This window comes from Ceratotherium simum, chromosome 34 (assembly GCF_057802395.1).
Source record: "Ceratotherium simum simum isolate JZ-2026a chromosome 34, ASM5780239v1, whole genome shotgun sequence".
Taxonomy (NCBI): domain Eukaryota; kingdom Metazoa; phylum Chordata; class Mammalia; order Perissodactyla; family Rhinocerotidae; genus Ceratotherium; species Ceratotherium simum.
The window spans coordinates 910,834-979,682 of NC_141933.1; the positions used below are offsets into that span (position 1 = coordinate 910,834).

General features: G+C 59.0%; 2 protein-coding genes across 2 annotated transcripts; both read right to left on the reverse strand.

Moving 5' to 3' along the window:
* Positions 1-5,142: 5,142 nt before the first annotated feature.
* On the reverse strand, positions 5,143-41,313 carry LOC101407825 (mucin-2). The gene is given in 63 exon segments (XM_087422398.1): positions 5,143-5,550; positions 5,647-5,773; positions 6,084-6,123; positions 6,308-6,436; positions 7,129-7,224; positions 7,327-7,449; positions 7,684-7,724; positions 7,948-8,052; positions 8,347-8,524; positions 9,437-9,468; positions 9,572-9,672; positions 9,814-9,883; positions 10,298-10,476; positions 11,171-11,396; positions 11,662-11,845; positions 12,403-12,650; positions 13,172-13,346; positions 13,700-13,989; positions 14,281-14,610; positions 15,400-15,775; positions 15,872-16,116; positions 16,461-16,529; positions 16,863-17,796; positions 19,126-19,478; positions 19,594-19,735; positions 19,804-19,976; positions 19,979-20,069; positions 20,657-20,743; positions 21,219-21,458; positions 21,496-21,728; positions 22,447-22,659; positions 24,134-24,235; positions 24,535-25,217; positions 25,262-25,416; positions 25,483-26,246; positions 27,321-27,530; positions 27,929-27,972; positions 28,565-28,712; positions 29,584-29,715; positions 29,983-30,139; positions 30,666-30,905; positions 31,003-31,182; positions 31,268-31,378; positions 31,684-31,822; positions 32,119-32,270; positions 32,673-32,773; positions 32,896-32,948; positions 33,093-33,348; positions 33,714-33,840; positions 34,237-34,331; positions 34,804-34,968; positions 35,060-35,197; positions 35,354-35,423; positions 35,508-35,618; positions 35,771-35,909; positions 36,019-36,136; positions 36,744-36,869; positions 37,181-37,391; positions 37,586-37,695; positions 37,779-37,869; positions 38,306-38,420; positions 39,426-39,696; positions 41,238-41,313. Coding segments are annotated over 63 exon segments (11,649 nt in total). The 3' UTR covers positions 5,143-5,321.
* Positions 22,675-23,782, reverse strand: LOC147912506 (uncharacterized; the record flags this gene model as incomplete). Its single annotated transcript, XM_087422928.1, has 2 exons — positions 22,675-22,973; positions 23,383-23,782. Coding segments are annotated over 2 exons (699 nt in total), but the record flags the coding sequence as incomplete, so codon positions are not given.
* Positions 41,314-68,849: the final 27,536 nt, after the last annotated feature.

Consider the following 68,849-nt stretch of genomic DNA (forward strand, 5'->3'; position numbering starts at 1 on the left):
CCAGGTCCTCCTTCCTGCCCTGGAAGTTTACCTCCACATAGATTAGAACCCCCATGACACATTGTTACCATTTTTCTTTACATGGTTAATTTCTAGAATGGCTAAGAAACCAGTGTCTTACAGTTGCCTTCATTTTTACCATTTTCAGAGGCCTTTATTTCTTTGTTTAGATCCAAATTTTTGTCTGGGATCATACTCCTTCTGCCTGAAAAACTTCTTCTCCTCTTGCTGTTGTCCACACTCGGCCTTCAGCAGTTCATTAAACTTTGCAGCAGCTCATTTCTTTGCTCGCCCCCAGGGTTCTGTGCAGCTGAGACGGCCCCACCTCTCCTTGGTGGGGGGTCCTCGTATTTCAGGCAACCTGGTAGCCCTGCAGCCTCAGCCTTGGATGGGTTCAGGGAAAGCTGTGGGTTTTAGCTCATCTGGGTTTTTCTCATTGTTAGGGTGGGAGCGGCTCTCTTTCCAGCTTTTTAAGTCTTCTGTTAAATATGTTGTGTCTAGGACACAGCAAGCGCTTTAGATCTGTGGATATTTCTCCTCAGTTCGGGAAAATTCCTTCATCCTGCTCATGTGTAAGGGGGTCATGATTCTCAGTGGGGTTCCTGGTCCTGGTGGACCTGGCAAGAGTGAAGCATGGCTTCTGACAGGGTCTGTGGAAATGTCTGGGATGGAGAGGGGAGGAGCCCAATGGTGTGTGTTAGCCCATTTCACAGATGGCAAATTTGAGGCTCCCAGAGTTACTCTGCAGGGTCACAAGCCTGGGGGAGGTGAGATGGGCCTCGCTCTGTCCTGGGGGGTGTTTAGAGAGCCGATCGAGAGCACATTCTAGCAGAAATGACATTGGACTCATTTCCAATTTAAGACACTGGCAAATGCTCCCCCAGGAAAGGGAGGTGTGGAGGCAGCATGAGTGGAAGTGGGGTACCCTGAGAGCGGAACAGCCCTCCCCAGTCCCCTACCCACCTACATAAGACCACTGCTCAGGGAAGGCTCTTTCCTGGGTATCCGTAGAGCCCCTGTGATTGAGGGCCAGACAGTGCGGACCGGGGTTCCCCTAATCTGCAGTGTCTGGCAGAGCCCAGAAGGAGTCTCACCAGGGTCTGGACAGGACCTGCCATCACAGAGGGGTGACCAGAAGGCCCCTTCCTTCTCTGGGCTCAGGTGGGAGTCCTGGCTCTTCGGCCTTCCCCTATGGTGAGGGGCAAGCACCTGGGGGGTGAATGCAACCACCAGCAGGCCTCGGTAGGCAGCAGGCCAGTCACTCTCCATTGGTTGTTATCGTCACAATCCCACTGCCAAGTAAGAGGCTGGGAGGGCGTCCCCAGGACCCCAGCAAGACCAAGCCTGCTGGCATAGCGGGAGCCTGAGCTGGGGCTACTGGGGCCATGGGGACCTCTGGAGGCCACGCCAGGTCCACAAGGACCAGCTCCTGAGAGTGTCCACCCTTGCTGAGCCCGTGCAGGGAGGGTGAATGCAGGACCCACTGCCCTGGACACATGTGGGCCGGCCGGCATCCCCAGGGGCCAGGCATAACTGAGCTACAGAACCGTGAGGCATGCTCCTAACCTGGGGGGTGCTTCAGGGAAGGGGGGCCAGTCTGAGTGCAGCCAAGCACAGGCCATGGCCTTGGACACCCCCTCGGTGTCCTGGGTGGCCAGCACTTTATTCCAGGCCTGTCCTCCAGGGCACCCTCGGGCAGCAGTGGGGACCATGTGGCCCAGCATCTGAGCCCATGGGAGCAGCTGCCCACCTAGCTGGCTCACTCCTTGCCTCCTCTGCCCTGAGGGCACCCATGGCCAGGGGACAACCCACAGTAGGGGGCCAGGAGAAGCAGTCAGCCCCTGCCCCAGGTCCTGCGTCTCCAGGGAGCCCCAGGAGGACACAGCTCAGGGCTGAGCCAGGTGAGGGAGAGGAGGGAGTTGGAGACAGAATGGGGCCACATCGTGAAGGGACCTCCTCCCTCCCTGCCCCCTCACCCCTCCTCCACCCACACTGCCCCCTGCCCCTCTGGTTCTGGGCAGAGAGAACCCAAGAGGACGATCCTGGTGGGCCGCGGGGCGGGGACTGTTTCAGGGAAGGGATGGACAGCGCCTGCTCTGCTGAGAAGCCCCTGCCATGCCGGGTCCCCTAGACTCGCAATGGGGAACATCTGAGTCCTGTTCCCTGTCGTTAGCTGTGCCAGAGACGCTGGGGGGGTTTGGGGACAGTGATGTAGACAAGGTAGAGGCCGCTCTGCCTTGGGTCAGAGGGGAGATCAGCACCTTCAGCCGGCCCCAGGGGTGTCAGTGGGAAGGTGGGACTTGGCCCAGGGAATGAGAGACAAAGGCGGGGGTGCCCAGGACTAGGGAGCAGGAAACTACCTTGTCACCCCAGGTTTGCATCCCCTGGCAGTATGGCCTCGACCCTGGAGTCTCCAGGGGGACCCCTCCCCAGCTGGAAACCAGGCCTGGGGCAGATGAGGAACACGTGTGGAGCAGACAGGGCCTGGTGGAGTGTTCTCAGGACCAGATGCCTTGGTGGTCCTGAGGGACTGGGCCAGGAGGTGTGTGGGAGAGAGGAAGAGTGTGGAGGGGCGTGGAGGGGAAAGGCGTGGAGGACAGGGGGTGGGGCCAAGGGGGTCACTCCCTGAGCAGAGGGCAGGGTCACTGCCCACTGCACAGGTGTCCTGGGCAGACCCCTCGGAGCCCTCATCTAAAACATTGGGGCTGGAATGGGTGGTCCATGAGAAGCAAAGAAGGAAACCTCCGGGACAGTCCTCCGGGTCGGATCATTCATTCATTCGCTCCATCATTTGTTCACGAGCACTGTGGTGGCCTGCTCTGTGCCGGGCACCCGGGGCTAGTGCCCACAGTGTCCTCGGGGAAGAGGGGGGCAGCAGCCTCAGTGACCGTCTGCCTGTGCTCATCAAACTATTTTTAAGCCAAAAGCCTCCTTCCAAAGAGAACATCATGGAAACATGTGCAACATGTCAGAGAGAAACCCAGGGCCGCTCTGTCTGCATCAGGGGCTCTGGGGGCGCAGCACGGAGGAGTAAGCAGGCCGCCCCTCGCTGCCCCGGTCACCCCGAGCCCCCGCCTCACAGCTGCAGAGCCGGGAGGAGAGGAGGACGCTGGCCAGAGCCTGACTCTTCTGCCTGAGCGGGCACAGGGCACCCCCGCGCCCCCGCCCTGCAGGTCACCCTGCCTGTGCTTGGGCTGCTGGACGCCAAAGGGCACAGGCAGGTGGAGCAGAAGTGACACGTCACCGGGATGGGCCAGGACGCAGCTCCAGGCCAACGCAATATGCCACACGCTACGGGAAAGGAGCTTACTGCCCTCATGGGGAGGGGACATAGAAACAGCTAAGAGCCGTGGGGTGGGCACGCTGACGACTTTACTGAGGGGCTGGTTCTGAGCACCCAGGACCCCCACCTGGCCGCACAGCAGAGGCGGGCAGCCCCCTGTCCCCTCAGCAAACCTGGTGCTCTAGGAGGAGGCTCTGGCTCCAAGGCCAGCCCAGGCCAACTGACCGCCTAGGAAGTCCACAGGTCTGGGCCAGGGATAGTAGGGCTCCTGAGATCACCAGAGGGGGCTGGGTGGGAGCTTCTGAGGCCCTCTCAGGCCAGTGGGGACATTGGACAGACCCCCTAGCAGGTCCCAGGAGCCAGGGTGGTGCTGATGTGCTGGCACGTCCTAACCGGCCATCAGAACCTTCCTCAGTGTCAGGTGGGGCTCGGGGGGGGAGGGGGTTAGGTGAGGAGGGGTCAGCTGAGGGGACAGCAGTGGTCTCAGCCCAGCCCCTCAGGAGGCGCTGAATGGAGAGGAGGAAGAGGGTTCTGAGTCTGACCTGGAGAAAGCCCTGGGTGCCCCCCAGCAGCTGTGAGGCTGGGGCAAGTGCCCACCCTCCGCTTCTAAATGGACATCTCCATTTAGTCAGGCGTAAGATGCAGCAGAGCGTCGTGAGAGAGGACCAGACGTGGGCTGCGGGGGGACATGGGCACCCTCCCCTTAGGCCGCCAAGGATGCTCACAGGTTGGATTACTGCACACGGGGGTCCTTGCCCCAGGGACCCAGGGCTCCCGCCCCCTCACCACTGGTCAGGCTGGAGGTCTGCCACCTCGAGAGAGGAGACACCTGGCTGCTCTCCCAACCCTGTAAGTTCCTGCTCTGGGCCCAGAGGCCGCCAGCCTCGCTCTCTGTGGTCAATGGACTAGAAGAGTCCTTCCCCCTGGATTCCTGTTCTGGCAGCTCAGCCGGTTCACAAAGCCCCAGACGGGCAGCTCTCCAAACACATGTGGGCAGGGGTGTTCATGGACACACACCCACGTGCACACACGCACACACACGGGACTGGCTTCCCACCTGGGTCCACAGAGCGACCAGAACTTCTGCAAGCTGGTCTGGAGGTTCTGACGGCTCTGCCAGCAGCTTCACAGCAGCCCGGAAGGACCCGGGAGGTCACTTTTTGCAGCAGGAGCTGACATGCTGCCCCCTGATTTGTGGACTGAGACCTTCCCTATTTTTCCCAGTGTAGAGACCCAGGGTGAGGTGCATATCACACACTCACACGCACACATACACACAAACACAGGTGCACATGTGTGCTCATGCTCGCTCACACACGTGCACACACACACAGGTGCACATGCATGCTCATGCTCGCTCACACACGTGTACACACAAACACAGGTGCACATACATGCTCATGCTTCCTCACACACGTGCACACACACAGTCTTGCCCAGAGCTATCAGGCCCCTCAGGGTGAGACAAAGGCCTCACCAGGGGAAGCCCTGGAAACCGATGTGAAAGGAACCTCAGTCCTTTTTCACAATTTCAGGGTCGGGAGGCTTCCTGGAAAGGGGCCACCTACATCCTGATGGCCCCATGAGGGCTTTGCACATGCGGAGAGAAGGACAGCGGGGACAGGGCATTCTGGGGGGAGCCCTAGAGAGGGTGGTCTCATGGTTGCATTTTGTACAAGTTTGCCAATGTTCACGGTGTCCCCCGTGTGCTGTGTGCAGAGCCTGGTGACCAGACCCAAAGAGGGCTGAGAGGTCCCCTCTGGACAGTGTTGAACCACTCGCCCGGCAAGAAGCAGCCGGACCTCGGCCCATGCACGGCGGCCCACCCAGATCCCTCGGCACCATCTGAAGCACACCAGCACGGCATCTCTGCCCAAATTTATTTGGGAAAGCAAACAAGTGAACAAAGGCTCGGAAAATAAATATCCGCAGAGAGGAAGCCAGCGCAGGAGGCGAGGAAGCGCAGAGGCTCAGCGGGACGCTGCGGAGGACGGTGGGGGACGGGGCCTGGGCGGCACGCCCACCCTGCTCGCCCGCTTCACGGACCCAGGGCCCTGGGGGCGGAGCGCCTGTGGCGGCCGGCGGCGCTGTTCTCGGTGGGCAGGAGCTCGCATGTGGTGTCCTGGCAGCGGCAGCTCTCGATGTGGGTGTAGGTGTAGTTCAGCGAGCTGCCGTGGGCGCAGTCCAGCATCACCTTCCGCTGGCTGGTGCGCTCTTCCTTGCAGCAGCTGCACCTGTGGTCCAGCGCCTGGGCCTCCGCGGAGTACCTGGGGGAGGGCCGCCGTGAGGGGCCACTCCCTCCCGGGGTGGGGCAGCCTCCCCCCGCTGCCCCCCACCGGGGCCCCTCAGGGCCTGGGACTCACATGGCGAAGGTCCCGCAGGAGCCGGAGCAGTAATTCATGGTGACCAACTTGGTGCAGCCGCCGTGTGAAATCCTCTTGGTGATGGGGATGGTGGAACAGTGGGCCCTGGTCTCATTGCGGGGGATGCCTGGAGGGGAGGGAGGTGGAGGCTCTGGGGTGGGGTCTCCACACCTCAGGGGGGCCCCTCAGGTCTCCCTCATTGCTTCCTTTCCCTCCCCAAGGGCACTTCGCCTGGCCCTCTGCCGCCATCTAGCGAGCTGGGCGCCCCCCGCTGATGCCCTCAAACTCATCGCCCGGCTGAGGGGCCACAGACGGGACAGGGCTCCCGGGGCATGGTCCCCTTACACCCTCCTCCCCTCAAGGGGACCTGGGTGGAGCCCACCCACCAGGCCGCACCTCAGGCCCCGGGAACCGCCCACTCGCTGTCCTGTACTCACATGTCTTGCAGCAGCCGTTGGGCGTGAGTGTGACAGAGCCCTGGAGGAAAAGAGAATGAGTCTGTGCCCCTAGACATTCCCCCAACGGTGAGTGCCCCCCAGCCACAGGGGCCCAGGGCCAGAGACCCCTGTCCTGGCACTGGGGCTTTAGCCCTCTGGGAACATCGGGGACCCCCACTCCTGGGAGAGCACACACAGCCAGCACCCCCGATGGGCTCGCTCACCGGGAGGCAGATACTGGGGTCAAAGTCAGGGCAGGTGATGTCGGAGAGGGAAGAGATGAGATGGTTGTTGATTTTAACACAGCTGAAGAAGGTGCAGTTGTTGGTGGGGTCCTGCTTTATGTCCCCGGGCTGTGGGGCAGAGGACACTCTGGTGAGGGCTACCCTCGGAGCCCACCCAGAAAGACACACTGGAAACACCCAGCAGCTCACAACTACCCAGCCAAGTGCAGCTTCTCGGGCAAGAGGCCCAGCCTGCAGGCCCAGAGCCACGGGGCAGGTGACACCCAGGAGGGGCCTAGGGGCAGCCCCAGCCTGTAGTCCACAGACGTATCCCTGTGCTGACCTCTGGAACTCTTGGATGTGACCTTATTTGGAAAAAGGGTCTTTGCAGCTGTAATTAAGTTAAGATCTCGAGATGAGATCATCCTAGATTACTGGAGGGGGCCCTAAATCCAATGACAAGTGTCCTTATAAGACAGAGAGGAGAGGGTCATGTGATAACAGACAGCGCCTGGAGTGATGTGGCCACAAGCCCAGGAAGGCCTGGAGCCCAGAAGCTGGAAGAGGCAGAAAGGATCCTCCCCGGGTCTGGGAGGAGCGTGGCCGGGCCCACACCTGGACGTCAGACTCTGGCCTCCAGGACAGGCGGGAGAATCACACCTGCTGTTTCAGCCCCCAGTCTGTGGTCACTTGTCACAGCCGCCCCAGGACACTGGCACGGAGGACTCAGCCAGGGGCTGTTGCGGTTGCCCTAGCCTTGCCCTCGGCCCTAGGCCGGCCCTGCCGCGGGGCAGGCGGGCCGTGAGCAGGGGCTCCCGCACCTTCAGAATGTACTGGATGTTGTGCCGGTTGATGATGCAGTGGGTCTGCTCACACTTCATGCAGCACTCCCCAGGGGCCTCCACGAGCTCGTAGCCCTAGGAGAGAGACACGGGGCTCGGGTCAGTGACGGAAGGAGGACAGGAGAGCCGTTAGGGCCAGACTCCGCTCCCAGGAGGGAAGGGGCGGGGGCGGCTTACGGGGATGCAGGACGTGCTGCAGGGCACGTGGGTGCAGGAGATGACGTTGAGCTGTGTGGTGCTGTTGCTGCTGGTAGTGCAGACGCAGCTCTGGCACTTGGAGGAATAAACTGGAGAACCGGGCTTAGGGCACAGGGAGGGGCCCGTGAGGCCGGGCCACCTCCGCACCTCCCTCCCTCCCGCCCTGGAAGGCGCCCGGTGGTGCGAGAGAGGAGCCGGGTGCCCCGAGCCTGACTCACACAAGGGAGCCCCCAGTGTGGGCCCTCACCGGCACCCCGGCCAGCCAAGAGCCTGCCTAGGACCCCACCCCGTCCTTCCCCCGGCCTCCGCCTCCCCGCAGCCCAGCCCAGGGCTCACCTGGTACTCAGCATTCCCGATAACACACACGCCTTTGGGCACTTGGGAGAAAGAACAAGGGCAGGAGTCAGACTGCCCAGCCCGCCCCCATGGCCGCCACGCAGCCGGTGGAGGGGGCAGGTGCTCAGGGCCAGGGTGGGTGCATCGGCCGTGCAGAATCTGAGGCCCCCAGGAGGGAGCCACCTCACCCCACCGCCCCGCTCAAGACACGGCCAGCCCCAGCCTGGGGGCCTCCCCTGCCCCTCGCCCCCCGGCCCCACTTACCGCACGAGTACGAGGGGCAGCACCTTCCGGCTACCATCTCGCTCTTCAACTCAAATCCCAGAGAGCATGTGGGGGGGTTCTCCTTGCACAGGCTGGCATTGCACTCTGAAGAGAAGAAGGAGACGCGGTAACAGGACTGCTCCTCGAAGGCAGAGCCCCGCCACCTCCTGCGGCGCAGGGTGGGGCCTGGGGCCTCTGTGGGTCCTGCAGCAGGCACGCCAGGCCCCAGCGCAGCAGCCTCCTCAACGCCCACAGGTGGACACACCCTGCGGCCTCAGCTCCAGCAGGCCCCGAGGTCGCTGCTGCCTAGCTCCCCAAGGAGTAAAAATGCGCGAGGACTTGCTCAGGGATTCCAGGGGCCCCAGCCCGCAACCCCCCACCCCCCTGGCATGGCCTTACTGCAGGAGGTAACGTGGCAGCAGGTGTCGGCGGGGTCAACCTCCGTCACCAGGTAGGTGCCATCCTCCTCGCACTGAGAGAGGGGCTTCTGGTGACATGTCTTGGGCTGGCAGATGATGCCTCTTCCGCCCTCCAGGCAGACGCAGTCCTTGCAGTCGAACTTGAAGCGCTCCCCAAACTGCAGGAGGAAGGGGGTGAGCAGGGAGGAGAGCGGGCGGCCGCCTCGCTCCACGCTGGGAGAAGGCCGTGCTGACGCCAGGGAGAAGGCTGCGCGGGGCAGCCCGCTGAGGGCCCTGTGGGAAAACCTGTGCCCCCCCACCTCCGAGCACACCGGGCAGGTTCTTGTCGAGGACAGAGGCCCTCATTCAGGGCCAGGCCACTAACATCGCGACCGTGACCTGCTCACCAGCATTTGCCTACACCACGTGTGCCTGGCTCGGGGCAGACACACCATGCGTGTCTACAGGGTTTGTGTAGAATAGAACTAAGAAATCAACCAAGGGTGGGCGACACGACACTGCAGTGGCTAGGACATCATCTCAGGTCCAGACAGAGCATCGCATGACCAATGGGTGGGTGGTGTAGACGAGTGGAGGATGTGTGGGTGGATGGATGTGTGGATAGAAGGATGGAGGGAGAGACAGAGGGATGGAGGAATGGAGGGACAGACAGAGGGATGGAGGGATAGAAGGATGGAGGGAGGGAGGAATGGAGGAACAGATGGATGGATAGAGGAACAGACAGAGGGACAGGGATGGATGAAGGGACAGATGGATGGAGGGATAGAGGGAAAGACCGAGGGATGGACGGATGGAGGGACAGAGAGACAGAAGGATGGAGGGACGGAAGGACAGAGGGACAGACGGATGGAGGGACAGACAGAGCGACAGAGGGATGGAGAGATGGATGGAGCGAGGGGCAGAGGAACAGATCGATGAGTAGGTGGATATCCCTGCTAGCTCGGCCTTCTCAATTTAAATGACTCATTACTAAATATTGACTTCCAGGTTCTCATGTCCAACCCACCCCACCCCACAAAATTCAGGATTTGTGGGAGAATCCCACCCCAGCACCGAGGGGGAGGGCCTACCTTTCTTGGCACATTGTCAGGTCCCACACAGCCTAGGAAGAAACAAATCCTGTTAGGAGAGTCCTGGTGCCGCAGAAGCCAGGGTCAGCCTCGTGGAGGCAGAAGGGGACAACAGGAGTGGGCGGTGCAGCCTACCGCAGAACTCCACACAGACATCAAAGCCAGGGGCGTAGTTGACGGTACCCTCGGGACAGAAACAGCCCTCCACCAGGCTGGTGCTGTTCTGCTGCGAGGAGCTGGAGGGGTGGGAGGGCTTCATGAGATGGGTGTGGATGGGCTGGGGAGCAGGCACGCAGGACCCACACCCAGACGGTGCCGCCCAGGCGCACGGCCAGAGGGGCGAGCCCGCCGTCCCCGCACATCTTCCAGCAACTGACCTGGACTCGCAGGTGGGCTCCTCCGCAGGACCACAGGCCCGGTACTCCCTGTGAGACGGGCATGTCACCGCTGTGGGAGGGGACGGCAGTCAGAGGGGCCGGAGCCAGGAGGGAGGAGCCTGTGACTACCCCCCGCCCCCTGGCAAGTGACAGTCCTGCCCAGCCCCTCCCACAAAGGACCCACCCTCTCACACCGGCTGAGGGCAGCCAGCTGCCCAGTGCTGCCCACCTTGGCTCCCCGCGCTGTCCCAAGCCGGGAGATGGGTGCCCAGTGCTGCTTAGCAAGGCTAAGTGCCTCCAGCGCCCCCGGCCCCTCCAGCCAGCCCTCCTTCCCCACCCCAAGGCCCAGCCTGCCTCTGTGTGCCTGGCCGCCCCACCCCCGTCTGGCTTCAGCCTGGGCCCAGCACCCAGCAGAGCCTGGACACCCCCACTGGTCAGCGGGACCCCCGCCCAGAGGCAGGGGCCGGGGCAGGCGGGCACTTACAACAGGCCCCGTGGGTGTGGTTCCGCCAGTCGATGCAGACGCCCTCCCGGGCACAGAGGGCCGCATAGGTCTGCAGGCTGATGCACTCCAGGCCCGAGTCGGGCACCAAGCAGCTGTCGAACACGCAGGCATCGTAGTAGTGCTGGGGGGGCAGCAGGGCGTGGCACTCGGCGAACAAGCTGTTGGGGAGGGGGTGTGGGTCACACTCTGGCCCGTGCCACCTGGCTCTCTCACTCCCCACCACCCAGCATCCGCGCCTGGGCTGCCCTGCTGGAGTCTGGCTTGGCCTGCATCCCACCAAGGGGGCCGACACTGTGGCCCGAGGATGAGGCCTGGGGCTGGGCTCCCAGAGACGGAGGCTTCACATCTAAATGGCCGCTGGGTACCAGGATTCCCGCTCCAGCAACCCTGGCAGAGGGCCACCCAGCCTCGACTCACATACCTCTGGGGACGAGGTGCTCACTCCCATGGATGTCAGCTTTGGGAGCGCCCCCTCTCTGTCTATGCCCGAATCTGCCTCCCTGGAATCAGCCCTGAATGCTAGCTCCGTCCTGGGTCAACTGGTCTACCCCAGGCTTCAAGCTTGGCCTACCCTGCACCATCCCAGGAGGCAGGAGAGACTTGGGGGTTCAAAAATGGCACGGGGGTGTCTGACAAGGCAGCTCTGCCCCACAGAAATCAGGAGCCCGAGCCCTGGGAACCTGCCCGTGGGGCTGTGGTCCTTCTGCCTGCCCAGCCCCACACCAGGCCCCCGCCTCGTCTCTTCTTTGCAGGTGGTGGGGGCCGGGGGGCACACAGAGAGGCGAGGCCACTCCCTGAGCCCCTGCAGCTCATGAGTGACGAGGCCACAGACAGGCCCGGGCACAGAGTCACCTGTCCTTGATGAGCTCGCAGAGAGGAGACGCACAACCCTTGCGTAGGGTGGTGCCGCTGGCCCCCGCTGTCGTGATAGCCGGGCGCTGGGTGGTGAAGCTGGAGTGGGGACAGTGCGGCTTGGAGGGGTCATTCACCACCCACTGGTCAGCTGCGACCTCACAGGTGGAGATGATCTCCCCGCTGGGCAGCACGCAGTCGTCCGAGGTGTTGTTGGTGCACGTGCCTGCGTTGGCGAGAAGGGCCACGTTGTCCAGCAGACCGGGCGAGCCCCTGGGCCCCCTGCCCTTCTCCTGCACAGGTTCCCTGGGGACCAGCCGGCCAGGGCCAAGGGCACAGACTAGACTAGACCCCTACTGGCGTCCCACAGGGGCCAAACCCCGGGTCACAGCCACAGGGCCCTGAGCAGAGGAGCAGGACCTCAACTGCGCTGGCGGGTGCCCACTCCCCGCCGGCCTCCCGGGGCAGGGCCGCAGGGGGCAGGGGCTCACCACACTGGCCCTTGGTGTTATTGCCGAACAGGCGGTAGGGCAGCCTGATGGAGAAGGAGAGGCCGTCGTAGGAGATGAGGGCGCCCAGCTCGGGGATGTCCACCACATACTTGAAGCCCGATTCGTACACCTGCAGCCCGTACTTCTTGTAGGGCAGCGCCACGGCCTGCTTGTTGACCCGCACCTGCGGCGACACGCCTGGGGTCAGGGAGGGCCAGCGGGGCAGAAGCTGCCACTCAGCGGGAGGGCTGCCCTGCCCTGGCCGCCTGGAGAAGGGAGCCTGTGTGTCTGGGGCGGGGGGGCAGGTGGGCTGGGCCTTCACAGAGGGCCTGGGGCCGCAGCCCTCTACCCCACACCGCGTGGTGGGGGTCCTGCCCTTCCTCGATTCCTTTCCATTGCGCTGGGCAGACTTGTCCAGGCTGGTCCCAGGGGTGAGGCAGCGAGGGCGCTGCCCTCGGAGCCCCCCAGACTCTGGGGCCCTGTGCAGAGGGCAGGGCTCCCCCAGCCACGGGAGCCAACAACTCTGTGCGGTGTGTGCCTCCATCCTTCCGTCACAGAGACCTGCGCCCAGGGTGGCCGGCGGGGGCAGGAGTGGGGAGGTCAAGGGGGCCCTGACGCCCGGGTGGGCCTGCGAGAAGAGCCGCATGTGTCCCCTGAGCGCTGCCCCCCTCCCAGCCCCCGTCCGCCACCGGGGGGCGGCGCCTGCATGGGTGCGCCCGCGTGGACGTGGCCGCTGCCCACCTGCACGGTCAGCGGCATCATCTGCACGGTCTTGAGCAGCACCTCCTGGGTCTCGTGGCGCACGATGAGCGTGCGGGGGCAGGACACGTGGTCGTTGACGTCACAGTGGTAATTGTCGATGTAGACCCCGAAGTTGTCCACTGTGGGGTTGACCTCCTCCACCAGCACGTACGTGCAGTTGCCCTGGTAGCTGTAGTAGAGCCCGTCGAAGGTGGTGTAGTGCGGGTCCCCCCAGCCCGTGCAGTAGCCTGCGGAGGGAGCCCAGGTGAGCTGGGCTGGGCGGGGGGCGGGGCGCGGGGGCAGGACGGGGTCAGGAGCTCAGGGCTGGGCCAGAAGAGCAGGCAGGAACCGAGGGGCTGGGAAAGTCTGCTCTGGGGCACGCGGGGCATCCAGGTTGGGGCAGATGGGGGTCAGCTTCTTCCGGCCCCAAAAAGGCCCTCCCCCACTCAGTCTTCAGCGGCCATTCCTTCCGCAGGACGGGGCCTGGCTTTGGAGCCGGAAGGTCCGGGTTCAAACTCCAGCTCTGCCCCTCTCACCACGGAGGTGCCCGTGCTCCACCGGCACGCCCCTCCCCTGCCCAGACCCCCTCGAGGTGGGGAATCAGCTGGGGCATGAGAAGCCCCTCTGGACATGTGCCTGGCCCTCGGTGAGCTCAGCTGTCAAGGCCGTCACGTCCAACCTGGGGTCTGCACCTGAGGACCTCAGGCCCCGCAGCCCCTGCCCACAGAAGGGAGGAGGGGGGAGGGTCCGAGCCATGGCGCGGGCTTACAGTCGCACTCCCAGTGCCAGCAGCAGCCGTCGGGGTCCAGGACACGCACGGGCTTGAGATTGTTGGAGCAGGTGGGCATGGGCGGGGGCTTGCACTCCACCTGCACGATCTCCACCGTGTTGTCGTGCTTGCACGTGGCCATGGTGCAGTTACAGATCCACCACGTCTCGTTCACCTGCGGGCAGGGAGGGCGCAAGGTCAGCAGGACCAGCCCGTCCCCCCCAGTCCGCCTTGGACACTGCTTGTGAGGTCCCAGGGTGAGCACCAAAGAGCCCTCCCCGGGAGGCGGAGGCCAAGTGGTCCCGTCAGGGAGGCAGTTTCACGGCCACCGCACTGCAGCAAGAGGGGTGTGGGTGAGAAGGTGGGGGGTGCTGGCAGATCCTGCGTCGGAAAGGCAGCTTGACGCTGTGGCCCCACTGGGGTGGTGCGGGTGTGGGGACAGGGGCGTCTTGGATGACCAGCAGGAAGGCGCACCTGGGGCATTTGATGCCTGGACAGTGGGGACACAGACACCCACAGCCCACTGACCTTTCTGGGAGGGTCAAAGTCCAGGCACCCAGGGGGCTTGGTGGTGGCTGGCGTGCTGGGCGTCGTGGACAGCTGGGGCGTGGGTGCGGATGGGCTGGGCGTCGTGGACAGCTGGGGCGTGGGCGTGGATGGGCTGGGCGTCGTGGACAGCTGGGGCGTGGGCGCGGATGGGCTGGGTGTTGGGGAGGGTGTGGACGGGCAGGACCAGTTGAAGAACTGCAGGGAGCAGTCCAGAGAGCAGTTCACGTAATAGCAGGTGTCTCCATGCGTGCCGTTGTACACCAGCTCACCTGCCAGGGGAGAGAGACCAGTCCCTACACCATCCAGGCAGGACTGGCCACCAGAGTGCATGGGCAGGGCCCCACCCAGGCCACCAGAGGGAAGCCCACCACCCCCTCTCCCCCGACTCGTGGCTGCAACGAGGTGGGGCTGGCCATGGAATCGGCCCCCCGCATGTGGCATCCAGCTTCCCGAGCAAGCTCCCGGGTTAGACCTCAGACCTGACTCCTAACCACAGACAAGCAGAGCCCAAAGTCCCACAGCCTCCGCCATCTGCGAGTCAGAGGGAACAGCCTGCGTACCCGGGGCATAGTAGTGCGTGTGGTTCGTGTGGTTCATGTGGTTCGTGTGGTTCAGAACACAGCAGATGACAATGGTGGAGGGGACAATCTTGCTGGTGGTGGTGATGATGGTGCTTGTGGTGCCAAATGGGGTCAAGGTAGGGGTGGGCACACTGGTGGTCGAGGTGCTGGTGGTCTGCGGCGTGGGTGACGTGGTCGAGGTCAGGGTGGGGGTTCCCTTGGTGATTGTTGAGACAGTCACAGGAGTGGGTGTGGAGGGGAGTCCCGTGGTGGGCCATGGGGGCCCGGTGGTGGTCCCACCGGTGGGTGTGGTCTTCGAGGGGGTGGGACCTGAGGTCTGCGTGCCTGTAAGGATGGAAGTGATGGGTGAGGGCTTATGGCAGCGGCTTGTCATAGACGCACAGCTGGACAGCTCGCTCAGGGCGTGGTACGTGGCATGGAAAGGCCTCATGTCCATTGCCCTGGCTCCCAGTTGTGCGGCAGGGCGGGGTGAGCAGGGCCACGTCCACAGTGTGTGCAAGGGGCAGGCCCACAGGGAGAAGCACCTGCCCCAGGGCAGTAGCAGAGCTCGCCGGCCTGGCCAGAGCGGTGGCCACAGGACACCAGTCCGTCCAAGGACGCCGACCAGCTGCCCTCCAAAGACCCAGTGGGGATGCACAGGTGGAAGAGGAGGATGGAGGGAGGGTCTCCGGGTGCCTGACCAGCAGCCTCTGCTCCCCACCTGGGGCCTGGCCCCACAGGCCTCAGCGGGCTCCCCTGGGCACAGTTCTGCCCACGTTGCCATCACACAGCCATGGGCTGGGGGAAGTGTGCCACAGGCAGCTGTCCTGAAGAAGGATGTTCTGTGGGGGCGAGTGGGGGTCCTTCAGCTCCGCTGCCCACACACAGGCCAGTGGCCATCGGCGCCCTGGACTCCCAGTGGCCAGGCTCAGCTGGCAAGGGAGGCTCACCAAGCCCGCTGGAACCTTCCTGGAGACCACTCTCACTAGGCAGAGCAGGGGCCCCAGCGCGGGTCAAAGGAGCTTCAAAGCTCCCCTGGCAGGAGAGTGAGCTCTCCGGGGTAGGGAGGATATGAGAGCATGTCCCCACAACCATGCTGGGCCCGTGGGGTCCGTTTACCTGTAGTGGTGGTGCCAGGGCTGGGCGGACGAGAGGGTGTAGTGACCGTTGGTGCCGTTGGTGTTGGGGGCCAAGGTGTGCTGGATGTCTCCACGATCGTTGGGGTGGTGGTCAGCAGTGTGGTTGATGCCGTGGAGGAGGGGGAGGTGGACTGAGATGTTGGAGGGGAGGAGGACGCAGGCGAGGGTTTCGGCGTGCTGGTCACACCAGTGGGTCTTGTGCCTGTAGGAGTCGGGGTCTCCGTGCTGGTGGTGAGGACACTTGGAGTCGGGGTTGAGGTCTCAGTGGTGGTGATGGTGGTGGTGGTTGTGGTCCCTGTGGTGGTGCTGGGGGTTGGGGTTTTGGTCTCTGTGGTGGTGGAGGTGGTGGTGGGGGTCTCTGTGGAGGTACTGAAGGTGATGGTGGGGGTGAGTGTTGATGTCCCCAGGGTGGAGGTAATGGTGGGGGTTGTGGTCCCTGAGGTGGTGGTGGCCGTGGGAGTTGGGGTCCCTGGGGTGGTGGTAGAGGTGGGGGTTGTGGTCCCTGGGGTAGAGGAAGTGGTAGGGGTGCTGGTCTCTGTTGTCATAGTGCTGGTGGTCATGGTTGGGGTCCCTGGGGTGGGAGGTGTGGTGGGCGTTGTGGTCTCTGTGATCGTGAAGGTGGGGGTTGGAGTTGGGGTCCCCAGTGTGGTGGTAGTAGTGGGGATTGGGGTGCCCGAGGTGGGGCTAGTGGTAGGGGCTGTGGTCCCTGGGGTGGCAGTAGTGGTGGGGTTGTGGTGCTTATGGTGGTGGAGGGTGGGGTAGGAGTCTCACTTGTAGTGGTGAGGGTAGGGGTTGGGGGGGGGGTCCCCGGGGTCATGGTTGTGGTGGGCGCCGTGGGCCCTGTGGTTGGTGTAGTGGTGGGGGTTGTGGGCACTGGGGTGGTGGAGGGTGGGGTAGGAGTCTCACTTGGGCTGGTAGTGGGGGGGGTTAGTGTTGGCGTCTCCGGGGTTCTGGTAGTGGTGGGGGCTGTAGTCCCTGTGATGGGCGTAGTGGTGAAGGTTGTGGTCCCTGTGGTGGTGGAGGGTGGAGTAGGAGTCTCACTTGTAGTGGTGATGGTAGGGGTTGGTGTGGGGGTCCCCGTGATGGTAGTACTGGTGGGCGTTGTGGACACTGGGGTCAGGGTAGTGGTGGGGGGTATGGTCCCTGGTGTGCTGGTAGTGCTGGGGGTGGTGGTCCCCGTTGTGGGTGTAGTGGTGGAGGTTGTGGTCCCTGTGGTGGTGGAGGGTGGGGTAGGAGTCTCACTAGTAGTGGTGACGGTGGATGTTGGTGTGGGGGTCCCCGGGATGGTAGTACTGGTGGGGGTTGTGGACACTGGAGTGAGGGTAGTGGTGGGGGGCGTGGTCCCTGGGGTGCTGGTAATGCTGGGGGCTGTAGTCCCAGTGATGGGGGTAGTGGTGAAGGTTGTGCTCCTGGGGTGGTGGAGTGGTGGGGCTGTAGTCTCACTTGTGGTGGTGACAGTAGGGGTTGGCGTGGAGGTCCCTGGGGTGGTGGTAGTGGTGGGGGCTGTAGTCTCTGTGGTTGGTGTAGTGGTGGGGGTTGTGGGCACTGGGGTGGTGGTAGTGGTGGGGGTAGGAGTCTCACTTGTGGTGGTGACAGTAGGGGTTGGTGTGGGGTCCCGGTGGTCATGGTTGTGGTGGGGCGCCGTGGGCCCTGTGGTTGGTGTAGTGGTGGGTGTTGTGGGCACTGGGGTGGTGGAGTGGTGGGCTGTAGTCTCTGTAATGCTGGTAGTGGTGGGGGTTAGTGTTGGCGTCTCCGCGGTTCTGGTAGTGCCGGGGGTGGTGGTCCCTGGTGTGGGTGTAGTGGTGAAGGTTGTGCTCCCTGTGGTGGTGGAGGGTGGGGTAGGAGTCTCACTTGTAGTGGTGATGGTAGGGGTTGGTGTGGGGGTCCCCGGGATGGTAGTACTGGTGGGCGTTGTGGACACTGGGGTCAGGGTAGTGGTGGGGGGTATGGTCCCTGGTGTGCTGGTAGTGCTGGGGGTGGTGGTCCCCGTTGTGGGTGTAGTGGTGGAGGTTGTGGTCCCTGTGGTGGTGGAGGGTGGGGTAGGAGTCTCACTTGTAGTGGTGACGGTGGATGTTGGTGTGGGCGTCCCCAGGATGGTAGTACTGGTGGGCGTTGTGGACACTGGAGTCAGGGTAGTGGTGGGGGGCGTGGTCCCTGGGGTGCTGGTAGTGCTGGGGGTGGTGGCCCCAGTTGTGGGTGTAGTGGTGAAGGTTGTGCTCCCTGGGGTGGTGGAGGGTGGGGTAGGAGTCTCACTTATGGTGGTGACAGTAGGGGTTGGCGTGGGGGTCCCCGGGGTCGTGGTTGTGGTGGGCGCTGTAGTCCCTGTGATGGGGGTAGTGGTGGGGGTTGTGGGCACTGGGGTGGTGGAGGGTGGGGGCTGTAGTCTCACTTGATGGTGGTGACAGTAGGGGGGTTGTGGGGTCCCGGGGTCATGGTTGTGGTGGGGGCTGTAGTCCCTGTGGTTGGTGTAGTGGTGGGGGTTGTGGGCACTGGGGTGGTGGAGGGTGGGGCTGTAGTCTCACTTGTGGTGGTAGTGGTGGGGTTAGTGTTGGCGTCTCCGGGGTTCTGGTAGGGCCGGGGTGGTGGCCCCAGTTGTGGGTGTAGTGGTGAAGGTTGTGCGCCCTGTGGTGGTGGAGGGTGGGGTAGGAGTCTCACTTGTAGTGGTGATGGTAGGGGTGGGGGCTGTAGTCCCTGTGATGGTAGTACTGGTGGGTGTTGTGGACACTGGGGTCGTGGTAGTGGTGGGGGCTGTAGTCCCTGGTGTGCTGGTAGTGCTGGGTGTGGTGGTCCTGTGGTGGTGGTAGTGGTGGCGGTTGTGGTCCCTGTGGTGGTGGGTAGTGGTGGGGGTAGGAGTCTCACTTGTAGTGGTGATGGTAGTGGTGGTGGCTATAGTCTCTGTGATGGGGGTAGTGGTGGGGGTTGGACCCTGTGATGGGGGTAGTGGTGGGGTTGTGGGCACTGGGGTGGTGGTAGTGGTGGGGGCTGTAGTCCCTGTGATGGGGGTAGTGGTGGGGGTAGTGGGCGCTGGGGTAGAGGTAGTGGTGGGGGCTGTAGTCCCTGTGATGGAGGTAGTGGTGGCGGTTGGAGGCCCTGGGGTGGTGGTAGTGGTGGGGCTGTGGTCTCTGTGATGGGTGTAGTGGTGGGGTTGGTGGGTCCCTGTGGTGGTGGAGTGGTGGGGCTAGGAGTCTCACTTGTAGTGGTGAGGGTAGGGGTTGGGTGTTGTGGAGTCCCGGTGGTCATGGTTGTGGTGGGCGCTGTAGTCTCTGTGGTTGGGGGTAGTGGTGGGTGTTGTGGGCACTGGGGTGGTGGTAGTGGTGGGCTGTAGTCTCTGTAATGGTGGTAGTGGTGGGGGTTGTGGGCACTGATGTGGTGGTAGTAGTGAACTTGTGGTCCCTGTGGTGGTGGAGGGTGGGGTAGGAGTCTCACTTGTAGTGGTGATGGTGGAGGTTAGTGTTGGGGTCCCTGGGGTGGTGGCCGTGGTGGGTGTTGTGGGCCCTGGGGTGGTGGTAGTGATTGGGGCTGTGGTCCCTGTAATGGGGGTAGTGGTGGGTGTTGTGGGCGCTGAGGTCGTGGTAGTGGTGGGGTAGGAGTGCACTTGTAGTGGTGATGGTGGGGGGTGTGGGGGTGGATGGGCTGGTGGGCGGGGGTAGGTAGTGGTGGGGGCTGTTGTGCCTGTGATGGGGGTACTGGTGGGTGTTGTGGGCACTGTGGTGGTGGTGGTCCCTGTGGTGGTGGAGGGTGGGGTAGGAGTCTCACTTGTAGTGGTGAGGGTAGGGGTTGGTGTGGGAGTCCCCGGGGTCATGGTTGTGGTGGGCGCCGTGGGTCCTGTGGTTGGTGTAGTGGTGGGGGTTGTGGGCACTGGGGTGGTGGAGGGTGGGGTAGGAGTCTCACTTGTGGTGGTAGTGGTGGGGGTTAGTTTTGGCGTCTCCGGGGTTCTGGTAGTGCCGGGGGTGGTGGTCCCTGGTGTGGGTGTAGTGGTGAAGGTTGTGGTCCCTGTGGTGGTGGAGGGTGGGGTAGGAGTCGCACTTGTAGTGGTGAGGGTGGGGGTGGGTGTGGGGGGTCCCGGGGATGGTAGTACTGGTGGGTGTTGTGGACACTGTGGTGGTGGTAGTGGTGGGGGCTATGGTCCCTGTGATGGGGGTAGTGGTGGTGGTTGTGGGCACTGAGGTGGTGGTAGTGGTGGGGACTGTAGTCCCTGTGGTGGTGGAGGGTGGGGTAGGAGTCTCACTTGTAGTGGTGATGGTAGGGGTTGGTGTGGGGGTCCCTGGGGTGGTGCTAGTGGTGGGTGTTCTGGTCTCTGTGGTGGTAGTAGCCGTTGTGGTGGGGGGGGCGGGTGTGGTTGTGGTCTCTGTGGGGGGGGCAGGTGTGCAGGGAGGGGAAGGTGACAGCAGTAGACGTTGATCTCATAGTTGAGGCAGTAAGGCATGGGGATGACTCCCCCTGGCGTCTGTTCTTCGTTTTGCACACCAGTAGTGTTCACCTTCTGTCCGAGCTGCGAGATGGGAATGTTGGGGTACATACTGGCTCTGCAGGAGATGTTGACTGTGCCTGGTGAGCGTTTCCAATGGCAATGTCTGGTTTGGTAAATGCTGGTTTGTGTGCAGTCATGTGATGGTGGTAGTGGTGGTGGGGTGTAGTCCCTGTGATGGTGTGGGTCAGGTCCCTAGTGGTGGGGTTGTAGTCCCTGTGATGGGGGTAGTGGTGGGGTTGTGGGTGCTGAGGTGGTGGTAGTGGTGGGGGCTGTAGTCCCTGTGATGGGGTAGTGGGCACTGGGGTGTTGGTAGTGGTGCTGGCTGTAGTCTCTGTAATGGGGGTAGTGGTGGGGGTTGTGGGCACTGATGTGGTGGGAGTAGCGGAACTTGTGGTCACTGGGGTAGTGGAGGGGGGGGGAGGAGTCTCACTTGTGGTGGCCGTGGTGGAGGTTAGTGTTGGGGTCCCTGGGGTGGTGGCAGTGGTGGGTGTTGTGGGCCCTGGGGTGGTGGTAGTGGTGGGGGGTGTAGTCCCTGTGATGGGGGTGGTGGTGGGGGGTGTGGGCGCTGTGGTGGTGGTGGGGGGTGTAGTCCCTGTGATGGGGGTACTGGTGGGTGTTGTGGGCGCTGTGGTGGTGGTAGTGGTGGGGGCTATAGTCCCTGTGATGGGGGTAGTGGTGGTGGTTGTGGGCACTGAGGTGGTGGTAGTGGTGGGGACTGTAGTCCCTGTGATGGGGGTATTGGTGGGGTTGTGGGCGCTGAGGTGATGGTAGTGGTGAGGGCTGTAGTCCCTGTGATAGGGGTAGTGGTGGGTGTTGTGGGCACTGTGGTGGTGGTAGTCGTGGGGGCTATAGTCTCTGTGATGGGGGTAGTGGGCACTAGGGTGGTGGTAGTGGTGCTGGCTGTAGTCTCTGTGATGGTGGTGGTGGCGGGGTTGTGGGCGCTGTGGTGGTGGTGGTGGGGGTGTAGTCCCTGTGATGGGGGTACTGGTGGGTGTTGTGGGCACTGTGGTGGTGGTGGTGGTGGTAGTGGTGGGGGCTTTAGTCTCTGTGATGGGGTAGTGGTGGGTGTTGTGGGCTGTGGTGGTGGTAGTGGTGGGGGTGTAGTCCCTGTGATGGGGGTACTGGTGGGTGTTGTGGGCGCTGAGGTCGTGGTAGTGGTGGGGCTGTAGTCTCTGTGATGGGGGTAGTGGTGGGGTTGTGGGCGCTGAGGTGGTGGTAGTGGTGGGGCTGTAGTCCCTGTGGTGATGGTGGGTAGTGGGCACTGGGGTGGTGGTAGTTGTGCTGGCTGTAGTCTCTGTGATGGGGGTAGTGGTGGGGGTTGTGGGCACTGATGTGGTGGTAGTGGTGGAAGTTGTGGTCTCTGTGGTGGTGGAGGGTGAGGTAGGTGTCTCACTTGTGGTGGCCGTGGTGGAGGTTAGTGTTGGGGTCCCCGGGGTGGTGGCCGTGGTGGGTGTTGTGGGCCCTGGGGTGGTGGTAGTGATGGGGGCTGTAGTCCCTGTGATGGGGGTACTGGTGGGTGTTGTGGGCACTGTGGTGGTGGTGGTGGTGGTAGTGGTGGGGGCTGTAGTCTCTGTGATGGTGGGTAGTGGTGGGTGTTGTGGGCGCTGAGGTCGTGGTAGTGGTGGGGGCTGTAGTCTCTGTGATGGGGGTAGTGGTGGGGGTTGTGGGCGCTGTGGTGGTGGTAGTGGTGGTGGCTGTAGTCCCTGTGATGGGGGTAGTGGTGGGGGTTGTGGGCACTGATGTGGTGGTAGTGGTGGAAGTTGTGGTCTCTGTGGTGGTGGAGGGTGGGATAGGTGTCTCACTTGTGGTGGCTGTGGTGGAGATTAGTGTTGGGGTCCCTGGGGTGGTGGCAGTGGTGGGTGTTGTGGGCCCTGGGGTGGTGGTAGTGGTGGGGGTGTAGTCCCTGTGATGGGGGTACTGGTGGGTGTCGTGGCGCTGAGGTCGTGGTAGTGGTGGGGGCTGTAGTCTCTGTGATGGGGGTCGTGGTGGGGGTTGTGGGCGCTGAGGTGGTGGTAGTGGTGGGGCTGTGGGTCCCTGTGGTTGGTGATGGTGGGGTGTGGGCACTGGGGTGGTGGTAGTGGTGCTGGCTGTAGTCTCTGTGATGGGGGTGGTGGTGGGGTTGTGGGCGCTGTAGTGGTGGTCGTGGGGGTGTAGTCCCTGTGATGGGGTACTGGTGGGTGTTGTGGGCGCTGTGGTGGTGGTAGTGGTGGGGGCTGTAGTCCCTGTGGATGGGGGTGGTAGTGTGGTGGTTGTGGGCGCTGAGGTGGTGGTAGTGGTGGGGACTGTAGTCCCTGTGATGGGGGTACTGGTGGGGGTTGTGGGCACTGAGGTGGTGGTAGTGGTGAGGGCTGTAGTCCCTGTGATAGGGGTTGTGGGGTGTGTTGTGGGCACTGTGGTGGAGGTCGTCGTGGGGGCTGTAGTCTCTGTGATGGTGGGGTAGTGGGCACTGGGGTGGGGGTAGTGGTGCTGGCTGTAGTCTCTGTGTAGGTGGTGGTGGTGGGGGTTGTGGGCACTGTGGTGGTGGTGGTGGGGGTGTAGTCCCTGTGATGGGGGTACTGGTGGGTGTTGTGGGCACTGTGGTGGTGGTGGTGGTTGTAGTGGTGGGGGCTGTAGTCTCTGTGATGGGGGTAGTGGTGGGCACTGTGGTGGTGGTGGTGGCGGCTGTAGTCCCTGTGATGGGGGTAGTGGTGATGGTTGTGGGCGCTGAGGTGGTGGTAGTGGTGGGGACTGTAGTCTCTGTGATGTGGGTAGTGGTGGGGGTTGTGGGCGCTGTGGTGGTGGTAGTGGTGGGGGTGTAGTCCCTGTGATGGGGGTAGTGGTGGGGGTTGTGGGCCCTGGAGTGATGGTAGTGGTGGGGGCTGTAGTCCCTGTGATGGGGGTACTGGTGGGTGTTGTGGGCGCTGAGGTCGTGGTAGTGGTGGGGGCTGTAGTCTCTGTGATGGGGGTAGTGGTGGGGGTTGTGGGCGCTGAGGTGGTGGTAGTGGTGGGGGCTGTAGTCCCTGTGATGGGGGGAGTGGGCACTGGGGTGGTGGTAGTGGTGCTGGCTGTAGTCTCTGTGATGGGGGTAGTGGTGGGGGTTGTGGGCACTGATGTGGTGGTAGTGGCGGAAGTTGTGGTCTCTGTGGTGGTGGAGGGTGGGGTAGGTGTCTCACTTGTGGTGGCCGTGGTGGAGGTTAGTGTTGGGGTCCCCGGGGTGGTGGCAGTGGTGGGGGCTGTAGTCCCTGTGATGGGGGTAGTGGTGGGTGTTGTGGGCCCTGGGGTGGTGGTGGTGGTGGTAGTGGTGGAGGGTGGGTAGTCTCACTTGTAGTGGTGAGGTAGGGGTTGGGTGTTGTGGGCCCTGGGATGGTAGTACTGATGGGGGTGAGGTCCCTGGGGTGGTGGTGTGGGGTTGTGGGCCCTGTGGTGGTGGTAGTGGTGGGGGCGTAGTCCCTGTGATGGTGGTACTGGTGGGTGTTGTGGGCGCTGAGGTCGTGGTAGTGGTGGGGGCTGTAGTCTCTGTGATGGGCGTAGTGGTGGGGGTTGTGGGCACTGTTGTGGTGGTAGTGGCGGAAGTTGTGGTCTCTGTGGTGGTGGAGGGTGGGGTAGGTGTCTCACTTGTGGTGGCAGTGGTTGGGGTTAGTGTTGGGGTCCCTGGGGTGGTGGCAGTGGTGGGTGTTGTGGACCCTGGGGTGGTTGTAGTGGTGGCGGCTGTAGTCTCTGTGATGGGAGTAGTGGTGAGTGTTGTGGACCCAGGGGTCCGGGTCGTGGTGGGGGTGGTGGTCCCTGGCGTGCTGGTAGTGCTGGGCGTGGTGGTCCCTGTGGTGGTGGAGTGTGGGGTAGGAGTCTCACTTGTAGTGGTGATGGTAGGGGTTGGTGTGGGGGTCCCGGGGATGGTAGTACTGGTGGGCGTTATGGACCCAGGGGTCGGGGTAGTGGCAGGGGTTGTGGACGCTGGGGGGGGGGAGTGGTGGGGAGGTGGTGGTAGGCCCCGTAGTGGTGAGTGGAGTCTCACTGGGTGGTGTAGTGGTGAGTTGTGCCCTGGGGTGGTGGAGGGTGGGGTGAGTCCACTTGTAGTGGTGAGGTGGGGGTTGGTGTGGGGTCCCGGGATGGTAGTACTGGTGGGCGTTGTGGACACTGGTGGTGGTACTGGTGGGGCTTGTGGGGCCTGGGGTCAGGGTAGTGCTGGTGGTGGTGGTTCGTGGTGTGGGTGTAGTGGTGAAGGTTGTGCTCCCTGTGGTGGTGGAGGGTGGGGTAGGAGTCGCACTTGTAGTGGTGATGGTAGGGGTTGGTGTGGGGGTCCCCGGGATGGTAGTACTGGTGGGCGTTGTGGACACTGGGGTCAGGGTAGTGGTGGGGGGTATGGTCCCTGGGGTGCTGGTAGTGCTGGGGGTGGTGGTCCCCGTTGTGGTGTGGGGTGTAGTGGGTGGGGTGGTGTGGTCCCTGTGGTAGTACTGTGGGGTGGGTGGGGTAGTGGTAGTGGCTGGGCCCTGTGGTGGGTGTGGCGTCTACTGGATGGTGGTGATGGTAGGGTGGTGGGGTGTCCCGGTGGTGGTGGTACTGAGTGGGGGTGGGGCCTGGTCAGGGTAGTGCTGGGGTGGTGGTGGGTGGTGTAGTGGTGAAGGTTGTGTGCTCCTGGGGTGGTGGAGGGTGGGGTAAGAGTCTCACTTGTGGTAGTGACGGTAGGGATTGGTGTGGGGGTCCCCGGGGTGGTGGTACCAGTGGGCGTTGTGGACTGTGGGGTCACAGTAGTGCTGGGGGTGGTGGTCCCTGTTGTGGGTGTAGTGGTGGAGGTTGTGGTCCCTGTGGTGGTGGAGGGTGGGGTAGGAGTCTCACTTGTAGTGGTGACAGTCGATGTTGGTGTGGGGGTCCCCGGGATGGTAGTACTGGTGGGCGTTGTGGACACTGGAGTCAGGGTAGTGGTGGGGGGCGTGGTCCCTGGGGTGCTGGTAGTGCTGGGGGTGGTGGTCCCCGTGGTGGTGGAGGGTGGGGTAGGAGTCTCACTTGTAGTGGTGAGGGTAGGGGTTGGTGTGGGAGTCCCCGGGGTCGTGGTGGTGGTGGGTGCTGTGGACCCTGTGGTTGGCGTAGTGGTGGGGGTTGTGGGCCCTGCGGTGGTGGAGGGTGGGGTAGGAGTCTCACTTGTAGTGGTGAGGGTAGGGGTTGGTGTAGGGGTCCCCGGGATGGTAGTACTGGTGGGCGTTGTGGACACTGGGGTCAGGATAGGGGTGGAGGTTGTGGTCCCTGTGGTCGGTGAGGGTGGGGTAGGAGTCTTACTTATGGTGGTGATGGTGGGGGTTGGTGAGGGGGTCCCCGGGGTGGTGGTAGTGGTGGGCGTTGTGGACCCAGGGGTCAGGGTAGTGGTGGGGGTATGGTCCCTGGTGTGCTGGTAGTGCTGGGTGTGGAGGTCCCTGTGGAGGTAGTGGTGGTGGTAGTGGCGGGGGTTGTGGGCCCTGTGGTGGGTGAGGGTGGGGTAGGCGTCTCACTTACGGTGGTGATGGTAGGGGTTGGTGTGGGGGTCCCTGGGGTGGTGCTAGTGGTGGGTGTTCTGGTCTCTGTGGTGGTAGTAGCCGTGGTGGTGGGGGGGGCGGTTGTGGTTGTGGTCTCTGTGGGGGGGGCAGGTGTGCAGGGAGGGGGAAGGTACCGACAGCAGTAGACGTTGATCTCATAGTTGAGGCAGTAAGGCATGGGGATGACTCCCCCTGGCGTCTGTTCTTCGTTTTTGCACACCAGTCCAACAGAAGTGTTACACACCACCTTCTGTCCGAGCTGCGCGATGGGAATGTTGGGGTACATACTGGCTCTGCAGGAGATGTTGACTGCCCTGCCTGGTCCACAGACGTTTCCAATGGATTCAATGTCTCCACCGGGTTTGGTAAATGCTGGTTTACCAGAATCCAGCCAGCCAGTCCATATGCAGTCATCCATACACGGAGTGGTGGTCATGGTCGAGGTGGTGGTGGGGGTCGTGGTGGGTGTTGGGGTTGAGGGCCTTGTGGAGGTAATGGTGGTGATGGTGGGAGTTGGCGTTGGGGTCCCTGTGGTGGTGGTAGTGTGGGTAGTTGTTGGGGTTGTCGTCTCCGGGGTGGTGGTTGTAGGACACTCATACATTGGCTGGCAACAAAAGACACGTATCTCGTAGTCGTAACAGACTTCAAATGGTCCGGTTCCAAACTGGTCTTGGTTCTTGCAGATGAACCCAGACGAGACGTTGCACCGCACCCTCTGGCCGAGCTCCTCCAAGCCGAGCTGCGGCTCCACGGCCGACCTGCACTGGATGTCCTCGGGGGCCCGGCAGACCCTGTCGAACGTCTCCCAGTCTCCACTGTCAATGTCGGTCCCGGGGTGATGCTCGTTGATCCAGTCGGACCAGCAGCACGGCCCTAGGGAACAAGAGGCAGGCTTGGTGACCCTCGCCTGGGAGCGCGCCTCCCCGGGAGGTCACCGGGCCTCAGAGAAGTCAGAGACTTCCCACGACCGGCTGCCCCGCCATCACCCACAGGCCCGGTGGTAGGGTCAGAGAATTGAGGGCTGGACAACACTTCCACCCGCCTTTTGCAGCTGAAAGACTGAGGCCCAGAGAGGGAGGAGTGCCCCCCACGCTCCCAGGGCTGACAGACCCAGGCCTCCGGGCCCCAGGGCTCCTTCCTCTGCTGTTCTCAAATCCTTGTGCAGAAAAAGTAAATAACCAAAGGGTCACCCATTCCAGTGAGGAAGGGGCTTGGCCTCATCTCCTGACCAACAGTGTTGTCACCCAGAGCCGGCCAAGTCCCCCCCTGTGGGTCCCTGGACTCAACACATTGGGAATTGAGTCACCAAATACACCATCTTGGTGCAGAAGCAGTCGGCCCACCAGCCCGGCCCCACACCAGGGCCTCGAGGGAAGCCCCGGATGCTTTAGTGTGACCTGCTCTCCTCGCCCTGTCTGCCACGGGGAAGTACCATCCACGGGACTTACTCTGAGTCAGAGTAGAAGGTGAAACCGCAGTAAAGTGGAAAAAAGAAAAAAGAGGATGTCGTATAGTTCAAGATATTTTAAAGTCTTTTTTAAGTTTTACACGTTTCTTTTTCCTATGGCTGTCGTACCCCTGGTGGCTTGTCCAGGGGTAGCTATGATTTCAACCAGAACAAATGCAGAGGAATTTAAGGACATTTCTCTAACCCTTAGGATATTTTCTTGCTAGTTTTTGGAAACGTCCCCAAGTCACCTTCACTGTGGTCTGGGCTCGGGAGTGTGGCCGTGACGCCAGTGTCTCAACTCACAAGGCCGGGGGCCGGGGGGACATTTCCCTGAGTTAAGAGGCATGTCAGCGTAACCTCCCATGTGTGAGCAGAGGTGACAGCCTGCTGCACCAGCCACACTCCTGCCCCTAGAAGGGCCGTTTCTGCAGCACTCAGGGTGCTGGGGGAAGCAGGAGCCCCAGGAGGAAAAGGATGTGCTGCCATGGGGGCCTTACCTGTGGTGGTTGAGGGGATGGTGGTGGTGGTCGAGGTGGTGGTCGAGGTGGCAGTGGTGGTCGAGGTGGTGGAGGGGCCAGGGGTCGTGGTGGTGGATGAGGGTGGTGAGGTAGTCGTACAGATGTTGAAGTGCTTCTCCACCGCCCCATTGGGCCCACATGTCTCCGAGTAACAGAAGAAGCCATCCTGGGTGTAGTTGAGAATCTTCCCTGGGGGACGGGAGGGAGGCTGATGTCAACACAGTGGGAGCAAGACTCACAAGACCCCCCTCAGCCTGTCCCAGGAAAGGAAAGACGGGGTGTCCCCTGTCTCCGACAAGTGGCAAACCAACGCCCCATCGGGACCCATCCCCAGAACCCTAAGGGGCCCCCATCAGAACGCAGAAGCTGGGTCACAGGAGGGGCATTTGCCACAGGGAGCATCAGGATGGGCGCCCCAAGGGGCTGCTGCCCATCAGGCAGGTCTGAGCCGGGAAGGACCCCCGGGGTCCACGCGGCAGAGGAGGAGGAGCCAGAGAGTCCTGGGTCCAGGGACAGGGCAGCCGTGGGCTCATCCTGGGTGGGGGCCCGACCTGCCGCCTCGGGAGTAGCCGCAGAGGGCAGCTTACCTTCCTCGGGCCGGCAGACCACCTGCGAGGAGTCGGTGCACACGCTGGAAGGCAAGCGCGGCAGCTTCAGGTCCCAGGAACCCAGGAACCGCCCCCTCTCCCCCAGGCTCCGCCCTCCCTGCCACGCCCCTGAGACCACGCCCCCAGCGGCCACGTCCCGAGGCCACGCCCCCGAGGCCGGCACAAAGCCCCAGGGCGGTGCCCCAAAGGCCCACTCCAGAGGAGCCGCCCACTGGGCTCTAACTGTGGCAGAGTGGGGACGAGGCAGGGTAGGCAAAAGCAGGACGCAGAAGGGAGGCAGAGAAGGAAGGCCTGCCCCTCCCCGGGAAGAGAGCTGGTCCCCGCGCCCCGGCTCCTGTGTGCCAGCCAGCATGTGCCTGTGTGCGTGTGTGTGCCTGCGTGTCCATGCACATGTGCACCCATGGTGTGCATGTGTGCTGTGCGTGTGCATGCGTGTGGCGATGTGTCCACCTCTGTGTGCATGAGCACACTGTGTGCCTGTGCGTGGGTGCATGTATGTGTATGTACCTGGGTGCACGTGCACCTGTGCATATATGGCTGTGTCACAGGCACATGTGTGTGTGCCTGTGCGTATGCCGGCCTCCCCCAGGTCCCCCACGAGGAGAGCTTAGGTACCAAGACTGGCAGATGTCTTCCGTGGGAACGGATGCTCCAGGTGGGTAGTGGGTGTCCTCGACATAGCAGCCACATCTGTCTCTTGTGACGCACTTCTTCAGGTCCTCATCATAGATGGGCCTGTTCTTAGGGCACCGGGGGTAGCAGCCTAGCGGGCACAAGGCACGGGGCATGGGGTTTGGACCACAATGGGGGACCTCATGTCCAACAGACCCCGCCCATGGTCCCCACTCTGGGGAGCCCATGCCCTACAGACCCCACCCATGCGCCTCACTCTGGGGACCCTATGTCCACCAGACCCCGCACATGGTCCCCACTCTGGGGACCCCATGTCCACCAGACCCGCCCATAGTCCCCACTCTGGGGACCCCCATCTCCGCTAGACCCCGCTCGTGGTCCCCATTCTGGGGACCCCATGTCCACCAGACCCGCCCATGGTCCCCACTCTGGCAGGTCCTTTTCTCCAGGATATCCCTCGGGAAAGGCCAGGGACTGGAAAGGCAGGGACCTGGATTCCCCCTGGCTGGGACCTGCACACTGCCATATGGCCAAAGTTACAGGTAGGCCCCGCCCACCTGCTGAGGGACAGCCAGGCCCCGCCCACCTGCTGAGGGACAGCCAGGCCCTGCTCAGCCTCTAGGGTTAGGGGGTGCGCCCTGAGCCCCTAACCTGATATCCCTCCCATGAGGTAGGATGCTCCCTCCCCAGACCTTCACCGCTCACTCCATGTTGCTAGTTCTCAGCTCAAAGGCCCTGGAGAGCCATTTCAGACCCGCCTCTGAAAGGCACCCCCCCGCAGGTCCCCCACAGCACTTTCGCTCCTGACAACACCCACTGGGTGTTAACCTGCTTCTTTTCTGCGTCTCCCCAGAGGGCGGGGTCTTAGCTCAGGCTCCAAGCCCACTGTGCCATCAACAAACAGATTCTGCAGAAGGTGAGCCTGGCCCACCCTGGGACTTGGGGTCCCCAGCCCCCACAGGGCCTCTCTCAGGCCGCCCCTCCCCAGGGGCCCTGCTCACCCTCCAGGTAGGACACGGAGATGTTGGAGTGGATGCCGTTGACAGTCCTGCAGGTCTCGAAGCTGCGGTTCCCACAGGGCTCGTAATGCCACTCACACTCGTGCGGGGGGTTGTAGTAGTCGCAGAATATGGCTGGGGGGTGGGGAGGATGGGGTCAGACTCGGGGAGCCCCGAGGCCAGGGTGGGGGGGATGGACAGGGATGGGCCAGCTCCCTCCTGCCCGCCCAGGCACCACGGTGGCCCCGAGGAAGGATGCTTGGATCCTAGCACCAGGGGAGGCGGGGAGGGGACCGCATACAACCCATCCCTTGGAGGGGTAGGGAGCGCTGTCCCTCCCAGAGTGCAGCAGCCCCCAGCCGGCCCCGCTGGCGCCCAGGTCCACAGCGGGGGGGCACTCACGGCACAGGTCCGGCGTCCTCCAGAACACGCAGGCCCCCTCCTTGGTGCATTCCTGGGCATAGGCGGCCACGGCAGAGCAGAAGCACTCGCAGTCGCCACCCGTGTCGCAGGAACATGAGTCCTGGACACAGGCCTCATAGAAGGGTTTGGGGTCCACCTGCAGGAGAAGCCACCATGTACCCCAGGCCTGTGCTGCCCTCATGGGGCCAGGCCTCCCCCTGCAGCCGGAGGAGCTCAGGACCCGGAGGCCAGCCCCGGTCCTGTGACAGGGGGCATCACCCAGCGCTAACTTCCCAGGGCTCCAGTGAGGCTGACGGGTGAGGTCCAGAGACGGTTGGCCAACTCTGGCCATGCAGACCCTCAGGGCCCCGGGGTCTTCAGCTGTAAGACGGGCCATTCTAGAACCTGTCCCCGCGTCCCCCGCTGCCTAGAGCTGGGGGCCACCTGGGCCTTAGGGGGCTGTGTGTCCTTTCTCCCGCCTGGAAGGTACAGGAGGCTAGGGGTGCAGCCAGAGGTCTCAAGGAAGGCTGGACCTCTGGTCGTGTGTCCAAAGGACACAGAGGATGGCGCTGAAGCTGGAGGAGGCTGGAGGTGATGCAGCAGAGCAACTGCCCAGTGTGGAGCGGGGAGATGCTGCCCGCCCCCAGCCACAGCCGCGCCCGCCTGCCGGCGCCCCGCCCCACCTTGCTGTGGCAGGTGCTGAAGACCGAGCTCTTGATGAGGCTGCACTGCTTCTCAGCCCAGGAGCGGCGGTGCGGGTTCAGGGTGCATGGCTCGGGGGTGGCGCTCACGTCCGGGCAGGTGGGGGCCTCCTTCCAGCTGTTCCCGAAGTCCAGCTCACTCCCCACCACCATGTGGTCCCGCGTGGTGAAGTCGTTGCTGGAGCGCTGGTCGAAGTTCCCGCACAGGCCACACACAGTGCCCTGCGGAGAGGCGAGCCAGGGCCTTCGTGAGGCGGCCTTCGGGGGGGGGGGTCCCCTCTGCGCCTAGGAGGCCCGGTGGGCAGGGGCAGCCGTGCACCTTGTAGGAGGGGGCCAGCTTGATGAAGATGGTGGTCTTCTTGTCCCAGATGACGATGATGCCAACGCTGGCCTCCACCACCAGGTACTGGCCCACCTCCCGTGTGGTGTAGGCCACGTGGTGGCCCACGTCGCGCTGGATCACTGTGTGCTGTTTGTCCTCCAGCTTCAGCTCTGTCCTCTGTGCCCAGGGGAGAGGCCCGGTCACTGGCCAGGTCCAAGGAGTGCCGAGGACCCACACAGCCCCGGGGGTGGGCAGCACTTACCCCAATGAAGATCTTGATGGCCTTGGAACAGGTGACGCCCGTGGTGCCGCAGGGGACGTTCTCGGTGATGATGCTAAAGGAGCCCAGCGAGGAAGTCTGTCCGCAGTAGTCCTGGGGGCCCACGGGGGGTATGAGCCATGCCAGCTGGGCCACAGGTGCCCCCTGGGTGCCCCGCCCCGCCGAGCCTCAGCCCCTTCTTGTTGAAATGGGATGACCACGCCGCACCAGTGGCCTGAACCCCCCACGCGTCACTCACTGCGTGCCCATACCCCCCGTGCACCCGAGGGAGGGTCACAGAGAGGAGGGTGGAGGAGGGGCTGGCCCCCCACACCCCCGGGAGCCTCCACTGAGAGCAGCCCAGGGCCAGCAGAACCGGGACCGCGGCAGGAACAGGCCTTGGCGGCACCCTGGCTCACCTGAACCGCCACGTAGGAGCAGTGTCCGTCGAAGTTGTAGTACTTCCCGTCAAAGGTGATGTAGTGGCCGCTCCCGTGGATGACACAGGTGCCGTGGCACTTGGACTGGGTGCATGCCCAGCGCCCTCTCTGGCAGGTGCTGAGGAGAGCAGGAGAGGGGCCTGGAGGGGCTGCAGGGCCCGGGTCCTTCCACCCCTGCTCAGAGGGCGGCCTGGCCGAGCCCCGGGCACGTGCAGACAGCTCCCTGGGCAGCTCACGCACGATGCCCGCAAACCATCCCAGCCCGGAAAGGGCCATCCCAGCCCCCACTCCCATCCCAGCCAGGGCCTTGCCAGCCAGGTGGAGGCCAGGTGGCCCTGCAGGCCCCGGCTGGCCCCACAGGGAGGAGCCCCCACCTCGGCCCGTTCTCCAGGTCGGCCAGGCCAGGCCACTCACCAGGTGTTGCAGTCCACCTTGATCTTGTCCCCGGGGGAGAACATGTCGTTGTTGTGCACACACGGGCAGTCCCCCTCCACGACGCAGCCACCACGGCCGTCGTCAATCAGCCCTTCGGGGCACACACAGCCACTGACACACTCTGTCTGGTACTGGGGGCAGACGGGGAGTGGGGTTCAGGGATTAGAGGCTGGGCTCAGGCCGGCCAGGCCAGCCCTGCCCTTGGCTGCCCTCTCATTGACACTACAGACACCCCTCGTGTCCCCTCCCCTCTCCCCAACCCCTGACCCCTCGCCCTGGCCCACACCCAGAGCCCCTCATCCTTGGGCACCTCCACCGCTGGGCGGGGAGACCGCTGAGTGCTGCCTGCCAGGGACCCCTAAACTGGCCCCTGTGACCCCGGCAGGCTGAGCGGGCCCACAGGCCGCCACCTGCCCCCAGGGGTGGGAAGCGTCAGTGAGGCTCATGGGTCCTCAGGACTCGGCACGGGAGCCTCAGGGTCAGTGTGGGAGCCCAGCTGCGCCCTCCCCTCTGCGGCCCGCCCCGGCACGCACGTAGCCGGCAGCCAGCGTCTGGCAGCTGACGGGGCGGGGGTTCCGGATGGCCAGCGCTGTCCGGTTGTTGCAGTCGATGTGGATCTTTGGGGCTTTGCAGCCTGCAGACAGAGGGCCACCCCAGCTCAGCTGAAGACAGGGAGTGGGCAGCTAGGGCAGGCAGGAGAGGTGGTGGGGGGAGCGGGCCTGGGGCAAGGGCCGGGCGTGGGCAGCGCTCACTTACTCGGGCCGATCAGCTTGATGGCAACGCAGTTCAGCCTCCCGTTCCGGCACACGCTGCAGGGAGAGGTGAGGTGAACGGGGCCCTTTGTGGGGCAGGCCCAGTGGCTCTGTGGGGTCAGGCGGGGATGTGGGCTCCCCCAGGTAGAGCCGTCCCTGCCCACCCCCCACGCCCTCCCTCCCGGGCCCCAGGCCACTCACCATCGCTCCTCCTGCCTCAGGACCACCGCCCCCGCCTCCAGGTAGAGGCCACGGTGGTAGCAGGAGCACTTGGCCAGGGGCACGCAGCGGCCCTTCTCGTCCAGGAAGGTGTGGTCGGGGCAGCCGCAGCCGTCCACGGGCGTGAAGCCCTGGAGGCAGTGGGTGTCAGCCTCAGAGAGCGAGCGGCAGGTCTGCTGGCAGGTGGTCAGGTTGTAGAGGAAGATCTGCGAGTTGGAGCAGGAGTCCACCTCCCTGTCTGCAGAGGGCAGGGGCCGGCGTGAGAGACTGCCCCAGCTCCCACCCCCGCAGGCGGCCCGAGAGGGCAGTCACCCTGGGGCCGCCCCCGCCCCACGTGCCTCCCTGTCAGGGAAATGGGCTGTGGCCACCGTTCTGGACCCTCCCCACTAGCGGGAGCAGCAGACAGCTGCTTCCTGCCGCTTCCCTTCCCGGCGGAGGAAGCTGGAAGCCGCGTCACCCGCCGGCAGTGGACTGATCCCTCTCCCTGGACTCAAGGCGAGCTGCCTCATGGGACGGCAGGTGAACCGAAGGCCGAGCCCGGCGCCCGTCCCGTGGATGTGCCAGGGCCCCGAGCCCAGGACGCCGGCAGGGGACAGCACTCACTACAGACTTGCTCCCTCCAGCCCCACAGCGTGACGCCCTTGGCGGCGCAGGCACGGGCGTAGGAGGACAGGGCGGCGCACAGGCAGGCCTCGTTGTTCTCACAGTTGCATGTGTCGTATTTGCACCTCTGGGGGTAAACCGAGGCAGGGCAATGAGGGAGAGAGCCGGGCTGGGGAATGCCACAAGTGTGCAAGCACTCCTGGACACGCATGAGTGTACGTGCACCCACACATACACACACATGAGCACGCTTAAACCCCCACCTGCACATGTACAAACACATGCACACACGTGTGTGCGTGCTTACACACACAAACACGTACACATGCACACAGAGACATATGCTTGTATACACGTGTGCACACAAGCACATGTGTGCACACTCATACGCATGCTTATACATACACACAGCAACTTCTGGCAGGAGCCTCACAGGTGGCCGTCAGCCTCAGCCAGGTGCACGGAGCACCACTTCCTGTCACGGATCAGGTGGGTGGGGAGTGCGGGTGTAGGTCCCACCCACCTTGTAATACTCGGCTGGGTCCACAGCCGAGTGGCATCTGCCGAAGGGGGTCTCTGTGTTCTTCAGCAGGGAGCACCAGTGCTCGGCATAGTTGGCTGGAGAGGGGGGTCAGAACCTCAGCGGGGGTGGCCCTCCAGCAAGTCCCCTGAGTCTGGCTGCCCGGTCACCCAGGCTGGAGCAGACACTGCCCCCTCTGTGGACTGAGCCCAGGTCCTTCCCTCCAGGTCGGCTTAGCACAGGACGGTGCCCACTTGCAAGGCAGGCGCGCCCACCACCCACCCTCTCCACCTCCCGGGACGCAGTGGGGCAGCATGGCGGGTGGGAGGGTGTACTGTTGTGGCACCAGGCCAGTCGCTGGACAAGGGCCACCACCCAGTGATTGGCAAGCCTGGCCCCTCTGCCATGTCACTTGGCGGGCTGCCATCGTGGGCCACCATAAACCAGGCATGTGGCAGAAAGCCGCAGGTGGAGGGGCCAGCCCTGAGGGGGGCAGGCCATCTCGCCTCCCCCCCACCCACCCAACCCCCACGTCCCACCGGGAGCCCCATCTGCCCGGCGAGGCCTCACCGCTCTCGATGTTGAGGGAGCAGGGGTCGTCCAGCCAGTCCTGCTTGTCCCCACAGCTCGACTGGGCCTTCCAGGTGTTGGCAAAGCCGGCCCCCGTGGCCTCCACCAGCCCGCCGGCCGTCTGGTAGTCATCGCCCTCCTGGCCGTTGAAGTTCCCGCAGAGGCCTGAGGGGCCGAGGACAGGGTTGGGAAGGTCGGGGCGCCACGGCGGGCCCCGCGTGGGGCTCTGTGGGGGCGAGCGGGCGGGGCCACTCACCCTGCACGCTGCCCTGGGCCGCCTGGTCCAGCGTCAGGAAGAGCTGCATGACGGGCTCCAGCTGCACCTGCAGCCTGAGGCCAAGGGCGGTGTTGACCGTGAGGTGGTACGAGGACGGTTGGAAGATGGAGAAGCTCGCTGCGGGCGGTGAGGGGCGGTGAGGGGCGGTGAGGGGCCGCTCAGCCTGCTGTCCCTCCCACCCCACCCAGGACCACCACCTTCAGCAGGAGGGTCTTGTGCTGGGGGGGCTGCCCTCCCGCCGCCCCCAGCCGCGCGCCCCTGAGCAGGGCTCACCTGTCACGTGGGGCAGGTTCACCTGCTGCTCGTTCAGCAGCACGCTGCCGTCCGACTTGAAGGCCACCACCTGTGGGAAAGGCCGAGGGGACGGTGGAGCTGACAAGGGCCTTGGAGCCCCCGGGGATGCTGGGGGGGCAGGGGGGACACCCACGTTCCGCTTCTTGTCAGCCAGCAGCACCACCGTCTTCAGGCAGGTCTGCTTATCCATGGAGCCGCAGGGGGCCAGCTCGCCCAGGAGGGCGTAGGAGTCGTTGTGGTCGCTCTGTGGGGATGGTGGGGGTGCTGAGCGAGGCGGGGGCTGGGGGCAGCTCCCCGCGCACGCCCACCTGCCAGCCGCCCACCTGCCCGCCATGCCCGCCCACCCATCACCACCTACACACCCGCCAGGCACACCGCACCCGCCGTCCCACCTACCTTGGTCAGCACGTAGTAGCAGTCCCCATGGAAGGTGTACCTCTTCCCGTCGAAGGTGGTGATGTGGGAGCCGCCCTCCAGCGCGCAGGTCCCGGGACACGGCAGGTCTTCGCAGGCCCAGCGGCCAGCGTTGCAGACGCTGCAGGCAGTGGGGCCGAGGGTCAGGCTCAGCTGCCTCCCCAGGCCACCCAGACCCCAGCTCCAGGCCCCGGGGGACCGGCCCCTGGCCCCAGGCCCCCAGGACCCACCACTGCTCGCAGTTGTTGGTGACCTGCTGGCCAGGCTTGTACAGGTGTCCGTGCAGCTTGCAGTGGCACTGGTTCACGGGGATGCAGCCGCTGCCCTTGATGTCATCGTACACGGTGCCTGGGACAGCGGGGGACGTGACGTTACACTCACTGGCCTCAGAAAGTGCCGGAATCCCCACAATGGGGCTGCTATTGCCAAAGCCACAGCCATGGGCCAAACTCTGGAAGGTGCCAGAATCCCAGAGGTGGGGCTGCCAGCCAGACCTCCCACCCACAGGCAGCTCTGGTCCTTTGGGTGACGCTGCGGTGCCCACACAGTGTCTAGTCAGGGACCTGCTGTGGGGGGCCTGAGAGTCCAGCCCCTTCCCGGGGTCCTCCAGGCTCTGTGGGCCAGGCAGGAGGAGGTCTGTCCAGGGGGGATGACTAGGAAGGTACCACCCCCTACCCAGACTCCCGGAAGCCGCCATCACGCGTGTATGAGGCGGGGTCTTCAGCATTTGTGTCCTTTCTCTCTGAAGCTCATCTGATTTCAGGGGGGCACTGGGCCTTGCTTCCTGTGCCATCACAGCCCCCCACCATCCAGCATGGCTGTCCCCTCAGTGCAGCCAAGAACCCAAGGCCCAAGGCAGCAAAACCACTGGTCCCACGGCCCCCAGGCCAGGGTGGGCTGCATCAGGGCAGCACCCCTCCCGCCCCCGCCCACCCGCCACCGGTACAGTGCAGACCTTTGGGGCAGAAACAGCCGTCTATGGGGTGCTCCTCGCACAGGCTGCTGACCTCCAGGTGGGAGCAGGTGTCCATGCAGGGCGAGCCGCTCTCCAGGTAGACCATGTTCCCGGGGCAGCTCTTGGCTAGAACGGCAGAGGAGGGCCCCTGAGCCGGCACACACGCCCAGAGGTGGAGGGCAGCAGGCAGGGGGAGCAGAGGGGCTGCGTCCACCTGTCAGGTGCACCCCAAAAGGCTCTGGGCTCCAGCCCCGGTTTCTGTCTGCCTTGCACCCCAAAGCCGAGGCCACCTCCGCGGTCGGCACAGACGTGGCCCCTGGTCCAGGGCACCAGGCTGCCCTGTCCCGGGCGGGCAAAGATCTCCCCGCTCCCCGTGGATCACCCTCCCACGTGCCTTGTGGGTCCCCCGCCTCCCGACCTGGTGGCACAGTGCTTACGGCAGAGCGTCCCAGTCCTCCAGTTCCCGGGCCGCCCGCCGGCGTGGGAGCACTGGCGGGAGAACTCGGCGAGGGTGCTGCAGGTGCAGGAGGCACCCTTCGGGCACTGGCAGCGGTCCTGCATGCAGGCCTGCACGTACCGCTCCAGCGGCACCAGCTCCAGGCAGCCCTCGAAGGCCGCGGCTGTCAGCAACTCCTCACACGCGGCGCGCTGGCGGGCAGACGCGGGCGGGCAGTGGGCGGGGGCTCCTCACGCCCTCCTCCCCTCCACGCTGCCGGGGGTCCCCAGCAGAGGCTAGCAGGCGCAGGGCCCTCGGGGAGAGGGGCGGGCACTGCTCCCATAGGGTCTCCACCTCAGAAATGGCTCCTCCCCGGCGTGGGGGGGTTCCCCGGCCAGCCACTCACGTGCTCAGAGCAGGACTTGGGGGCCGCCACCTCCTCGGGATCATCACACACCACGTCAGGCTGGTTGATCTTCTGCATGTTCCCGAACTGGACAGCACTGAAGGGCAAGCCTGGGGAGGGCACAGCCTGTCAGCAGGGGGTGCCCCGGGGGCTTGCACACGCCCGCCCGCCTAGACCCCAAGGAGGCCCTCACCGTCTGAGAGGAACTCAGAGTGGGTCTGCAGGCCATTGTAGTCCCCACAGAGGCCACACGTGTGGTTCTGGAATTTACTGTCCAGCTCCAGCTGTCAGGGGAGGAGAGAGCAGGTGAGCGGCCACGGCTGGCGGGACCACAGGCCTGGGGCAGCCAGGGCGAGCGCCCATGGCCAGACAGGCCTCGGCACCTTGTTTGAATGGGTGTCAGGTATTGCAGGAGGGCTGGGGTCAGCCAGGGGGTGTCCTGGCATCGCTGAGGACCAGGAGGGGTTTGGGAGGGGGGAGGGCCGGCCCACCACCCCAGGCCCCCAGGGTCCCCTCCCTGGGTGGGCTACGTAGCCCCACCTCTGCCGCCAGCCTTCTCCACCAGCAGACAGAGGCCACACTGCACTCCCAGCCCACGCTGGACCCCCTCTTGGCAAGGATCGGACCACTGGCTCCCCCGTGCTACCCTGGGGTCCCAGAGGCCTGACGGAAGAGCCCCCTAGGCCCACAGGGCCCAGTGACATTGGGGGCTGCACCCACCGTGAGCGAGTCCTCCCGGTTCCACATGAGGGTGAGGCCAGCGCGGGAGTAGACCTTAGTGTAAGCGTCATTCTTCTCAATGAGCAGCCCGGAGCTGTAGTGCGGGGTGCTGACCCTGTGGCGGGGCACCAGGGTCATGAGCCAGCCCACACAGCCACCCAGCCGGGCCCAGGGCCCAGTGCCCACCACGGCTGGTCCTCCCCGGGGTCCCGTGGCCCGGAGGTGACCGAGGCTGTGCATCATGTGGGTGGGGATGGCCTCAGCTTCTCAGTCAGCCCTGCCTGCCCAGCTCCGCCCTGTGGCCACAAAAGGCTTTGTCCACCCTCTGGGGGGACTTGAGCAGTGGCTGGAGAGCCACCATCCACCTGGGCTGGGGGGGCTCCTTCGGGGGCAGGCACACCCTGCCTGCCCTTCTCCCTCTCTGCACCCCCTCCTCCGGCTCTGTCCTGGGCAGGGGCCCCATGAGCCCCGGGAGGGGGGAGGAGCTTCTCTAGACCCTGCCCACCCCATCCATCGCCCAGGGAGGGCCCAGGCACTGTGCTCACCCCAAACTCTGCCTCCGTTGGCCCTGTACCCACCCCCACCCTGAGACTGGGGCCTGGCTGCCTGGGCTGCAGCCTCTGCAGAAAACAAGATCCCCATAGCAGGGAGAGGGCAAACCCCACAGGTGGGGAGGCCCCCAGGCAGGAATGTGCTTAGAGCCGCATTGTTCCAGACATAGTGCAGGGACAATGGCTGGGGCAGTGGGCAGGAGGTTCGCACAGGCCCCGCCCTGCACGGCCTCTGTAACGCTAGCCTGGGGCAGCAGGGCACAGGGGTCTCCTTACCAGATGGCTGCCAGGCCACCTCCACCAGGACGGCCACCTGTCCCACACACCCAGAGCCTGGTGGGCTCCGAGCTGCGGGGCTGTGAGACTCACAGGATAAATAACGCCACTCCCCAGTCCCTCGCCCATGGGGGCCCATCAGTGTTTGCTGAATGACTCAGTGACCAGAACACTAACCCCAGTGCTCTCCTTAGCTGTGCGCGGGGTAGAGGGAAGTGGGGGGGGGGCTTGCTCACAGGAGCCGGGGGCCCCCTTACTAGGACGCAGTGGGGACCCCGCCCAGCCCCACTCACAAGGCCCCGTTCAGCACGGCCAGCTGGTGGGTGAGGTAGATGGTGTCGTCCTTGATGGTCAGCAGGATGTACTCGACCTGGGGGTGGCGCCCATCACTGCCTGCGCCCCGCTTCAGGTGCACGGCGAACTCCTTGTAGGCGTCCCTGCAGTCTGAGGCGAAGTTGTAGTCACAGAGGCCGGGGAAGCGGAAGATGTCGCCGTCGAAGGTCTTGTAGTGGAAGTCGCCCCAGGTGCTGCAGACGTTGTGGCCGTGGTTCTGTGTCCTGCCCTCTGGGGAGCAGTGGGATGGAGGGGTGAGCGGCCCAGGCCGCCCAGGAGGCTCGTTCCCGGCCCCAGCCCGGCAGCCGCCCCCTGAGGACCCTCTGGAGGCAGCTGGAAGCAGCTTAGATGGTCCTGCAGCAGGGCCTCTGCTGGACCTTGGTCACCCCGCCCGGGGGTTCTCAGCCCCCTGAAAGGACGGCTCCAGTGCCACGCCCTTGCACCCCAGCCTGGCCTGGACGTGGCCGTTTGCAGAGTGGGGAGCCGGGGCAGGTGGGCTCTTGGGGTCCCTGAGCACCCTGTCCGCCTGCCCCAGTGCCCCCTCTGTCACTGCCACACTCCATCCACTCGATGCCCCAGCCGGCCTCCCCCGGCTCCAGCCGCCCCTCATCCAGCAGACGGGCAGTGCTGCACCCCTCCGAGGGTCCCCACATCGTGTCTGTCCATACGGGCCCAGGGACCCCCCAGTGGCTTTGTCACACAGCCCTGCTGGGACCGAGACGTCCCCGTCCTGCATTCACAGTCTTCTCTGGCTGAAGCCACCCCTTCAGCAGGTGGCCAAACACCCTGCTCTGCAGAAGGGGCCGTCTTGGCCTTGCCCCTCCGAGGGTCCCTGGGACCCGCCTCCCCCACACCCACAGAAAACGGCCCAGCACCTGTGCTTCCACCCGGTACCGCTCCCTGGACACACTCTGTCCCGGCAATCACCTTCAAAGGGATGACAGGAGCCCAGGACCACCTGCCCTTCCCTCCCTCCTTCCCTCCCTCCTTCCTTCTCTCCCTCCTTCCTCCCTCCTTCCCTCCTTCCTTCTCTCCCTCTTTCCTCCCTCCTTCCCTCCCTCCCTCTCTCCTTCCTTCTCTCCTTCCTTCCTTCCCTCTCTCCCTCCTTCCCTCATTCTTCCCTTCCCTCCCTCCTTCCTTCCCTCCTTCCCTCCTTCTCTCCTTCCCTCCTTCCCTCCTTCCCTCCCCTCCCTCCTCCTCCTTCCTCCCTCCTTCCCTCCTTCCTTCCCTCCTTCCCTCCTTCCCTCCTTCCTTCCTCCCTTCTCCCTTCCTTCCTTCCTTTCTACTTTCCCTTCCCTCCCTCCTTCCTTCCTCCCTTCTTCCTTCCTTCCTTCCTACTTTCCCTTCCCTCCTTCCTTCCTTCCTCCCTTCCCTCCCTCCTTCCTTCCCTCCTTCCCTCCTTCCTTTCTTCCCTCCTTCTTACCATCCTTCCTTCCTTCCTTCCTTCCTTCCTTCCCTCCTTCCTTCCCTCCTTCCTTCCCTCCTTCCTTCCCTCCTTCCTTCCCTCCTTCCTTCCCTCCTTCTTTCCCTCCTTCCTTCCCTCCTTCTTTCCCTCCTTCTTTCCCTCCTTCCTTCCCCCCTTCCTACTCTCCCCGCAAAGTCAGCAGGGGTGGGGCCTGCAGAACACTGGGCCCAGGCCGTCTACCCCAGAAGATGCCAGGCCACCACAAAGGCTGGGCAGAGGAGGATCACCTCCTCCTCGCAGGTAGAACTGTCTGCTCTGGGCCGCCCCGGACTTCCTGCCCCCAGCTCATGCTGCCGCTGCCTCTCACCTCTCTGCACCTCCTTGCCCCTGGCCAAGTTTAGGGCCAGGCAGAGGGCCACCAGGCAGGCTAGTAGCAGCCCCATGGTGGCTCGGAGGATGGTGTGGGAGAGCAACTGGGGGCAGGGGTCCGGGCCTTATATAGCCCAGCACGGCCTTCAGAGGGCGGGGAGGGCTGGGGAGGGGTGGGGCGTTTGCCAGATTATCAAGAAAACAGCTGTGGGGGCTCCCCTGGGCCACCGTGGGGAAATATTGACTCAGGTTATCTGAGGCTTATCTTTTTATTGCTCCCCGGCTAAGCTGGCCCTCCTCAGGATGCAGCAGACCCAATTACCCCAATTCCAACACACACCCAAGCGAACTTCGGAACTTTGTCCCTCCCGGCTGCAAGCGGCACCAGGCCCAGGCCGGACAGATCCTGCTGGAAGCCTGTCCTGGTAGGCTCCCGTTCCCCACGGCCCCCAGCCCGCCCCGTCCAGTGCCCCGTGGAGCTCGGGCAGTGCTCAGCCCCCCAAGGCAGGGAGGGTGCGGGCTCCTGTGGGGTCCCGGGGTGCCACCCTGTCTCGGCATAGGCTGTGCTCCCGGCCCATCTCGGATGGAGGCTTATTGAGCTCCATCAGGGGCGCCCGGCTCCGGCCCCCCCCCAGTCCCTCCTTTTCCCAAGTGAGCCAGTCCCTAGAATTAAATGTAATCGGAACTTAGGGAACCCAGCCAGGGGACGCCTTGCGGAATCGGTGCTCGGGGGCACAGAGGAACTGGCTGAAGGCCAGGAGTAGCCAGCCTGAAGGGAACGGTGCCCAGGTCCCAGCAGATGCCCTACCCCCCGCAGCACCCCCAGGACGTGCTGACCACGCAGAGGTGGAGGGCAGGGGGCACCCAGGCTCTCCTGGGCCACACCTCTCACTGTGGGAGCGTCCTGCCCCACAGAGATGAGTTCTGGCCTCTGATGAATCTCAGACCCTCCAAGCCAAGCCAAAACCTGTCTGGAAGTGCCCTGAGGTTGTGGCATTTGAACTTGTACCTGCCCCGAACCTTGGGAACCACTAGGCATGGCAGTCCTCCCCCCACCCTGGAGCATGACCCTCCCGGGAGCAGACAGGCAGGCACCCACCGTGCAGCTCTTGGGTCAACTGAGGTCGGGGGCCCTCCCTTCCCTACACTTCCTTCCTCCAGTAAACAGACATGCATCCTGAATTTGGCTTCTGCCGTTGGCCAGAGAGAGTGTGGACAGCAAGCTCAGATCTTGGGGGCAGCCTCAAATTCCAATCAAGTTGTCCCCGAGTTTCAGGGGCGGGGCAAGTGGGAACAGATTCATCTCAACGGTTATTGAGACTCTGGACAAGGGGGACGCCCGGCGGATGGGGGCACACGGGATGCCCTGCTTCCCTGACCCCTGTCCCCCTCACAGGCAGTGACCAGAAGCAAGTGCTGGCTGGAGTCGGTGCCTTGGCCTGGCACCTCCAGGGGCCTTCCCTGAGGGCTGTGCCTCCATGCCACAGTGGTGGCACCCAGAGCCGAGAGGCCTGCTCACACCCCTGACGACTCCCGGGGGATCCCCACGAGGCAAGGACATCAAGGAGCGAGTCCTCCCAGGATCTGAGAGGGTGCCCAGGAACGGAGGGCCCTGGGCCTGCCACTACTGAGGGGCCTGAGATGAAACCCCTCATCCTGTCCTGCTGTGCCACCAGCCCCAGGCCCAGGGACGATCCTCCCTGCAGGGACCCAGCGACCTGGGCACATGAGGAGCGCCAAGTGTGTGGCCCGAGCCAGAGAGAGCAGGGATTAGGAAACCAGAGCCAGCCAGGCCAGCAGGCCATTGTGCCACTTCCCTGTGGGGCCTCCACAGGCTGGCACTGAGCCCTGGGGAAAGCCAAGGAAGGGGCCCCCTCCGTGGCCCCCAGGGGGAGTGATTTTCCATGCCAGGCTCCCTCAGCCCTGGTGGGGATCAGAGAAATCTGGGCCGACGCAGGACACTCAGCACAGCTTCTCCTGCCTTGGGTCTGAGAGGCGGGGGTCCTCCCTAGGGTTGAGAAGGTGGGTCCTCCCTGGGATTGAGAAAGTGGGTCCTCCTTGGGATTGAGAAGGTGGGTCCTCCCTGGGGTTGAGAAGGTGGGTCCTCCCTGGAATTGAGATGGGGGGTCCTCCCCTGGGATTGAGATGGTGGGTCCTCCCCTGCGGTTGCAAAGGTGGGTCCTCCCCTGAGATTTAGAAGGTGGGTCCTCCCCCAGGTCTGAGAAGGTGGGTCCTCCCTGAGATTGAGAAGGTGGGTCCTCCCTGGGGTTGAGAAGGTGGGTCCTTCCTGGGGTTGAGAAGGTGGGTCCTCCCTGGGGTTGAGAAGGTGGGTCCTCCCCCGGATCTGAGAAGGTGGATCCTCCCTGGGGTTGAGAAGGTGGGTCCTCCCTGGGATTGAGAAGGCGGGTCCTCCCTGAGATTGAGAAGGTGGGTCCTCCCCCAGGTCTGAGAAGGTGGGTCCTCCCTGAGATTGAGAAGGTGGGTCCTCCCCTGGGATTGAGAAGATGGGTCCTCCCTGGGGTTGAGAAGGTGGGTCCTCCCTGGGGTTAAGAAGGTGGGTCCTACCCCGGATCTGAGAAGCTCGGTCCTCCCTGAGATTGAGAAGGTGGGTCCTCCCTGGGGTTGAGAAGGTGGGTTCTCCCTGGGATTGAGAAGGTGGGTCCTCCCTGGGGTTGAGAAGGTGGGTCCTCCCTGAGATTGAGAAAGTGGGACCTCCCTGGGGTTGAGGTGGTAAGTCCTCCCTGGGATTGAGAAGTGGGTCCTCCCTGGGGTTGAGGTGGTGAGTCCTCCCTGGGATTGAGAAGTGGGTCCTCCCTGGGGTTGAGAATGTGGGTCCTCCCCCAGATCTGAGAAGGTGGGTCCTCCCTGGAGTTGAGAAGGTGGATCCTCCCTGGGATTTAGAAGGTGGGTCCTGCCTGAGATTGAAAATGTGGGTCCTCCCTGGGGTTGAGAAGGTGGGTCCTCCCTGGAATTGAGAAGGTGGATCTTCCCCCAGGTCTGAGAAGGTCAGCCCTACGGCCCCTCTGGGTGAGGCAGTGGTGATGACCCGAGGCCCAGGGGTCTGACCCTAACATCCCTCAGTCACAGGGTCTCGGGGGGCAGTGGGCAGTGACGTCAGGCCACCCGGCATGCGGTGGGAAGGAGCAGGCGGAAGGCAGTGGTGAGGGCTCCGTCAGGCTGGGGTGTTGGGGTGGCCCCACAGCCTCCCAGCAGAGAATCTGGAGCCCCCTTCCCAGGCTCAGCTCCACTGTGGGGTCACTGGTCCATCCTCACGGCCACTGGGGTTCTCGTTGTGGAACGGGGCTGTCACGGGGCCCCTTGCAGTTGAGTGGGCGGGGCGCAGTCTCCGCCACATACACAACAGAAATAAACTGAAAATTGCCTTAATAGGGCTGCGGGCGCTTGATGCATTTACAGATACATTTGTCACCTTTAACCCGCGCAGATGTGGGGAAGGACTATCCGCCCTGTGCACCCACCATCCGTGCAGCTGGGGCTCCGCTCTCCCCTCGGCCCCACAGAGACCCCCCCAAGTCCTCCAGGGAGGGAAAGAGTTGCGGAAACTGCCCAGTGGTGCCTCTCTCTGCGACAAGGATGTGATGCCCCAGGTGACCTCAGGAGGCTACAGGGAGGGGCTGACTGCCCGCCACCCCCATCAGGCCGGACCCCAGACACAGGGCCCTGAGCCAGCGCACAGGGCCCTGGGAACCCCCGGGCCTCCCCCGCCAGGCCCCACGCCCACCAATATTTACCCTGACAAGACACTGTTCCCAAGGGCCACACGAATTTACAGCCTTGACCACAGGGAGGAGGCCACACACACGTCAGAAAACTCAGCCTAAAATGAGTGTTCCACCACATCTGTCCACAAACCCTGAGTCACCAGGAAGTGGACAGGGGACGGTGGAGGAGAGCCACAGGAGGGGAGGAAGGGAAGAGGGAGGAGGGAGCTGGAGGAGGGGGGAGGGGGGGAAAGAAGAGCAAGGGTCTAATACATGTGTAGACTCTTCTCAGACCCTGGGCCCCATGGCCACTCCATGGTTCTGTCCTGGCCTCAGTGGGCAGAGGGAGGGGATACCCAGAGGAGCCACGGGTTCCCAGCCCCTCTGGACGCCTGAGGGAGACCCCAGCCCCAGCCAGCTCCGGGGACAGAGTCCCTGGCAGGTGAGCATCTGGGGACTCGAGGGCAGGCAAACAAAACCAGGCATGACCACCCTCTGCCCATGTCCTCCCTGAGACATCAGAGAGGGAAATTCAGACATCACAAGCATGCCCACTTCCTGCCCCTTCAAAGATTCTGAGAGACCTGGGGGTGTGTAGGCCCGTGCCCCACATCACCTCCTCCTGGCCTCCAAGGGTTTACAAATAGAACGCTGACTCTCCCTCCCTCTCCCACAAGAACATATGTATGTCCATGTGGGAAGAGTGGGCAAGTAAGCACACAGAGGTGTTTCTTCTGGGTGAGTGTGGGGAGAGCCAAGTCAGCAGGCTGGGCTCCTCGGCCTGGGCTCCACTGGGCAAGCGGGTGCTAGGCTGTGCTCCTCGCTGCACTTCAGGAGACCAGCCACCTTCGTGTGGTCACCCCACCTCAAGACCTGGCCCAAGTATCATGCTCTTACCCTGACCATCGTCCTCACCACGCTGGCCACACTGTGTGACCACTGCTGGCCTTCCTGCTGTGAGCACCTTAAGGGCAGCCTATGTGGGCTCCTCTGTGGGCCAGCTTCACAGTAGATGCACTCATAACTTTGCTTCTGGGTGGATGAGTGTGTGGCGGGATGGAGGGAGGGCGGGATGGAGGAGGATAGGGGGATGGATGGATTGGTGGATAGATGATGGATGGATGGATGATGGAAGGGTGGATGGATGGGTAGGTGAGTGGATAGGTGCATTGGTGGATGAGTGGATGGATGGATGGGTGAATGGATAGGTGGATGGACAGAAGAACATAGGTATGTCTATTTCTATGGATGGATGATGGATGGATAGATGGGTGGATGATGGATGGGTTGATGGGTGGATGATGGAAGGGTGGATGGATGGGTGGGTGAGTGGATAGACACATTGGTGGATGAATGGATGGATGGATGGGTGAATGGATGGGTGGATGGACAGAAGAACATATGTGTGTCTATTTGGATGGATGGATGGATGATGGATGGATGGATGGATGATGGATGGGTGGATGAGTGGATGGATGGATGGATGGACAGAAGAACATATGTGTGTCTATTTGAATGGATGGATGGATAGATGGATGGATGATGGACGGTGGATGGGTGGATGAGGGATGGGTGGATGGACAGAAGAACATACGTATGTCTACTTGGGTGGATGGATGGATGATGGACGGATAGATGGATGGATGGTGGACGGGTGGATAAGGGATGGGTGGATTGACAGAAGAACATATGTAGGTCTATTTGGATGGATGGATGGATAGATGGATGATGGATGGGTGGGTGGGTGGATGAGGGATGGGTGGATGGACAGAAGAACGTATGTATGTCTACTTGGGTGGATGGATGGATGATGGACGGATAGATGGATGGATGGTGGATGGGTGGATGATGGATAGGTGGATGGATGGATGGGTGAGTGGACAAACAAATGAAATCTCTCAGGGTGGTGGGGTGCACCTTCTGTAGCAGCTCCCATCTCATGAGGGCTTATCGTGTGCAGTCGATGGCGGAGTGCTCAATCATCCCCCTTCACTAAAGCCCTCCACAACCCTGGAAGGCAGGCACTCACTTTATTCCATTCTAGAGATGAGGAAACCAAGGATCAGAGAGGGTGAAAGAACTCCTTGAACTCGCCCAGCCAGAGAATAGCAGGGCCGGACAGTGGTCCCGGTGAGTCCTCTCTGCCCCAATCCCACACTGCCCACCACTTGACAATGGTGTGGCCATTTTTCCTGGAGGGCAGAGGTTCCTGGGTGGTGTCATCACCCCAGGGGAGGAAACTGTGTCTCCTTCCTTCCTGGCATAGTGACCCCAAGGACAGCCGGCACCTCCCCCCTCCCACCCCGTGAGGTTGTTTTGTACATTTGTGATACAGTTCGACTGTTTTGTCACATTTCTGCATGCCAGCCTGGGATCCCCCAACCTCTTAATTAACTCTTATTTTGCATATATTAAGATTCACCCTTTGTGCTGGAAAGTTCTACGGGTTTTGACAAATGCACAGTGTCGCGCATCCACCATGACAGCATCACATGATTCCACTGCCCTGAAAACTCCCAGCTCCACCTACTCAACCATCCCCCCAAAACCTCTGCAACCACTCATCTTTTTTACCATTGCTATAGTTCGGGCTTGAATATATTTTTATGACTAATTTTACGTCTATAATTGCTAAAATAATTCTAGAATATCATACAGCCATTGTAAATATGGCTATGATTTTATGTTGCAGCAAGGAAAACACTTATGATTTGCTGGTCTGGAAAATGCAGGACAAAGATTCCTCTAAAAGCTCCAATTCAAAATATTTTAAAATAGCTTTACTGAGATGTAATCGATATACAATAAACTGTACCTGTTTAAGTGTCAGTTTGATCAATTTTGACACAAATATGCACCTGAAACCAGGTGTATCAGAGAAAGGCATTCAGTCTTTGAGTATGACATCAGCTGTAGGGTTTGGTAAACGCCCTTTATCCGGTGGAGGAAGTTCTCTTCGATTTTTAGTTTGCTGCGAGTTTTACTGGGAATGGGCGTTGAATTCTGTTAAATGCTTTTTCTTACATCTACTGAGATGATTGTGTGGTTTTTCTTCTTTAGCCTGGTAATGTTGTGAATTACACTGATTTTAAATCTTAAACCAACTGTGCATTCCTGGAATAAATCCCATTTAGTCATGATTTTCATATGTTGTTGGATTCAATTTGCTAAAATTTTGTTTAGAATTTTTGCATCTATATGTCGATGCAAAATAACCAATAACCATTCTATAGATAAGAGAAACAAGGTGAATTTACTTGAGCCAGAGTGAGGATTATAACCCAGGAAGGCCTTAGAAAGCGTTCCGGAGAAGCATGGTTTTCAAGTACAGTCTTAGATCTTCTTAGAACAAGGAACACACATTAAACACACCCAGGATACATTTTTATCAAAATTTCAAAGAGGTATTCAACTGCAAATTAGCAGGTCAACGTGACCGTGGTGACAGGAAAGGGACTAATCCAGGCGTTACCAATAGGGTGTTACCAATAGGGCGTAGGAGGGGAAGTATGCGTTCTTATCTTAAAAGAGTGTGTTCTTTACTTTAATGGTTAAGCAGATGTACAATGTATGTTTGATAGTCCGTAAGTCAGGCTTTTTAGTTCAAGCCAAATCAGTTTTGAACCCAAACAGTTACCGCGTATACCTCAATGTGTGAGAATCTCTTGTCATATGTTCAAGAGAGATGTTGGCCTATAGTTTTCTCTTCTTGTAATATCTGTGTGTGGTTTTGGCATCAGGGTAATACTGGCCTCAGAGAAAGAGTTGGAAAGTATTCCTTCCTTCTCGATTTTTCTAGAAGAGTCTGTGCAGAGTTGGTATTATTTCTTCCTTAAATGTTTGATGGAAGTCACCAGTGAAACCATCTGGGCCTGGAATTTTCGTTGTGGGAGGGTTTGTTTTTTTTTTTCCCCAATTTCTTTAATATATAGGGCTAGTCAAGTTATTTCTTCTTGAGTGAATCTTGGTAAACTATGTCTTTCGAGGGCTTTGTCCATTTCACCTAAGTTGCTAAATTTATTGGCAGCAAGTTGTTCATAATATTCCCTTATGATCCTTTTAGTATCTGTTGAATCTGCAGTGATGTCACCTCTCCCATTCCTAATGTCGGTGATTTGTGTCTTCTCCCCTTTTTTCCTATCCGTCTGGCTGCAGGTTTGTCAGTTTTATTGATCTTCTCAAAGAACCAGCGTTTAGCTGCACTGAGTTTTCTGCAGTGCTTTATTTTGTTTTCTGCTTCATTTTATCACTGATATTCCTCTCCTCTGCTCACTCTGGATTTAATTTGCTCTTCTTTTTCTCTCCTAACTTCTTAAGGTGGAAGCGGAAGTCATTGATGTGAGGCCTTTCTTCTTTTCCACTGTAGCTGTTTAGTACTAGATGTTTCCCCTCAAACACTGTTTTCGGGCATCCCACAAATTGTGAACCCCTCCTCCCCGAGGTTCTGTCTCTGGGGACCCCAAAGACAGGCTTCCTCCTCTCACCTGCTCTCTAGTCTCTATCCAGCCTTCGGACCTCGGGCTAACCTTGGAAATCCACCCTGTATCCACTACTGTCCCATCAGACAGTATACGTAGATATGTGTGTGTGTGTGTGTGTGTGTGTATTCCAGACAGAGGGGATTCAGTAAAGAGAATCGGTTACACAGGTGCTGGAGGCTGGGGGAGCAGAAGGAGGCTGAGGCGCTGACATTAGAAGCAGCAGAAAGCAGCTTCTTCTCCCAGGGCTGGAGGAACCAAAGGCAGAAGTGTGGCTGCCAGCACCCAGGAGCAGAGAGGAGGGGCCTCTGAGAGGGTTTGGCACATCTGGTAGTGGCGGTACCCAAAGGAGCTGAGACTGGAGTGGGAGCCATCCTCTGTGCCTGGAGGGACTCTGAAAGAAGCTGGAAAGGAAAGGAAATCTCTTCTCTCCCCCACCACCTCCCAACAGCACCTTCCAGGAAGCCAGCTGGCCAGGAGCCTGGAAATATAGTTTGCCAAGTCCCAGCTGCATCAGTCAGCTACTGCTGCATAACAAAGCACCCAACCCCAGTGGCTTAAAACAATAAGCATTGGATAGATGATTGATTGACAGATAAATGGATGGATGGATAGAAAGATGATAGATAGATAGATAGATAGATAGATAGATAGATAGATAGATAGATAGATGATGGATGGAGAGATAGATAATAGATGACAGATAGATAAATAGGATTGAAATCGGCAAAGAGCCATTGATGCTTTAGTAGCTAGGGACTAAAGTTTTTTCCTTTTTGCAATTACTGGCTGTAGCTTTTAGCTGTTTACCCGCCCATTGTTAACTGTGCTGTTTAGGCAATATGCTGTCTGACTCCCACTAGATTCCTATAGATAACATCTCCCTGGTTATCACCATGGTAATGGGTGTTTGAGCTGTTTTTCAGGAATTTGAACCCCTTGTCCACTTCAGGCTGGCTGAGACCACCAACCTATCAACTGGGTCCACGCAGATGTCCGATAAGCGATCTTTGACGTCAAGAGGCTAAAAACTCCACCCTCAGATCATGCTGACGCCGCCATTTTGTGAACATGTGTCTTATGAAGAGGCATGAAGTCTGACTACGCTTGCGCAGATCATCAATTACCTCACCTCTCCTCACGTCCAATCATTTCAGACCACCTTGCCCCCTACCTCGTAAATATCCCTGTGTCCCTGTTTTGGGGGAAGCGGATTTGAGACTCGTTCTCCCATTTCCTCACTTGGCTTCCTTGTGATTAAACCCTTTCTCTCTGCAAACTCATCATCTTGGTGATTGGCTTTCTGGGCAGCGGGCAAAACAAATCTGGTTCGGTAACAGGATAGATAGATTAGATAGATACATAGACAGATACATAGATAAGACAGAGGGATGATAGGTTTGCATGTTTCAGTTGGCATGCACACGTGTATTTTTCTCTTCTCCACTGAGAGGGCCTACACACAAGACACCCAGGATAATGACCACACCTAATGCCCAGATCTTGGTTTCTAAATACCATTCTCCAAAAAAGGAACAAGGGCTCCTTGGAGAAATAGTTTCCTCTGGGCAAAGAAATTACAGGATAAACCTGGAGCATTCTGTGGTGCCAGAAAACAAGGAAGTGCTCAGAAAAGGAGGGAGGTAGGTCCCAAGGATGCAGGAGGCAGCATGAAGGATCCAGGGGCCAGAGCTGGAACAATTTGAGCAACCAAATAAATAACTGTAATCTGAGATTATGATGCAAAGACTGAAACAAATATCTGTGAGTCCATAGTAATATAAATGATTGAATAAATAAACAAATGAAAAGGAACAGCTCGTTCTTGTAGAAAAATTCCGACTGATTAATGAAGAGGAAAGGAGGAAATAGAGTTCACCATCAGACACCGTGGTATTGTTGCTGTAGGCAGTGTCTGCTGACAGAGCCTACCATCGTGGGCCCAGGTATGAAGGGAAACAAGTTATTTGCATAGACTCAAAGTATCTTCCTGAAGATATTCACTAGTTAAGAAGTAGACGGAGGGCTGGCCCCATGGCGTAGTGGTTAAGTCTGGTGCACTCCGCTTCCGAGGCCCAGGTTTGCAGGTTCAGATCCCAGGTGCGGACCTACACCACTCGTCAAGCCGTGCTGTGGTGGCGACCCACATACAAAAGAGGAGGATTGGCACAGATGTTAGCTCAGGTCCAATCTTTCTCAAGCAAAAAAACAGGAAGATTGGCAACAGGTGTTAGCTCAGGACTAATCTTTCTCAGCAAAAAAAAAAAAAAGAATTAGATGGATGGAACTTTGCAGGGAGACACCTGGTAGACACTCCTTAACCAAGGAATGGAGTTTAGCACCACCAGTGACACTACGTAGCGACATCACACATCCTCTGACGCCATGCACCGGGAGGAGCACCTCACTTCTGCAAAATCCCACTCGGTCACGAGGACGCAGCCAACAAACTCGAACTGAGGGACGTTCTAAAAAATCCCCTCCCAGGACTCTTCAAAAGTGTCAAGGTCGGGGGCCGGCGTGGTGGTGTAAGCAGTTAAGGGCACGCGCTCCGCTTCAGCGGCCCAGCGTTCGCGGGTTTGGATCCCAGGGGTGCATGGATGCACCGCTTGTCAGGCCATGCTGTGGCGGCGTCCCATATAAAGTAGAGGAAGATGGGCATGGATGCTAGCTCAGGGCCAATCTTCCTCAACAGAAAAAGAGGAGGATGGGCACGGATATTGGCTCGGGGCTGATCTTCCTCACCAAAAAAAAAAAAAAAGTGTCAAGGTCGTGGGAGACAAGGAAAGAACGAGGAGCTGTCACAGATCGAAGGAGACGAGACAACCAATGGGACGTGGACTCTGAGGGGCACGGGCGGAGAGGCAGGCGGTGCCCGGGTAAAGCCCGCAGGCAGATCACAGCCACACACCAGTGTTAACTTCTTCGTTTGGGTGACTGTGGTTACCACGGGGGGAGCTGGTGCAGGGTGTGCTGTTCATCTCTGTACTACTTTTGCAACTTCTGCGAGTCTAAAATTATTCATGATAACACGTCTGCAAAAACACGCATTTGTTACTGCTCAGGGTCTCTGTCATCTGGTCTCAGTCCTGGTCTCACTGGAGTCTATAGAGTCCTCCCTGACCCCAGTGTATAGCTGCCATCTGACCCCCCGCGGTAGCTAGGGTTCATCACCCCAACAAGAGGTGATCTGCACTCTTTCTTGTGGGTTCAGTGTCAGGAAAGAGCACTGGGGACCCTCAACCTCCGATCCCAGCAGCCAGTTCTGTGTCCCCGGGTAAGAGTGGTCCTCTCTTAGGACCCAAGGCCTCAAAACTAGAATGAAAAGCGATATCCTAAGGGCAGGCGACCAGGTGTGATGGCAAGGGGAGCCACCGCAGCTTCTGCACCATGATTCTGAGAAACAGCCCCGGACTGTTTCGGTGTCCAGTCCACTCTGCGGGGTGGCAGCCCGTCCTCTCAGGGGCGGTCTCCCAGCTGGTGCCACAGCCCATCTTCAGTGACATCAGACCAGCTGCTCCTGGGGGACGGGCTCCAGTGATGGGAAGACAGGCCCACAGCCTGAAGTCCCGTTGCATTTCTTTCCTGTGAGGGAGGAAGGGAGCCGTGGGGAATGGGGGCAGATGGCGGGGAAGGAGATGCTGCTGGGTCCATGGGTGATGTGCTGGCAGAAGCTCTGTGCGCAGGAAAAGCAAACCCATGTCCAGAAAAGCTGTGGGGACCCAGTGCTGGCCCTCCGTGGAGGATGGGGACCCGGGGCTGGCCTGTGCCCCGGGGAAAGGCCCTGAGGTCAGCAGGGAGATTGTGCTGCTGAGCCACGCAGGGCCTCCGACCTGCCACAAGGGCCGCTCCGCTCCTGGGCCACGGAGCAAGCACGGAGAGACCAGGGAAAGAGGCCACGGACCCCCGCCCGGACTAGTCACCTGTCGACCTGAGTGCCAGGCACCTCCTCTGCTGCGAAGTCCTTGGTGGGCACTCACACGGGACACAAAGAGCTTCACCCTCTCTGCCCACCTGCACCCACACACACACCCCCCCCAGACCTCTTGGCCCCTGGAATTACAATCCTGTTTTTCCAGGCCCTGGATGTTCAGCCGACTCGCCAGCCACTCTCTGGGCATCAGTGCGGATTCAGACCTCTGGCCGTCTCTCGTTCCAGGCAAGCAGCCAACCGACGCCCCTGCCAAAGCTCTGTCTGGGGGGGGTCAGTACCCCTTATGACCACGTCCAGTCCTCATTCCAGCGGCTGCTGGGCAGCCAGCTCTGGGTGGCCTCCAGTGGCTTCCTGCAGACACATCCCTCTGTGATGTGTGAGAGCCCCTCCCCTCCCCCCGGGCTCTCCCATCACTTCCACACATACCTGGTGGCACCCACTCGTGCACACCCCTGGTTTGGGAATGTCACCTCCTGAGGTGGGAGGAAGGTAACCAGTGGGCGAATCCTGCCCCTCCCCCTCGCCCCTGGCCAATGGACCACTAAGAGGTAGTGAAGGCAGCTCCAGGGACAGCCCTCGGGTGAATTGGTCCTCCCCGGGCACCCCCCACTCGCTCAATGCCTTGCCTCCACTGTGCCCCTCCTCCTGTGCGATCCCACAAACGTAATAGCACTTGAGTTCTCAGCCTCAGACTCTGCCCTCTGGCCATGAGTTTCCTGAGGACATTTCTGACTACATCGATGCTCTAGCCTCTGTCTCAGTGGGTGCCGGCCAGTGTATCCTGCAGAACCCCTGTAAGCCGGGCCCCAGTTCTCAGTCAGCTGGTCGCAGAGGACTCCCTGCGAGGCCACGGGTGTGGATGGAGGCAGGGCCACTGCAGCGGGTGGGGGTGTCAGGGGCATACCCTCACATGGCCTGCCTGGCCTCCAGGAGCTGCTCCCACCAATTCTCACACACCCACTCTGAGGCTGGTGCCTGCGGCCAGCCTGCAGTGTGGTGGGCAGAGGACCCTGTTCATGACGGCAGCTCAGCTGGCATGGTCACTTGCTGTCCCATGCCAGGCAGCCCCACGGGGCCCAGGAGCAAGGCAGGACCTGCTTTCCAAAAGCAGAACAGTGGTCTCCAGAAATGCCTGTGACTTCGCTCCAAATACCCAGGGCCCTGAGCCGTGGCCTCCATGGAGCCTGGGAGAAGCTCCGTAGAACGTCCTGTGTGCACAGAAACTTCCACCAAGTCAGAGAAACCTAAACCATGGCAGCATCTCAAATAGAGGCAATGTAACACGAGGGTTGTTGGAAGACTGCAAGTACTGAAGAGATATCCAGAACGAACCCATGTCAGTAAATGCAGGACACGGCTACCACGCCTGGATCCGGAGAACAGACAGGGAGAGGTGGGGTTACCGGAACCTGGCGCTCAGCGGAGACCCTCACACCTGGGGTTCAGACTCAGGTGCCTGTCACAGCCGGAGCTGGTGTCTGGGAGGAGGCGCCGTGTGGCTGGTGCGGTGCTGAAGGGGCAGGAGGCCCTCGCCGCCCCCCACCCGCGCCTCTGGTTGGCAGAACCCATGGGGAAGCAGCTGGAAGGGGTCTGTGGAGGAGCCCGCGGAGCAGAGCACAAAGGGGTGAGCAGGGGGCCGGGAGGTGGGAAGAAGAGACTCACAGCCCCTTTTGTGGGACAGGGGTCTTAGCCCCAGGTCTGCCCAACTTCCCAACACCACTGAACAAGCAGAGCCCCAGCCGGCGAGGCAGAGCCTCCTGTCCTGATCCCAAAGTCTCTCCGGAGACCTTCCAGGGCCGACATGGCAATGCGCGCTCCCTCCCTAAACTCGAGAAAAACAAGCTACAGACGTGTGTGTGATCGGCTTCAATCGGGTTTTCTGTTGCAGGCTGAGAAAAGCACTTCAGACAGATAAACAACCTCACCACCCACACCAGAGGCGCATGCGTCTGTTGCAATTAAGAAGCCACCTCAGGTGCAGCTGCAGAGCCTTGGGCAACACTTGGTTCCGCTCCTGATGTCCGCCACGACCCGACGGCATGCTGAGGGGCCATTCACACAAAGCGAATGGGGACACGGTGAGGACAACTGTCCCTTCGTCCTCTACGGCCTTTGAGGGCAGCGCTAACTGCAGCTACACCAGCGGGCCGGACGCCCTCTGGTTCACTGGCTCGGCCGGGCGGAAGGCGGTTTCTCGCCCTCTACTCATCCCTGCCTGCCATAGTGGGTCTCGCTTCACGGGTCAGAAAACCAGGTGAGGACGTCGCCTGCTGCGTATATCTGTTCCGTTAGACACCACTGAAAGACGCCAGGTCCAGAGGCTCCTCTCCACCTGCCCCGGCCTGATGCAGAGCAGAATTCGGAGAATGCTGCAAGTACGTACCAGAGAGAGAACAGGCCCTTACTCTTCTGGACTGTCGTGGGTTGGATGGTTTCCCCAAAGTCATGTCCACCTGGAAACTGCAAATGTGACCTCGTTCGGAAAAAGGATCTTTGCAATGTAATTAAGGATCTCTCAATGAGATTATCCTGGATTTAGGGTGGGCCTGACAGAAAAGGACACACAGAGGGACACAGCAAAGGAGCCACATGAGGACAAAGGCCGAGACCGGAGCGATGCGGCCACAGGCCAGCTACACCTGGGCCACCGGAAGCTGGAGACGCAGGGAGGAGCCTCCCCAGAGCCTCCAAGAGGAACAGCCCTGCCGACACCGTGATTTCAGACTTCCGGCCTCCAGAACTGGGAGAGAATCAATTTCCGTTGTTTTACGCCACCCTGTCTGTGGCCCTCTCTTAACGGCCACCGGGAGACATGACTCCACACGTGTACAGAATATCTCTCAGAAGGTCCAGGGCAGGGGACCTTCCTGGGCAGGGGAACAGGGAAGCTGTTTTCATGCTATACTCTTTGCTTATTCAAAAACAAATGAAATCGGGGCCGGCCCGGTGGTGTAGCAGTTAAGTGCTCGCGCTCCGCTTTGGCAGCCCAGGTGCACAGGTTCCGATCCAGGGCACACACCGACACACCACTTGTCAGGCCACGCTGTGGCAGCCTCCCATATAAAGTAGAGGAAGATGGACACGAATGTTAGCCCAGGGCCAATCTTCCTCAGCAAAAAGAGGAGGATTGGGGCCGGCTCCGTGGCTTAGCAGTTGGGTGTGCGCGTTCCACTACTGGCGGCCCGGGGTTCGGATCCCGGGCGCGCACTGACGCACCGCTTGTCTGGCCATGCTGAGGCCGTGTCCCACATACAGCAGCTAGAAGGATGTGCAACTATGACATACAACTATCTACTGGGGCTTTGAGTTAAAAAAGGAGGAGGATTGGCAATAGATGTTAGCTCAGAGCCGGTCTTCCTCAGCAAAAAGAGGAGGATTGGCGTGGATGTTAGCTCAGGGACTGATCTTCCTCACACACACAAAAACAACAACAACAAATGAAATCATTTTAAGTTTTAAAATAATGTTCAATAAGAATCTTTAATAACCTGAGAAATGTTTATTTGGTAAAAATAAGAAAAAAAAAGCAGGTTCCTGAAAAAGAGTGAGAAGAAAATAGAGTCAAACGTTTATCTGATCTTTAGGGGAAGAACACCTTTCTGATCCTAAAAGTAAACAAATCAGAGAGGACAACGTGATGGATTTACCACCTCTCAAAAACAAGCCCCGCGGCTGATTCCCGAGGGCCCGGGCTCCAGGCCCCGGCCCCAGAAAGCGGGCACAGAGTGTGATGGGAAGAGGTGCACGGCACCCCGAAGAACGGGCTGACTTTCCCAACTTACACAGACAGAAACTCGGGGAGCCACTTGGGGTCGGGGACTGAGGACACTGTGGCAGTGGTCAGGCTGAAGACGCTGGCATGGGCCCACCGAGCAGGACACTGCACTGACCGCTGCTCTCAGGACGGGGGGTTCTCACAGTTGGGTTGGGGGGTTGACTGAAACACAGACCAAAAGTGACCCCACTGAAAGAGGCTGAAATGCCAGAATGGCCTCGGATTCTGTGGAGGAAGGACCCCAGGCTCAGGGAGCCTGGACGTCAGAGTGGACTTATCAGGTGAGACCTGCTCGCCACCCGTGAGGGTCCAGAGCGCGCTCCTTTCACCATGACTGTGAGGAACGGACTCGTGAGGGGACCACGGGCTTCCTTGAGGAGCTCGGGGTCACTCTTCAGAGGTCAAAAATCGCAGCCACGGAATCGGGCAACCTGAGTGCAGGGAGAGTGATGGGTCCCAGGGCCCAAGGTGGCAGCTCTCAGCCACTAAGGGCCAGATGGACGTGGTGACCATGATGGACAACATAGTCAAAGCAGCACTCAGAAGAGTCTGGCTCACGCAGACGGATGGCCTTGGCTAGCTGATCGCCATGTTCCTGGAAGCAAAGGAGATGGGAAGCCCACTGGATTCTCACGTGGTCTACGTGGTCTGTAGAAGCAGAAAAGCTCTAGGTCAAGTGAACAAACATCTAACCTGAGTCACACTAACAGAGTCAGGGCCCCTGTGTCGTTCCCAGACTGCGGCCAGTTCACAGAGCCAGACCCGTCGAACGCAGGGGAGGCCGGGTTCCCTGGAGAAGACCCCTGGACACTACCGAAAAGGTAGACAGTGAGTCTTGCTCCCCGCCGTCCCCAGAGGACCTGCAGCCATTTACCAGGGCGACCATGCACCAGGGCAGGGGACCCCATCTGACCTTTCGGGGGCTACTGACACTGGCCCTGAAGAGACCCCAATTCCAGGAGACCCCAGACATCACTGTGGCCCATGGTCAGGCAGGGGCTCATGGAGGTCAGGTGATGGATGAAGTTCTAGCTCAGGTCCATCTGGGCCCAGTGGGCCCCCGACCCCTTCCCTCTGAACGCACTTGGGAAGGCACGAGGCCCTGGCATCACCCCACATCCTGTGCCTCCCTGAGCCTCACCTGTTGCGAATGGCAGGGGGCCATGGCCACACACACCAGAGAACCGTCTCCAGGAAACACAAAGAAAGTGAGCCTGGTGTTTGCCATCAACTTGGCGGTTGCTTTAAAGGAGGGTGTTTCCAGAGCCTTTGGCAAGGGTGCGGACAGAGGCTGGGGCTGGTGGGAGGATGGGGGGCTGAGCGTCCCGGGGGCTCCTCTGGCCACCTCTGGCCACGGGGAGCCCAGCTGCTGCCTCTTTAATGAGTATTCACAGTCAGGCCGCCCCCGGATTTCCCAGACACCAGAGCTGCCCTCAGCACCGCTGTCTTGCCAACGGGGCCTGGCAGAGTGCAGGGCGGTGAGGCTTTGCCGTGGAATATTCCTCAGCCATTAAAAATCGTGTTCTCAACGAATATTTAATGTTTAATGTAATTTCCCCAATTAGGCTGTTGAAAAAGAGGCCATAAAGCAATCTGAGGTGAGAACTGGGGCAATTTAGGCGTGCCCACGTGCGCCAGCACCGGCCCAGGAGACCCACGAATAACGTTTAAACCTCACCGCAACCCAGCCAGGGCAGGACCCTCGCCAGCCCGTCAGGGGCCAGCAACGGTCTCTCCAGGAGGGCAGGACCCCCAGCTGGTGCCGGCCCGGCCCCACCTCCCAGGCAGGGCTCTGTCCGCACATGGCCGGATGGTGTGCGCCTTCATTTCTGAGGAGCCCAGAGGGTCTTCAGCAAGGAGACCCAGCTGGTGGGGGTGCCCGTGGGGGGTTAGGGGTCACTCTCCATCCTGCTGCTCCTCTGGCCCCGCCCCTCGCATCACTTCGCAGCTCATTTCGAGGGAAACACCAGGTGGGCACTGGTACCCCCGTGTCCAAGGGGAGCCCGGGCCTCAAGACTCCCACCTCCACCCTGTGGTCCCTCTGCAGGGCCAGGATGGGGGGGCCCGGGCTGCTGACAGTGGGGCCTAAGCAGAGGAGAGGGGCTCTAGCCGCCTTCTCCACACGTTTCTGCGTTTGACACGTTCCTCTGACGCACATGAATTGCTCTATATCCAGAGAAGTTAACATTATTTAACGAAGAGAATTGGATACAAATTGTCCCTAAGAACGCGCCACAATGGAAACAACTCTCAGAGCTGCACCGGAGCCTTCAGAGGCCTAGGGGACTTCTGTCTGCATTTTCCAGTTTTTGTGGTTACTCTCTAGGGCCTGCACATGAGAAATAATCAGTGTCTGGCATCTCTCCACATTCCTGCCACATGAGTCAAGGGCTCCCTCAGTGTCACTGCTGACCTCAGTGGAAAGGGCCTGGCCTGCTCCGTGCTCACCCCAAGGCCATAAAGCCCTGCTGCCTGCACCTCTGACCCCATCTTAACACAATTAAACAGCACAATAAAGAAAGAAGACCATAAAGATGGCAAACATCAGCCCCAGAACACACATCCGGTGTCCAGCCCCGCTGGGTCGGGATCCAGGGCCCTCAGATTCCCGCCTGACGGGGAGACCTGGGCCTGCATCCCAGCCGAATCTCTAGGCCTTGGTTCAGAGACTCGAGACACATGGATACCCTGGGCCCCGGCGGGGAGCTCTGAGCACCCTTCTAGGGACGGGAGGCCCTGGGACACCTTGATCTCTGGGCAGGTCTCCCGGGGGCAGGTGCAGCTCAGCCCCCTCAGCCACTGACCAGACAGGCACCAGGAACAGGGGAGATGCTCCCCAGGGAAGATGAGGGCAGTGACTGAGGGGTGCACGAGCCTGGGGGAGGGTCTGATGGGGTAGCAAACGGGGCCTGGTCTGAAAACCCACCTCAGGCTCTGCAGTATCCAAGCCCCTGGGGCCTCCAAGAAGGGACCTCAAGCTGGAAGACCAGGGCATCACACCTGCCAGGCCAGTTGTACCAAAAAAACAGACAATAACAAGTGTTGGCGAGGATGTGGAGACATTGGAACTCCATGCACTGTTAGCAGGAATGCAAAATGGTGCAGTCACTGTGGAAGGCAGTATGGAGGCTCCTCCAAAAGTTAAACATAGAGTTACCATATGACCCAGCAATCCCACTTCTGGGAACACACTCAAAAGAAGTGAAAGCAAGGACTCAAACAGATCTTTGCACACCCATTTTCACAGCAGCTTTATTCCCAACAGCCAAGATGTGGGAGCAACCCACGTGTCCATCGATGGACGAATGGACACACAAAATGCGGTCTATCCAGACAACGGGCTATTACTGAGCCTTAAAAAGGAAGGACATTCTGACAGGTGCTACAACAGGAACTAACACTGAGGACATTGTGCTGAGTGAAATGAGCCAGTTACAGAAGGACAAATCCTGTCTGATTCCACTCATATGAGGTCCCCAGAGTCATCAAATTCATAGAGACAGAATGTAGGATGCCAGGGGCTGGGGGAGGGGGATGGGGGGTTAGTGTTTAACGGGGACAGAGTTTCAGTTTGTGAAGATGGAAAGTTCTGGAGATGGATGGTGGTGAGGGCTCCACAACAATGTGAATATACTTAATGCCCCTGAACTGTACGCTTAAAAATGGTTAAGACGGGAGCCAGCCCGGTGGTGTAGTGGTTAAGTTCGCGCACTCTGCTTAGGTGGCCCGGGGTTTGCAGGTTGGGATTCCAGGCACGGACCTATGCACTGCTTATCAAGCCGTGCTGTGGCAGGCATCCCACATATAAAGTAGAGGAAGATACATCATGTAGTCTATGCAGAAATAGAAGTATTATGATGTACACCTGAAATTTATATAATGTTATAAACCGATGTTACCGCAATAAAAAAATTAAAAAATAAATAAAGTAGAGGAAGATTGGCACGGATGTTAGCTCAGGGCCATTCTTCCTCAGCAAAAAGAGGAGGATTGGCAATAGATGTTAGCTCAGGGCTAATCTTCCTCACACACACAAAAAAGGTTAAGATGGTAAATTTTATGTTATGTGTATTTTACCACAATTAAAAAAAATAAAAATTTTAAAAAGAGAGAGAAAAATTAAGTAATAAATAAATACATACAGGTCAGGGCAGCCAGCCCCCAGCAGTGACCCCTCAGGGAGGGGCCCAGAGCAGAGGCAGCTCTATCAAATGGGGGCACTGGGTGGGTCGGCCTCCACACTCCCCAAGATCAGAGCCCCCCAAGAAGGTGTTAGGAGCCCAGACACACTCTTGCAGCAAAGAGCGGTGCCCCCAGCAGGACAAGGAAGACAAAGCGTCTGCTCTCCCTAATGACGGGGACCAGCTCCTCCAACCCAGGGCCCCTTTACACCCTAAAAAGTGCTGAGGGCCCGGCAATATCTATCGACGTTAGCCTTGATAGGCATTAAAACTGAGACATTTTAAAAATGTGTGTTATTTCAGTTAAAAAAAGACAAGAACCACATTGCATGCTAATGTAAATAACATCTTTACAAAATAACTGTGTTTTCCAAAACAGAAAAAATCAGTGAGGACAGTGGCATTAATAGACGTTTCTGCAACTCTCCTTGCTGTCAGGCTTCCCCGCAGGCAGCTGGACCTCGTCACGGCGTCTGCCTTCAGGCTGTGGGGACACGTTGTCTTGGTTGAAGTGCACGGAGAAAAGCCGGCTTCACACGGATTTGTACGGTACTCGGAAAAGGCAGGAGCACATAAAAGCCTTTTCAGATAGTTGTGTGCTTTCTCCTTTGATGGGACAGCAAACCCCAACAAGAGGCAGTTTCTTAAGGCAAGCTGCGATCCAGAACATGAGCCCACACCAGTGCCCTGTCCACCCTGGGTCCATCTCGCTCTGTCCTGATTCCGGAACAGCCCGCGTGGGTCGCATGGAAACACAGGTTCATGGAGTTTCACAGATCTCCCGCAGGCGGGCACGGCCCATTTCCAGCGTGGAGCACTCACCGCGCCTCCACAGACAGGCATTCAGATCGGGGAGCTGTCTCGTGTACAGCAGCAGGTTCCAAAATTCTCGTTTGCACTTGAGAGTGCAAGAAAGCTCAAATTTACCATGGCAACGAAGAATTTCCATTGTTTTCTTGAAGGGACAGGGTCCCATGTTCACACTGGAGAAAACGGCCGCACAGACCCCAGGTCTGAGCAACCACAGCCCGTCGGTCAGTGGTTCTTTCACACGGCCAGTCCAGCTCACACCTCGACATCACACATGCGAGCAAGTGGGACGTTTGTGCGACAGTCGATTCCTCACGCCCCAGGGCTGAGACTAGATTCCGTTACATTAGGAACGTTTGCTGATTCACCCGGCCGTCCCTAACGGACTCTGGTGCTTCTTTTGCTGGGGGGGGGGGGGGGAGGAGAAGAGGTCGCCCTGCCCCGGGGGCCACACAGGGATCCTTGCCAAGGAGCGGGCAGCTTCGCCCACTGGGGCTTTTGCACCATCTGTGCAAACGTGAGCCCAGTGAAAAAGGCAAATCACTTCTCAGTCTGGTTGTGAAGATAGCTTAGAGCTCACAGTGCCCCAAAGAGGGTCTCAGGGAGCCCAGGGGAACTGTGGACCATGCCGCGTGGAGCTGAGCAGTTATCACTCGAGAATATCATTAGAATCACAGGTGAACATCAACGCCGGGGTGGGGACTCAGCCCAGGGACAGCCAGCAGGGAAAGGAACACTATAAACGCCCCTGCACACATCTCCTTTCAAAACTAAAATAAATGAAAGTGGTCACTTCTCCCTCAGTGGATCATCGTCTTCCTCATCCTAGAGAAGCTAGGTGTGGCCTAGCCCAGACAGTTGGCTTTTCTTTTTGTAATGCAACTGCCTGACAAGCTTTGATTGCCAGGCCTCCACCTCCAAGAGGGCTGTCTTGAATAAACACATACCAGCCACACGCTACATCAAGAGCCGGCCGCCTCCCCCGCTGAGGCCCCTTTGTTTCAGAGATCTCAGTTGATTTTGATAACCGACCATTGGGCCACTCATTTTTTCTCTTTCCGAGCTTTAAATTTCTGCTCTTATGTTTTACATTCACCAATAGAGTGAGCCCTGGAAACCTTAGGCCCCACCCTCAACCCCAATAAAAGCAGAACCCCAGGGCCGCGCTCTCTCTCTCTCTCCCCGAGACCTTGCTGTGTGGTCCCAGGTGTGCTGTGTCATTTCCAGGCCCTCTAAGTAATAAACCTTTATTTTTTCAAAGCTTCCTGATGGTTATTGCTGAAGAGCATCTTGCAGTCGTAATAAGAACCACAAAGGCCGGTCCCATCACACATTGGTAATTGCTGGGCTGAGACCAGCACAAAACTATTGGTGTCGTCGGCAGGATTGCATGATTGCCCTCGTAATTAACCAAGGGGAATGCCCCTTCCCTGCACCTTACTTATTAACCATCTCACTCAGGTTGTGACACCATCTGGGAAAGGCGCACTGCTTGCTGGGGGTCTGTCAGCTGCTATGTGCTTTCTCATGTTGCCTCTGTTGTGTGTTGCCTGCAGGCTGCCATAATAATCCAACAGTCTCCCCAGATCAGCATGATCAAGGCCTAACGAGATGATTAGACCACTAACTATAAAGGCCTTCGTTGACTATTAATGTGCGTAAGGAGGCCTCCACGCCTCAAGGCCACAGAGAGCTAAGGAGGGTGGATTGGATCACAAGCGTCTTGTCACCACCCAAGGAGAGGCTCTGGGATGAAGGCAAGAGGAAAAGATTCCCGTAGGTGAGGAGGACGGGGGACCTCACCCTGTGACCACTGAGTCAGCGGGTCCTGCCTGTGATGTGTCCTAACCCAGAAGAGTGAAATAGCATTGCAACAGGAAACCAGAGGTACCACCAGAGGGAAAACACAACAGAGGCCTACAGTCTCCACGTCACCACTTCACTCACTACTGTCACTTTTCGTCCCCTGACCCCATGGGATATTATAGGTCCAATCTCTGGCATGATGTTGCTAAAACACTAGTGGACAAATATAAATGTCCTGAACATATGCGGCCAGCGCCCCCTAAGAACGCTGGACGGGTACACCAGCTCCTTGATAAAAGCCAAACCCCACAGAAGCTTCCCAGGCATTGCTCACTGCCTTGCATACCGACACGCCAAGACTCTGGGGTCACGCTCCAGAGACCTAGGGGCTTTTCCCAGAGACTCTCTGTGTATCACACTAGTGGAGGCAGACCCCAATCTTGGAGAGGTCTCTTGGGACACCCCAGAAAGGGAAACAACTACCTACGAAGAGAGCTCATAGTGACGTCATCCAGAATCTTCCGGTAACAACACATAACATTAAGGTAACAGGAGAAAATCAAGAAGTAGAAACTGAGATCAAAAACTGTATAGTTTAATTGAAATTCAAACCTTTCTTAAATATTGTATGCAGCAGGAAGGAGAGAGGGAAACTAACTGGCTATTGTGGGGTTTTTTGTTTGTTTGTTTGCAATGGGCTCTGAACTGTTACCCACAGCCACCAAAATGCATCAACTGGCCGGTATCTCTAAAGACTCTAAAATCCATAATTCTCTTAAAGATCCATCTGGGCTTTATGCTCGTTGCCTCTGAGATACCACGGATCCTGAGCCCCCAGGCTTTCCCCTGAATGGGGCAGCACTAGAAGCACAACTCAAGAGGTGTCATTGCCACCAAGGGAAAAGCTGATGGGGTTATCAAGCCCCCTAGTGAGGAGGAAGAGGGAGAAGGGAAGGCAAAGGCCTCTAAAGCCACCGATATTCGTACCAGGGCCCCCTCTCCTGGCTTGGATAGTTGTTTCCTGGCTCCATGCCCATCCTCCCACCACAGTGACCACCGCCAAGGCTCACAGTGAAGGGGAAACATTAGGATGAAGCCCATCTCCTGCTGCATTAAGTTGGCGTGGTCCAATGGGCTGACCATTTCCATGGCCACAGTGACCCAAGTGACCCCCCCTTGATTTCCAACCCTGAAGAGGCCTCATTTGACCTTGAGTCCGGAGAATTGTTTTTACAGGGCTCTCCCTCTAACTACAGGGCAGTGCTGCTACATTTTACTGGGACTGCCAAAAATATCCAAAAGGCAGTAAAGCTCCTAGGAGAAAACTTACACTCTATCCCCGTCCCTTGAAGATGTAAATCCTACCATGTCTTTGAAATGGAAACACCTCAGGAGGTAACTAAAACAATGCTTATGTTCAGCCTAAGATTAAAGGAAAAAAAAGAGTTTGCATCCAACTGTTCTCTATAAACTAGTGAGTTTTATATTATTGTACGTGACTCATGGCTATAGCTTTAGAATGAAAGCTATAAGGGCACTGTTTGCATTTATCTGTATGTTTAGACGTATCTATACATCTAAGTTGTAGATGTGTAATATTTTTCTACCTCTGGATGGTATTACTAAATTAATTTATAAAAGAGCTCTATTTAGTTGGCTTAAAAATAAGTGCTTATGTATTAAGTATTCCTGAAACTCAGAAAAAGACATAGAAAAATAGAAACTAACCCAAATGTTTTTCAAGTTCATGTGATCTGGGACAATCTTTGGTAAATAAAAGCTAGTTTATGTTTAGTTTAATTTAAATGGATATGTCTTCAGAGTTATCAGCATTAAATATAATGCAGATAAAAAACTTTTACTCTACCTGGGTTCACTAGTCAAATAAATTCATGTTATCGCTACAAAATTCGTCAGCAAGAAAAGTAGCTAGAGATGATGGCTGACTTTGTCTACTCTCTAATGAAGGTTTCATGGGTAATCTAAACATAATTGTTGGGAACAAATAATTTAGATAAATGTAAGTGGGATAAGAGTTTAGGTGAACTTTTCAGCAATAAGTATGTGTTATGGTAAGTCGGCTTAAAAATAGTTTTCCAAATATTTTTGGTACTTTAAAGTTTTGCTAAGTTAAGTTAAATGAAAAAATTCATTGAATGTCTAGATCACTTCCAAATAAGATAAAATACTGAAGCATTAATTGCTAAACAAGTCTAAGTTTATCTTCTTTTAACCCCATTACAGAGGAACTAAAGATATTTGATCTGTTGGTAAACATGTCTTGTGGCACATTAAAAAATTGTGCTATGAGGAAACATATGTGTTTCTAGAAGCTATGAAATATATTTATAAATTTGCCCATTTAAAGAATGCTGGTGTAAAAAACAGTTCACAATTGCTTACTTCTTAGTTTTCACTAGAAATTAAGGTTTCTGAGGGTTAAGAATTCTAATCAATATACGTAAATAAAGCTATAAAAACAATACAGGAAATAACTCTGTATGCACAGAAAGTAGGATGTGGGTTTCCTTCTTTTTAGAAAAGGTATGAGGTATGGAGATGCAGGGAAACGAAAGTTATTTTTATCCTAAAAAAGTAAAAAGCTGGTTATTTCATAATAGGAAAGAAGAAAATGAAGGACAAACTATGGACGTAGAAAGGGTAGGGGAGAAAAGAGGGACTCTTGTGTGGTCAAGTTGGCTAAAAAATTGAATTGTTATTATAAGGGTTTTAAAGTTAAGCTTTAATACCAATAGCGTACTTATGTAAAACTAAAACTTAATTTTCTTTCATCGATAAAAGGACAAAGTTTTCTTAGATTATTGGTCTGCTCTTAATAAAAAATTTAAGCAAAGATTTTTCTTTTAAGTAATCTGCTTGGAAAGCGATGATTTTGTGTCTTGTTGACTGTGCTCCACACAGTCTTCATCAGGCCTGTGATGACTTAAAACCAAATCTTCTCTATTAAAAGAGCTAAGTGTTGCTCAGAACTGTGTAACCTTGTCTATTTGCCTTTGCACTCTTTTAGTGTTACTTTGGTTAAACGGATAATGAAGTACTGTTTCATGATGATCTGTGATCCTTTTTAGTCGTGTCCAAAACTTTTGATATTTCTGACAAACTTCCCCAAATCAAATTCTAAATGAAGTCTTTTTGACCTTCCAGAGGGCCCCTCGAACATCTCAAAAGATTTTTTTCTCTCTCTTTTTAAAAAAGGGAGACGTTAACACTAATTAGGCTTATTTGGCATGTTAAATTACACGGGAAGCATTGTCAAATAAGTGATGATAAACCTTCTTAGGTTACAGTGTACGGGTGAATGTTATTAATATAAGTGTTCTAGAAATTGTATGAAATTCCTAAAAATATGATAGGTCCTGGTACAATGTTATCACTTATAATTCTAGCTATTATGTTAAAACGTTGTGTGTCACAGAAATAACCAAATTTCTTTGTCAACTGCATTATAATGAACTCTCATCAGACGTTTAACCATAGCCATTTTTAAGTCTTTGTCATTTACAGACATGGTTGTGTTTTTTACTCTGATGTGTTGCAAAAGTGTTCCTGCAAAAGTGTTTCATTTTCAGAGAAAATCATGGGCAGGACTCAGACAAGTACTCTAGAATACAGGTTTCTGAAAGCTTTAAGACCATACCGTTGAACTGAGTAAGAATTTGCAAAACTCTAACGGAGAAACTGATGGCTTCATAAAACTGCTAATGAGAGATGAAGATCAAGAATTAATTACATAGGACTGAATGAATCGATGAGGTGGATTATAATTTTTTACGACTTTTGCTTGAAACATTGCTGGTTCTTTAATCTTTTGTTTACCAGATTTAAGGAAACTTTTTCTCTCATACTATCTATGACTTAGAGCAATTTGGTAAAGCATGTTTTTGTGAACAAAGATCAAACAGCTGCTGTTTCTCTCTACCTGATCCCTCCAGAATTTGGAGACTCTCAGTGAATATTCTTATTCTCGTGGCAATACAGTTATTTGCCTAAGTGCAATAAGAATCTGTTCTTTTTATAACAGGACACAATTGGAAACATTGGTTCTATTACCAAGACCTTGACCAACAGTGTCATATTTGAGAGAGATGTGCATAGACCCAGATATGACCAGACAGCTTTAAGGAACTAAGGTTGACTTTATGGAGCCAAGAAAGCCCCTCAGAAAAGTCAGCCTGGTACCTTGCTTATAGGGTTCCAAGCAGCCTTACCAGGTGAGTAAGAAAGGTCACTTCCTGGCAGGCCCAGAAATCTCAGGATATTTTGGGGACCTCGAGAGGAGAAGAATTCACCCAAACCTATAGGTATTTCAGGCAAAGTCTGGTAGAAAGATCGTGGCGTGGCTTCTTAGGCTCAAGAGGCATTTAAAAGTTCAATCTGAGATTCCTTATGAAAAGTTTCAGCAAAGCAGACTTACAGGAGCCTATATGGTCAACCACTATTCTTGTTGCACTTATGTGAATAGCCAGGCCAAGTTTAATGAGACTAGACTTATTTTACAAACAAATTAGTCTTATTTCGATTATCTCTGACAGAAATGGGGGTGATTGTAGAGAGAAAAAAATTGTGTTTCAGTCATGCACCTTTGTGGATATCAGATTCTAGCATTGCCAATTGTCTTTGAGGTTTTATTTTCTACCTATAAACTGGACATTTCCAATTTTTCTCCCACCCTTCTGACTTGGAATCATTGAGAACTAAAACTGCCTTTTCCCAAAGTCATGCCAACTAAAGTGGGACAATTTTACATAAACTTCAGAAAAATCACCACAACAGCTCATGTATGAACAATCTTTGTGCCTGTTGCTGTGTGGGCCACTCAGAAAGATCACCAGAGACATTCAAACTGCACACCAGGAAAATCTATTAGATTGCCACCATCTGCC